Source organism: Triticum urartu, chromosome 2A (assembly GCF_056163025.1).
Source record: "Triticum urartu cultivar PI428250 chromosome 2A, HENAU_Tu73, whole genome shotgun sequence".
NCBI classification, from domain to species: domain Eukaryota; kingdom Viridiplantae; phylum Streptophyta; class Magnoliopsida; order Poales; family Poaceae; genus Triticum; species Triticum urartu.
The window spans coordinates 203,860,103-203,932,191 of record NC_141874.1 but is presented as its reverse complement, the minus strand read 5'-3'; the positions used below and the strand labels follow the sequence as shown (position 1 = coordinate 203,932,191).

Genomic DNA, 72,089 nt, shown 5'->3' with positions numbered 1-72,089 from the left:
AGATAAAACATGACGAAGTGCTACACTGAATTGTGCAGTACTAAACTAGTGCAATGCCATTGCAGAGTAAGAGATAACTGATGGCGAACTGGCCACCACTGAGTGTCCAGCAGTAACATATGCAAACAGCCAAGATGCATCTATCTCAAACAATTGTGTAAAAGTAGAACATAAGCTGGAAAGTCAATAGCTTGCATCATATAGCAGGATGTCTATGATTATCCGAGAATTTTATTGCTCGCAGTGCAGATTATCGGAGATAAAATCAACACCTCCACAATGCCCTGTCACAAACAAATCGTTTCCACAAGCATATGTACGTACAGCATCTACACAGACCATTCAGGAACTTGCGTGCAGCAGTAACACTTCCTATGGGGAGCGTCAAATACGAATAATGGGATCTTTCACCAAACTATCTAGTGTGGCACCAGCAGGGGCGGTATGTAAGCAGCCAAACATCACAGATCAAACTTGTCGAGACCTAAAAAGGGGAAGATGTTGGGGCCACGAGGACGAACCTGGTGGGAGGGACTGCTTGAGCTTGTTGGCCTTGTCGGCGTCGAAGACGCAGAGCGTGTAGAGGTACCTGGAGCAGCGCACCTTGAACTTGACGGCGTCCTTGGTCCTCTTGATCCGCACCGACCGCGCGTCCTTCCGGCGCGCCGTCAGCAGGAAGTCCTTGATCTCGTGGATCTGCTTCGGCTGCGGAGCAACAACAAAGGACTCGTTACCACACCACGCAACTGCATCCGCTACGAAAGGAAGAGGCGTCCGCCGGAAACATCATCGTGGGGGGGAGGAGAGAAGCTCACCATGGTGGACGACTGTGCGCACCCGAGGAGAAGGAGGAGGCGGCGGCGGGGGAAAGAGTAGGGGGAGGACGAGGAGACCCTGCTCGTCACATTTATACTGGAGGTGACCTAATAACCTCGGGCATCAGGCCCATGTACAGATGGGCCTGATGCCGGAAGTGAACGAGGCAAGAATGGATTTCGTTTTTTATCCTTTTCCATAACAGGCCGATATCAAACATAATCTCGTTGCGGGCCGAAACAAATTTCCGGGCTCTACCCCAACGCTGCGGCCTCCTTCCGCTCAGAAAGGGAAGAAAAAAAGACTCCGGAGCTTCCATCGCTCTTCAGTTCCGGCTTCCACCGCCGGCGCACGCGCACTGCACGACGCCGTGTGCTCTCCGTCCCCACCCCGACCCCCGAATCGCCGGTGAACCATAACCCTAGCCCCACCGCCCCTCTCGCCTTGCGCCCCCTCATCCCGCCGGGAGACCCTCACCGTCGCGCCGTGCCTAACCAGCTAGGTTGGTCCATGTCGGGGTCTCCTGTTGTTTCCCCTGTCGTTTCCCAAATTCCTTCAACCGACCAGTCGTCCCTTCTTCCTCCCGCCGTGCGCGAAGCAGGTATTTTGTTGTATTCTCATTATTATTCTCGCGGGATGCATATTTGTCCTTAATTTGGTCTCTCCGTTTAACTTTCTGCCGTTGCTTCGTGCCGCAAAAATTGGCATTTTTAGATTACTGCATTGGTTGGGTTACTACTAAGTTAGCGTTCAATTACTTGCTGTCCTCACGAATCGGGGGATCGTTCGCTGCTGAATGCAGAACCTTGGGAATCCCCTGTTGGAAGCTTTGCGCCCATGTTTTTCTGAACTTCCACTGCTTCTCTTTCACTGAAACCTGACAAATTGGAGCATTATACCAGGTATTAAGTTTTAGCGTAGAGGGTGAGTGGACAATGATAAGGGGGTGTAAATACGGTAGCAAATCACCTGTAAAACGCAAGGGCATTCAGCAAGTCACCCATTCAGTAAAGGATATCTAGGCATTTCGAGATCAGTAGCCTAGGCCTACAGTACATAATCAACTGATTGCCCTCACCTTTCTAAGGATACCTAGGCATTCTGGATGATTGATGAAATTCAGGGACAGAGAGTGTAGTTGCCGAGTTGAAGAACTTTCTTGTCAGTAGCTTAGGTAGTTCTGTATTTTTGCTTGGGTGATGGTATTTAATAGTGCCTAGTGCAAGTAAAACCTAAGATGGAATAAGTGAAGCTTTCTCAATGAATATCTGATTTTATAATAACTTGTGTGGCCCATCAGTTGCATAAGCTCCTTGAAATGATTACTTTTCCTTCAACCTTTTTCTTTGATTCAGGTACAGCGTTTTTTTGCCCTTGCTTGCATCTGGAACTGTCTTACATGTCCTGCAACTGTAGTCTAGCTTAAATTTGTTTGATCTTTTGATAAACCTTGACTTTTTGTGTGAGCTGTTATTGTTAGAGCATCTCCAAAGGTAAACTTGTTTGTCCTCCCTATTTTCCGCGTACACGTCTAGTCAAATAGGTAGGACACCATTGTACCATGGTATTCAACGGCCCTCCCTATTTGTCCACCCCCAATTTTTTTCCAAATTTTCCAATTGCCTACACATACGCTACACATCCATATTTCATCACATACGGCTAATTATACATAGTTCATCACGACATACACATACACTATTCGGCATTGAACAAATAACGACCACTAAAAGGAAACCATAGTTCAAGTGAATGGTGAAGTTTCTGAGGCGACTGCCGTAGTCGTTGTCGGTGCCTTCATCTTCATTGCCCCCAAGCTGGCCGTTGTTGTCTTCAAGGCCGAGGTTGTCATCATCGACATTGTCTGTGCCGGCGAGGGAAGCTTGCATTGCCTCCTCCATCTTCCTCTCTTCAATGGCGAGCCGCTTAGCTTCGTCCTCCTGCTCCGTGACAAAGGAGGCGGTTATGGCCACCGCGACTGCCAGATCCTCCTCCCCCTGGCCGGAGCGGTATTCCACTGTCTGCTGCTGAGATGGCTGTCTGCCGGACGCCCCTACTTCTTCCCCAGTAGGGAAGAAATGGGGAGAAGTGGACACAATGGACAAATAAGGAGGAAGTGGGGGTCCTCATTGGAGAGTATTTCTATCCGCCCTGTCCGAAACGGACAAGTAGGGAAGAAGCAAGGCAACCTTTGGAGATGCCCTTACTATCTTCATTTTGCTATTTATGTTTAAGAGCTACCAGTTGTGCTGGCCCAGTGATAAACCTTGATACATATATTTGCAATGCATACAGTGTCAAGTTCATTTATGTCCTGGGTTTGTGCATTTTTATTTGTAGAAAACAAATGAATGTTGAAGCTTTTTTTTTTGGTCATCTTCATCCCGGATTTACCATCAGCAAGTATTTCACATTCATGTTGAAGCATTACTCATTTCTCATCTTTGCAGATATGTCCCACCAATCAGACACATCATCCTGCTCGGATGATTCCGATGACAGCACTACCATTGACCCAACCGGCATATACACTATGGAAGATTTGATTTCTGAACAAAGCATCTTCCACAATTTGCTTGAGCAGATCAATGTGAAGATCCAGGCCAAAATTAAACCTCAGCAAGCTGGTGCATCTCGCCGCGGGAGTAGGAAGTACATAGTGAGAAATCGTGAAGAGGGCCATGAACAACTTGTGGCTGCTTACTTCGCTGAGCATCCAACCTACACTGACGAACAGTTCCGTACAAGGTACAGGATGAGAAGGCCCCTCTTTCTACGTATAGTCCGTGCCTTGGGAGAGTGGTCTCCCTATTTCACAGAAAGGAGAGATGGCCTTAATCGTCAAGGACTCACACCTCTACAGAAGTGCACAGTAGCTATTTGTATATTAGCATTGGGTTCCCCCTCTGGCGTCACTGACAAATACGTAGAAATTGGTTTCAGCACAGTAATGAACTGTTTGGAGCAGTTTGTGGATGGGGTGATCAACATGTTTGGTGAAGAATACTTGAGGAGCCCCACTAGTGTTGATATGCAGCGTCTTCTACAAATGGGTGAGACCCGTGGGTTCCCTGGTATGCTGGGAAGCATTGGCTGTATGCACTGGGAGTGGAAAAATTGCCCAGTTAAATGGGTGCGTCATCTTACTCACAGTGATCACGGTGTTGTTAATATCATTCTTGAAGCAGTTGCTTCACAAGACCTCTGGATATGGCACGCTTTCTTTGGTGTTGTTGGGTCTCACAGTGATATTACCATGCTGAATCAATCACATTTGTTCACCGATGTCTTGAAAGGTCAAGGTCCTCATGTGCAATTCTCCATCAACAGGAGGCAGTACAGTATGGGTTACTATCTTGCTGATGGTACATACCCAGAATGGCCTGTCTTCATTAAGGCGATGCCCCTCCCTCAAACTGAAAAGGATCAATTATTCGCACAATATCAAAAAGGAGCAAGGAATGATGTCCAACGAGCATTTAGACTCCTAGAATCACGTTTTCCCATCGTGCGTGGCCCAACAAAATTCTTCCAGAAGGCAACTCTAGGCAAAATCATGCAGGTTTGCATCATACTACATAACATGACACTTGAGGATGAGCAAGATAGGGCAAGTGCTTGTTTCGACTCGAATGAAATTTCAGAGAAACCGGTTGCTCCACTGTCAAACATTAAATATGGACCTACTGATCATTTTGCTGATTTACTTCGGAGAAATGCTAGTATTTGTGCAAACTCAACAGATAACCAACTCCGAAGAGATTTAATCGAGCATGTTTGGCAGCGATTTGGGCCATTTGGCGACACGTAAAACAACTAGTTCTAGTGTAAGGTGAGTTACATTGTCACGTAATTTTTTTTGTACATGTAATTTTATGTTTCTCTTTTATAATTTCATTATCTTACTCCATTGGAAAATTAAATGTTTCAGTATCAGCATTTGTTGAAATTCTAATAATATATTTTGTAATTGTGTGGATATGTACCCAAATTTAGTTAAGTAGAGTTAATCATAACTTGCCATATTGAGTTGTTACCTCAGTTATTTTTGTTATGTGGCTAGGCAAACCTTTCCTGCTTACAATACAAAGTAATAAGTGACCCTTTTGAGTTACAGAAAAAAAAATCAGTCAAAACATATGATATGGTGCTACCTTGATTTTCCTTTTTAACCATGTGTTACAGGAACCCAAAACGTTTAGTGGCACATGAGAGGTCTGTGTGCCATAAATTGTACCTGGCATCTATATAGGCAGATCTTCACAAAATCACAAGTAGAAGGGAAATCAGTGCCTCTTTACTCTTTAGTAATTGAATATCTATCAAAAAATAAGGTTTCACCATTTCAATATGTTAACATGAACACTATATATTATTTAATTATGGAAGAAATTCGTAAGCTTAGATGCAGTTGGCAATCATTTTGCCATCATTGTGTAATGAAGGCTGCAACGGATAGTAAGTCACTCTTCTGAAATATTTTGCCGTGAAGTTATACTCCCTCCGTTCCCAAATAATTGTCTTTCTAGCCATCTCAAATGGACTACAACATACGGATGTATGTAGACATGTTTTAGAGTGTAGATTCACTCATTTTGCTCCGTATGTAGTCACTTGTTGAAATCTCTAGAAAGACAATTATTTAGGAACGGAGGGAGTATTAAATATGGAGATCGCTGGAAGTTTTTGACTTACTTGCAGATCTGAAGGGTACCCCTCTGTAAAGAAATATAAGAGTGTTTAGATCACTACTTTAGTGATCTAAACGCTCTTATATTTCTTTAGGGTGGGAGTACATACTACTCCTGACTCCTGAAATTGTATGTTATGATAACCAAGAATTATTTTACTTTGCTTTGATCCTTTCATTATTGCAAAAATTGAATATTCTGCACTCCAAAGAATGGCATTGCCACCCATGTCACACAGATATTTAGGTCTTGGGGCCACATGTCGTTATGACATGGAGTGGGAAAGATCGAATTGCTATTATTTGGAGTGACAAAATATCCAGATTTCTCGTTAATCTGATCCAAAGGTTACAAGTTTAAAGAGGCACTTTCCTTGCACTTTCCATGCAAATGACACTAGTTGACGATTGTTATTCACTGCTACCGCCGCCACCTTGCAGGTGCCATAGCGCAGACTTGGACTTCCAGAATTGAAATATTTGTATCAGCTTAGAACAACGCAAGAATGAGTCATCTGCCAATAGTTTGCTGGAAGCCATCTTAGGCCCAGTTCTTTTGCCAGAATTTGGGGATTCTAGGAGAATCCCCAGATTCTGGCAAAAGAACTGGGCCTTAAGCTGCCATCCTTGAATGTGTTTTGCTTATCGTAGTTCTATACAAATTTGACTACAGGATTGACATTGCAGCTGAATCAGCCGTTCCGGGGTAAGCTTGGTCCTGTTGACTACCGAGTGATTCTTATTCTCACGTGCAAGAAGCCAACAAGAGTTGAGTTTTATGTGTTTTATTCGGACTCTCAATTACTCCCTCCGTCCCACCCATAATATAAGAGCGTCTTTGACACTAGTAGTATCAAATACGCTCTTATATTATGGGACGGAGGGAGTAGATTCCATTTTGTATTGTCCTCTTCCATGTGAAAGCTCGCGTATACTCCTGACACATTTTGTCTCGTGTCAATCTTGCCTCAGACATCTTGATATCCCATGAAACCTAGAATTGCGATGGTGTATCTAGGGCACCGGGGCGTGTGGGGTATCTGTCCACCCAATCTTAGTAGCCTGATTGCATGTTTTGAAACTTTTTTTGAGTAAAATGTGGACACAAACACAACATCTATAGAACAATGTTGGGGATATCGCTTATCGGGAACTTATCGGTCGACCTACGATAAGGAGTAAATCGGCCAGTTTATCGGCATATCGCCCGGTTTATCACCATATCGGTTGATTTATCGGCCGATTTATCTTATCGGTCAGACCACGATAAGCGATAAATCGGCCGATTTATCGGAATATCGGAAGATATCTTAAACGGTGCTATAGAACATGCTTACACACCTATTTGACCAATCTAAGCGACACATTTGAAGATAATTACACGAACGCAGATGATAATTAGAGTGGCGGAAGTATTTGGCACATGACGATTCATGTCTGGTTTAGTTACAATACTTGCTTTGAACGACACTCATCAGGAAAACGACGCAAGCAAACACTGATTTGATCTCATTATACAAAAAATCGGATGGCAAAGTGTCAGTGTGCATAGTAGTGCTCGTGGTGCGGAACTAGGGTAGATTAACCTGAACCTATGGATAAAGTACAATAGGTGTTTTGTGCTCTACACTTCTACTGGGCAAGATCTTGCGAGGCGGCTAGATTCTTGATATGAGCTTCATGAATTGGCTACTATTTCATTGTCGTTTCCTTATTGTTTGCATGATACACCTCAAGAATCGCCACATCAAGCGTCAAGATGATGAGTACATGGTGATCGACAAGTTTAACTTCACCAAGGTCTTTGATCTACCTCCTTACTATGGACCATGGTGATACGGTTTAGCACCAAGGATGTCTCTTTTTCAAGTGTGGGGAGATGATGTGGGGCATCCTATGAACATCATCATAACAAGTGTCCCATCATTGAGTGACATGCGTACTATGAATACGAAGATAAATTTTCTCCTTTATGCGTGTCTACTTGCCACTTTTGAGGATGGTATGTTTTTTACAGCAAAACTTTCGATATGTTCATGGCAGTACAAAGAACATCACAAAGAACATCAGATATAACAAAAATTACATCCAGATTCGTAGACCACCTATCGATAACTACAAGCACTGAAGCGAACCGAAGACACGCCGCTATCATCACCCCTGTTGTAGTAGATAGTTGGGAAGTCCGTGTGCTAAGGCCCCACAGGACAACACACAAGAATAGCAACCATTGCCGATGAAGAGAAAGCATAGATCAGAAGTATCCAACATGTAGACACACGAACGTAGCCGAACGAAGATCGGGTCCAAGTAGATCCACCGAAGACAAACGTCGATCAAATCCCGTGAGACCCACCGACGACACATCTTCACAACCCCTCCAACGACCCTAGACACACCACCGAGACTGTGGCTAGGCAGGAGAATAGTATTCCATCTTCAGGGAGCCACCATAACCCCGCCTTCCTGAGCAGAACATAAACCCTAAATGGACATAAAAAGACACTAAAAAATGGAGCAGGAGTCCTCCGCCGGCAAGGGTCGAGATCCACCACGCCTCTAAGGCCTAAGGCCACATGAGACGAGGTAGACTTGTGGTGTCTCCGGAAGGATGCGAGGAACCCTAGTGGCCCTTGACTCTAGAGCACAAGCGAAGGGGCACCCTACTACTTGACACTCTTACCCTTTTGCACCTTCGGGTTTGAGTTGAATGTACAACGTAGGAGGTCAAGCACAAGAAAGTATCTACAACACCCGTGAGAGAATCATGGAAACAGAAGAAGAAGAAGCACACACCGAAGAAGGCAAGGATGCGCCCTAGCCAGGCGCGCGGACATTCCAACCGGATTGACTCAGAGCCTCTAGGTCCAAGCCGAGAGCACCCTGGGGATCTCTTGGAGACTCCAATCTGCAAGCTTTAACATAGGCCCTGCCAACTGGCTGGAGCCTTTGAACCTTTTCCCCAGGACACTCCTGCCCCTAGAGCAACATCTTCGCCCATCGACCGCGCCAAGTCGACTCGTGCTCAACCCAGCAGTCGGATCCTTCGAGTTAAATCACCAAGAGCCTCTAGGACACTACCTACACATAGCTTTCTGACCACTAGCCTATGTATCTTCCCTTCCCACTTACCCCTATACACTCCATCCCCACCTCCTTTCTAGGGGAACCTAAGATTAAAAACCGAAAACATAAAGCTTAGCTCAACTATCCCCTCCCCTTGTTGGATCTCCCTTGTGCAGAAGGATCCTCAATGCAAGGCCACCTCAATAAGTGAAGACTCCATTGGAGTTCAAGGCCACTTTGCGAGGTGAAGACTCTAATAAGTGCAAACACCTCCACTTGTGGAGAATATTCCTCTTTAGAATTCAAGCCCCAATCTCTTAGATTTGGAATGAACAATCTTTATCATTGTACCCTTTCGCTTTGGATGTTCTTGGATCTATAAGACCTATTGTATGGATTCTTGGTTATGAGATGTGTATGTTGGCTGTGTTCCATTCCCCTTTGCCCCCCCTGTTTGCCTTGTGCATTCCATTTAAGTCTTTCGCCCCATCCTCATTTCCCCATTCTTCCTTGGACCCACCTCCAATTCATGAAGATAAGTCCACGCCCACGGTTCGCCCCTATCGGAGGTCCTCTTGATTTACCCTTTGGAGGGTATTTGCACAACGACGTTATGGAATCGCCATATTATCCTCAGATCTTTATCAAGCACAAAACCTAAAACAACTAGGCTCACCTATGTGCACCAACAACTTATGCTAAGCAAGATAAGCAACTATGTGATAGCAAGATATATGACAAGAAACAATATGGCTATCACAAAGTAAAGTGCATGAGTAAAGGGGCTCGGGTAAGAGATAACCAAGGCACGCAGAGACGACGATGTATCCCGAAGTTCACACCCTTGCAGATGCTAATCTCCGTTTGGAGCGGTGTGGAGGCACAATGCTCCCAAGAAGCCACTAGGGCCACAGTAATCTCCTCACGCCCTCGCATAATGCAAGATGCCGTGATTCCACTAAGGGACCCTTGAGGGCGGTCACCGAACCCGTACAAATGGCAACCCTTGGGGGCGGTCACCGAACCCGTACACTTTGGCAACCCTTGGGGGCGGTCACCGGAACCCGTCAAATTGCTCGGGGCGATCTCCACAACCTAATTGGAGACCCCGACGCTTGCCTGGAGCTTTACACCATAATGATTGAGCTCCAAACAACACCAACCGTCTAGGGCGCCAAGGCACCCAAGAGGAACAAGCTCTAGGGTGCCCAAACACCCAAGAGTAATAAGCTTCTCAAACTTCACTTCCACGTATCACCGTGGAGAACTCAAACCGATGCACCAAAGCAATGGCAAGGGCACACGGAGTGCCCAAGTCCTTCTCTCTCAAATCACACCGGAGCAACTAATGCTAGGGAGGAAAATGAGAGGAAGAACAAGAAGGAGAACACCAAGAACTCCAAGATCAAGATCCAAGGGGTTCCCCTCACATAGAGGAGAAAGTGATTGGTGGAAATGTGGATCTAGATCTCCTCTCTCTTTTCCCTCAAAAACTAGTAAGAATCCATGGAGGGATTGAGAGTTAGCAAGCTCAAAGAAGGTCAACAATGGGGGGAAAACGAGCTCAAGAGATGGGGAACCATTGGGAAGAAGACTCCCTTAAATAGGTCCCCACAAATCTGCCCGTTATGTACAGAATAACATAGGAGCGGTACAACCTCTATGAGCACCGGTACAACCGGTAACAGGCAATAAGCGGTACAACCGGCCCACAACCGCCCAACAACCGCACCACAACAGAGACCAGTCCGGTGGTAGAGCGGTACATGACCGGTACAACCTCCGGACCAATTCTGGAGCGGTACAACCGCTCCAAACACCGGTTGTATCGGTCAAGCGGTACAACCTCTCCATGGGGCGGTACAACCTCTCTGTGTAAAACAGGCAATATCAAAACAGCCACAACTTTTGCATACGAGCTCTCAATTCAACGAAACCAAGTTTGTTGGAAAGCTAACGACAAGGGCTAACACAATATTGAGAGAAATAACAATAAGAAGCAAATGAGAAAAGGACCATAATAAAATGGTGAGAACCCATCCTCGGGAAAGACCGGTAAAACCTCCAACACCGAAAACATCATAGAAGATGCATGCGAACTCCGTTTTCGATGAACTCAAGCTTGTCATCAAGATGACCATAAGCTCTAAGACTCACAAATGGAACAAAACAAGAACCAAGAAAGATGATGCAATGATGCAATGGTTTGAGCTCTCGACTAATGATACGATCAAGCTACTCCCTAGAGAGCCCCCCTTGATAGTACGGCAATCGATCCTACAACCCGGTCTCCCAACTACCACTATGAGACCGGTAAAATAGAAAACCTATCAAGGGCAAACCTTTGCCTTGCACATAGTCCACTTGAGCTAGATGATGACGATCTTGACTTCCTCAAGTTGGACCATCTTTCTTGATTGTGTTGGCTCGATGAAGACTAGTTGATTGCTCCCCCATACTCCACTATGGGTGAGCCACTATTTGGCACATCTTCACAATTCCATTGACACCACAATGGACAGGAAGCTTCAAGCTTGATTGCTCCCCCATACTCCATTATGGGTGAGCCACTCTTCGAGTTGCTCCACTAGAACTTGCACACTGCAAACTTGATGACGATCACCACTTGATGTCATCCTCCATGGGTTGTATGAGATCTTCCTCTTGACGCAGGACCATGGAAACATACCTAACCCCACAAAGAACTCTCACGTAGACCATGGGTTAGTACACAAAGCGTAATGGACAATGCTTACCATACCATGGGATCACTTGATCCCTCTCGGTACTTCTTCTACGCTTTGTGAGTTGATCAACTTGATTCACTCTTGACTTAGTCTTGATCAACATTGAATCTTTCCAACTCTCTTCATGTGGATGATGTATTGAAGGTAAACATGAATGATCACACAATCTTCTTCTTCAAGACATGCTTGCAATAAGCTCAACTCACACATGACCAATCTTTGGATAATTCCTTGAAAAGCACTTTGGCCATCTCATAAACTCCTTGAAACCAACACATGGCCTTCAAGACAATCCTATGGACAAATCCTTCAAATATAACTCAAGGCAACCGTTAGTCCATAGAGATTGTCATCAATTACCAAAACCACACATGGGGGCATCGCATGTCCTTTCAATCTCCCTCATTTTGGTAATTGATGACAATCACTTTCAAGAGAGTTTATATAAGGAATTATTTATCACCATGCAATGCAACAACCAATAATGCATGTGTATGAGATGCAAATGCTTAGGTACAAAACCAAAGCAAGAAGAAAAAAAACTCTCTAAACTTATCCACAAAACTCTATGAAACTTCTCCCCCATTGGCATCGATTGCCAAAATGGGTGAAAAGCTTAGAAGGCCAATATAAATTGTGGTCCTCCATAAATTGTGTATTTCTCAACAAGTGAGTGAAATGCAACACACATGTCCAACGGTAAATACTTGGAGGAAGACAAACTATATTGAGGCCCAAAGATTGCAAAAGGAAGATATGCCACAAAGACATGATCAAAGAGAGAAACAAGCAATCAAGCAATCAAAAGATACCAATTGAACCAACTAGGACAATGATCCTACGAGCCACATGAATAAATGATATTATGATAAGAGCGGAGCAGTGTTCTTAAAGAAACTAGAGAAGCTCCCCATGATTTGTGCACATCAAGAATTTTTGTATTTGGATACAAAGTGCACAAAATAGGATCATAGCTCCCCCAAAATCAATAGAAACTTACAACAAGTGCAAGAGAGCATATAGGAAACTAAGCCTAGTACTTGCAACAAACACATGGTTGAGCAACAAGTAAGAGAGGCAACTTAAGAGTGGGCTCAACCAAAAAGATGTGTGTGAGTCAAAGCAATGCACTTGAGAAGACTAATGTACAGAAGAGCATTAAGCATCAATAAAGTCTTCAAAGAATGAGGCACACGGTGCAAGGCCTATCATTCCCACACACAACTAGCAAATGGGTTCACAAGCTTACTAATAAGCAAATAGAGAACCTATGCTTGTGACAACCCGCGGTGAAGATAGAAGATGAAAGGCGCATCAAGATGAGGGATGCCAATTAAGATGGCAAAAACCTCGTAAATATAAGAATGAGGAAAATAATCTTCACCACACAAGAGCGCATCAAGATGCAACGAGATACGACACACACTCAAGGCAAAAGCTTTCACGGAGCCACCAAAGAAATAACAAAAGAGAGACAAGGTGGACGTGAAAGAAAGGATATCATCTAGAGATGTAATTTCTCTCAAGTGTATAAGGTTCTAGGTAGACGAAATCATGATGATATATATCTACAAAGAAGGATGTACACCCGAAATAGTTACAACATGAAGGAACAAGATATCCAAAAGGAAGTCATACATATACCAACAAGATATTTGCTTGAGAGCATAGCACAAGGCTAGATATGGTCTTATTGCATATAAATGAATTCCAACCACACGAACATCAAAGAAATCACAACTAGCAACAAGACATCAATGTTGGGATGCTTTGAGAAAGGAAACAAGTATCACAAGAGAGAATGGATAACATGCCATGATACAACCTACGAAAGGTTGATGCAAGAAATGTGTGCATGAAGTAGATTATGATACTTATTACCGAGATACCATTGGATGGATGTAGTAGATACCAATTAAAGGTAGATAGTAGTTCATTAATCATCATAGCTTGACTCCAATAAGCACATGGTGACACCACCTTCCTTGTGAGTGAGCCGAGCATCCAATGCATCTCCACTTGTTCCTAGAACAATAACACAAACAAAATGGTACCCAAACTCATTGGGACCAAAGAGTTATAGAACCAACAACACATAGGACAAACTCCACATAAATATGTGCATATAGATATGAAAATGAATTTCATGCACATCTCATCCAATTTGAGACTTGGTGGAGTTCCCCCTATATATTGGGTCAAAGAAAGAAAGCATGCCAAAGAAACTACAAGAAGTAAATATGCATGCTCAAGACTTTCAAGAACCGAGACCAAAAGACAAAGAAATACCAAGCGAAGAAAAGATACCAAATGAATAAATCATCACTTGGAGGATATCCAAAAAGATACATCAAGGAATGAGATATCCATTGATACACTCAAAAAGAAAGATGTCAAACTCCCAAAATAGAGGATGGTTCCAAACAAACCAAGTGCTCTACAAAGTTTCATGATGGCAGAAAGTACCAAAAAGAAATGGTTTGCATTCCACCAACACACACTTGATAAGGATCACAAGGTGAGCATTCTAAGAAGAACAGGATAGCCCCCCAAGCATTGTGCATTATAGAGAACTTGCATTTGAATACAAAAAGCACAAGATGGGATCACCACTTTCACTATATCTATACAAACACTAGACAAGCTCAAGTAAATAACAAGATCCACATGGAATACAATGGGAGTTGACACAATCCTAGGCAAGCGATAAAGCAAATAAAAGCAAAGGCCAATGTAAAGATGATCAATAATTTCTACCACACATAAGTGAGTACCAATTGTCAAAAGACAAAAAGTATTTGGAAATAATTCTCGGTGGTAGATAGTAAGGATATCCAACATCATCTTCACACCAAATAAAAAGCAAATTGCAACTTGTAGAGCTCACATGCCACCTAGGAACAAGATAATTTACAATATCAATTCTAGGTGATAATATCTCAAATGTACACATTTTCTAGGCTAGTAATGTACACATAGCATATCACTCCCCCATAATGTGATACCAATAAAAGATAAACAAGAGGCAAAAAAATGATCCAATAAGAGATAATTAATGGACAATTTAGAATTTGAATTTGTCATGAGAAGACATACCACATAGCGACTAGATAAGCTTGCAATATCAACTCTAAGTGGTATTCCCCATGTACCCACCTTTATAGGATTATGAAGTGCACAAAGCACATAACTCCCCCATAATGGGATATTCCATTAATCTCTCACAAGAGCCAACTAAGAAATAAACAAGATGCAAAAGGCTCAATGCATGACACACACGTACATGATGTGCAAACCAACACACACATACTTGATTGCTCAAGATAATCAAGTTGGAAGCACAACATATACAAACACATGCAAGGAACAAAGCCAAACATGCAAAGGTGCAAGTAACTTTCAATGTAAACAATTTAAGCACGACTTACCACAGGGAGGAACATTGGATATAAGATAGAAACTTGATAATCTGAATGACTTGGCTTGAGACAATAAGAATGATGAAGTCCCCTTAATTCTTCATAATGTAGCCAAGTCTCCAATGACCTCCAACATCACCTATTGATCAAGTTTGAGCTTGTTGGTCCCCAACCAAGTTGGGTCCTAAGAGGTTAGTCACAATAGGCTTGGCTACCCAAATGGTTCTTTGCTTCAAACCACTTTGAGTACCAACAAACTTGGCAACCACATTGCCAACCTTATCCTTCCCAAGAGAATAGACATCATCAATAATAATTGGGTTGGATAAGTTACCACTAGTGCATGAAGAAGCGAGGTGACCTTTCTCGCGACATAGGTAGCAACGTCTACTCTTCACTTTCTTCTCACTTGATTTCTCAACTTGAGAAGCATAAGCTTGAGTCTTCTTGGGAAGAGGCTTTTATTCAACTTGAGGTTGAGAATGAGAGTGAACTTGTGGCCGCTTCCCTTGTTGCTTGTCACTAATGGGCTTCTTCTTCAATGGGCAAGATCTAACATGATGCCCTTCTACTTTGCACTTGAAGCAAACAATCTTGGCCGAATTCTTGACTTGTTCTTGGCCCTTCTTTTTGTTCACCTTGGACTTCTTCTTCTTGTTGGAGTTGAATCCAAGTCCACCTTTGTCATTGGGGGATTTTTTCACACTCAAGATATTGTTGAGTGTGAATTTCCCTTCATGACTCTTTTCCAAGTCTTTCTTCAAAGAAGTGACTTGGGCCTTGAGCTCTTTGATTTCCTCTACATGGTTAGTCTCAACACAAGTACTAGAGGAAGTATAAGCTTCATCGTTAGAGCAACAAGGCAAGGAAAGCAATTCATCACAAGATGTACCAACATTGTGAGTAGATGAATTACTAGGACTAGCACATGGCAACATAGCATTTTGACTAGAAGTAGTGCTAGTATCCACATGAGGCTCACTAGATGTTACCTTAGCAAGCATGGCCTCATGAGCTATATTTAGCACATTATGGGATACTATAAGATCATCATGAGAGCTTGAGAGCTTTTCATGGCTTTCTTCCAATTTCCCATAATTGCTAGATAGCAACTCAAGTTGAGCCTGTAGCTCAACGTTCTCCTTCAAAATGGATGCTTCACAAGTAATAGAGTTAGTAGCACAAGCATCATCATTAACAACAATAGGAGAGGACAACTTGGCAAGCTCTTTTAAATAAGAAGCTTCAAGTTGATCATGAGACTCAGTGAGTTTGATGAGCTCACCCTTGATGACCCTTGAGCCATTTTCAAGGTGCTCAAAATCCTCAAGGAGTCTAGCATGAGCAACTTCAAGCTTAGCATTTTTAGTTTCAAAAACATTGGCCACCTCAAGAGCTCTATCACGAGATTCCTTCACTCTAGATAATTCTAGAGCAAAAGTCTCCTCAAGAGATTCCTTGGTGGTTTGTTCAAGTTCAAGAGCTTGAGGGAGGTCCGCAATCTCATTAGCGTAATCACGCTCATGACCTTCCATTTTATCAATGGTGACCTCATGCTCCTCAAGACAAGATTCCAACTCATCAATATATTTCTTGCCCTCAATTGCAATAGACATGATTTCCATGAAGTTGGAACGAGCAATTTTATTCTTAAGAAGAGCTTTAAAAATCATTTCCCCCTTAATTTTTAAGGAGGCAACATCATCATTCTCTTCATCATAATCAACATCATCATCACTCTTGCCATCATCAATATCATCACAAGATATATTGGGATTCAAAGTGGGAGATACCTTTGAAGCCTTGGCCATAAGGCAGAATGCAATAGATGGTGATGTAGGATCCCTTGAAGCACCATTCAAGACCACATCTTGTTCCATGGAGTGTTGTGTTTCCTCTACATTGTTAGCATAAAAATTCGAGGAAATATATGCATTTTTATTATGGCAACAAGACATAGTAAACATATCATCATAAGATTTAGTCAAGCAATTTCTACATGATATGCAAGAACTATCAACACAAGCATGTGAAACATTTGGAGTGCTCGGTGTGCTAAAGTCCAAAGATGAAGCATTGCAATAAGAAAGTGATGAAGGATTATTAACAATAAGCCCACTATCATCATTGCAATGTACACCACTACTCACCATGTCATTACCTTGTGGCAACCCACATGTAGGTGAAGTAGAAGAAGTTGAGAAGGCAACATGGATAGAGGTGGAGGGAGAACAATCATCCCCACAAATCTTGGACACACCATATTTATCTTGAAGCTTTGTCCACAACTCATGAGCATCCCGGAACGGCATGAGTTGAAATATAACTACATTGCTCAAAGCATCGAAAAGCACATTAGAAGCTTGAGCATTGAGATAAGAGTTTTTCTCATCCTCTAAAGATAATCTTTGGGGATCCTTTGGAGGAGAAAACCCCATATCTACAATTCGCTCTAAATTTGGGTCTATGACCCTGAAGAGATTAAGCATGCGAATTACCCAAACATCAAAATTTGTGCCATCGAAACTAAGAGTGTCAGAGAATCCTAATCCCCTAGTCGACATACTCTCTAGGTGGTTAAGCCTTACAAAGAGAGACGAGGCTCTGATACCAATTGAAAGATTGTGGATGTCGCCTAGAGGGGGGGGTGAATAGGCGTTTTAAAATAATGAACAAATGGGGAATAAACCTAGTGGTTAATTTGTCAAGCACAAAACCTAAAACAACTAGGATCACCTATGTGCACCAACAACTTATGCTAAGCAAGATAAGCAACTATGTGATAGCAAGATATATGACAAGAAACAATATGGCTATCACAAAGTAAAGTGCATGAGTAAAGGGGCTCGGGTAAGAGATAACCAAGGCACGCAGAGACGACGATGTATCCCGAAGTTCACACCCTTGCAGATGCTAATCTCCGTTTGGAGCGGTGTGGAGGCACAATGCTCCCCAAGAAGCCACTAGGGCCACCGTAATCTCCTCACGCCCTCACATAATGCAAGATGCCGTGATTCCACTAAGGGACCCTTGAGGGCGGTCACCGAACCCGTACAAATGGCAACCCTTGGGGGCGGTCACCGAACCCGTACACTTTGGCAACCCTTGGGGGCGGTCACCGGAACCCGTTAAATTGCTCGGGGCGATCTCCACAACCTAATTGGAGACCCCGTCGCTTGCCTGGAGCTTTACACGATAATGATTGAGCTCCAAACAACACCAACCGTCTAGGGCGCCAAGGCACCCAAGAGGAACAAGCTCTAGGGTGCCCAAACACCCAAGAGTAATAAGCTTCTCAAACTTCACTTCCACGTATCACCGTGGAGAACTCAAACTGATGCACCAAAGCAATGGCAAGGGCACACGGAGTGCCCAAGTCCTTCTCTCTTAAATCACACCGGAGCAACTAATGCTAGGGAGGAAAATGAGAGGAAGAACAAGAAGGAGAACACCAAGAACTCCAAGATCAAGATCCAAGGGGTTCCCCTCACATAGAGGAGAAAGTGATTGGTGGAAATGTGGATCTAGATCTCCTCTCTCTTTTCCCTCAAAAACTAGCAAGAATCCATGGAGGGATTGAGAGTTAGCAAGCTCAAAGAAGGTCAACAATGGGGAAAAAACGAGCTCAAGAGATGGGGAACCATTGGGAAGAAGACTCCCTTAAATAGGTCCCCACGAATCTGCCCGTTATGTACAGAATAACATAGGAGCGGTACAACCTCTATGAGCACTGGTACAACCGGTAACAGGCAATAAGCGGTACAACCGGCCCACAACCGCCCAACAACCGCACCACAACAGAGACCAGTCCGGTGGTAGAGCGGTACATGACCGGTACAACCTCCGGACCAATTCTGGAGCGGTACAACCGCTCCAAACACCGGTTGTATCGGTCAAGCGGTACAACCTCTCCATGGGGCGGTACAACCTCTCTGTGTAAAACAGGCAATATCAAAACAGCCACAACTTTTGCATACGAGCTCCGAATTCAAAGAAACCAAGTTTGTTGGAAAGCTAACGACAAGGGATAACACAATATTGAGAGAAATAACAATAAGAAGCAAATGAGAAAAGGACCATAATAAAATGGTGAGAACCCATCCTCAGGAAAGACCGGTAAAACCTCCAACACCGAAAACATCATAGAAGATGCATGCGAACTCCGTTTTCGATGAACTCAAGCTTTTCATCAAGATGACCATAAGCTCGAAGACTCACAAATGGAACAAAACAAGAACCAAGAAAGATGATGCAATGATGCAATGGTTTGAGCTCTCGACTAATGATACGATCAAGCTACTCCCTAGAGAGCCCCCCTTGATAGTACGACAATCGATCCTACAACCCGGTCTCCCAACTACCACTATGAGACTGGTAAAATAGAAAACCTATCAAGGGCAAACCTTTGCCTTGCACATAGTCCACTTGAGCTAGATGATGACGATCTTGACTTCCTCAAGTTGGACCATCTTTATTGATTGTGTTGGCTCGATGAAGACTAGTTGATTGCTCCCCCATACTCCACTATGGGTGAGACACTATTTGGCACATCTTCACAATTCCATTGACACCACAATGGACAGGAAGCTTCAAGCTTGATTGCTCCCCCATACTCCATTATGGGTGAGCCACTCTTCGAGTTGCTCCACTTGAACTTGCACACTGCAAACTTGATGACGATCACCACTTGATGTCATCCTCCATGGGTTGTATGAGATCTTCCTCTTGACGCAGGACCATGGAAACATACCTAACCCCACAAAGAACTCTCACGTAGACCATGGGTTAGTACACAAAGCGTAATGGACAATGCTTACCATACCATGGGATCACTTGATCCCTCTCGGTACTTCTTCTATGCTTTGTGATTTGATCAACTTGATTCACTCTTGACTTAGTCTTGATCAACATTGAATCTTTCCAACTCTCTTCATGTGGATGATGTATTGAAGGTAAACATGAATGATCACACAATCTTCTTCTTCAAGACATGCTTGCAATAAGCTCAACTCACACATGACCAATCTTTGGATAATTCCTTGAAAAGCACTTTGGCCATCTCATAAACTCCTTGAAACCAACACATGGCCTTCAAGACAATCCTATGGACAAATCCTTCAAATATAACTCAAGGCAACCGTTAGTCCATAGAGATTGTCATCAATTACCAAAACCACACATGGGGGCACCGCATGTCCTTTTAGGCTCCCCTAAGTCTAGATCCATTGGGGGGTCTATCATTCTCCACGATCCATAGCCATGAATTTTTTAGGGAAAACACATCTTGTTACCAGAGGAGAGGACCAAGGAAGAAGAAGAAGGAAGGGCCCCTCCCCCCTCTTTAGACGGTGCCGGAACATTGTAGAGGACACCACCATCGCCTCCATCACCTTAGCAACCATCTTGTAAGTGCATCTAGTGCCCCTTAGTGATTTTGGCGTATTGAAGGCTTATAGGTTAAGGGACTAATGTGTTTATGAGTGTACACAAGTCTATAAGTCTATGAGGAGTTTGATATTTACAGAGAAAGTCGACGCCTAAAAATGAATGTCTTCGACTGAAGACTTTGGGTTTCTGAAGACTTTCTGAAGACTTTGAAAGTGAAGAAATTGGTGTGACCTTGAAGACTTGGTATTCATTCGAGGAACATGAAGCATGAAGACTTTTGTTTTCGTAGTTTCATTTTCTCTTTATTGAGTCATAGGAAACACTGTACTATTAAAGGAGGTCGAGGAAATACTAAGGAAAAATTTCCACGTGATGCTCAACTCAAAATCCTACACCTATCAATCCCTTCGACTGAAGTCATTGGAAATCTCATACAGCTCAGTCAATTTCTTCAGTGACAGAGACGAAGTTCTTCTGGTCTCTGAGGAATTTGTTCTGACTGAGGAGTTAGGAATTCGCCAGTGTGAATTGCCTACACAGTGAGAAACATGATAGCCCTGAGGAATTTGATACTCAAAATTCCGACCGTTGCTGTGCTACGCGCCAGCTGTCCCAAAATATCTACCCACCTAACGGTCATATCATTGAAGGGCATTTATGTCTTATCATGTCGGGCTGCTCCCTAGGCTATAAATAGCCCCCCTACAACCATTAGCTGGTTGGATGCTCCGAGAGAAACCGACACTTGCCATTTAAGAGCATCCCATCCTCCGAGGACTTTGAGTGAAAATCATCAAGTGAGGAAACCCAAACCCAAACACCTACAAACCCAAAGTGATTGAGCATCACTGAAGAGATTGATCTTGCGTAGATCCGACGCTTGTTTCCTTTGAAGACTGTGCATCTTCCAGACGGTTAGGCGTCATGGTCTAGAGCATCCAAGAGGAAATTGTGGATCGCCGAGTGATCGAGTTTGTGAAGGTTTGGAAGTCACCTGAAAACTTACCACGAGTGATTGGGCGAGGTCTGTATGACCTTAGCTCAAGGAGAATACGGTGAGGACTGTGTGTCCGGGACTGTGTGTCCTCAGGTTTAAATACCTAGCCGCTCCAACCAGACGTACAACTGTCACAGCAGTTGGAACTGGTCTACCAAATCATTGTCTTCACCAAGCTTACTGGTTCTATTTCCTCAACTCTTTCATTTCCTCATTTACTGTGTTGTGTGCTTTTTCATATCTGTTTGAAGATTTTGACTGAAGACTTTCTCAATTTCCTCAGTTCAATTTCTTCAGCCTGTTTGTCTTCATCCTGTGTTATCTAGTGTTTACGCTTTCTATACTCTGAGCTTGTCTTCATTTCATCATGATGACCATGCTTATGTTCTGTTATGTTTACATCCGAGTACTTATTCCGCTGCAAGTATTTCTTCGCTTAGAAATTTCCTCACCCTGAAATTCCTCAGTGAAGAATTCATAAAAACCGCCTATTCACCCCCCCTCTAGTCGATATAACGCACTTTCAATTGGTATCAGAGCAAGGTACTCTCGTGTTTTGTGTGATTTTGGTTTAACCGCCTGAAGTTTTAGTTATGTCGACCGCATGTATGGTCAAGGTCTCTGTTGGGTGTCCTACCTTTGATGGGACGGACTACCCCTACTGGAAGAATAAGATGCGAATGCATCTTGAGGCAATTGATAACGATCTCTGGTATGTTGTGGAAAATGGTGTTCCCTCATTCACACCTTCTCTGAATGCTATTGATGTGAAGAGATTCAAGCAACTCGATTCTCAAGCGAAGAACATCATATGTGGCCATTTGAGCGAAGGGCAGTATGGAAGAGTGAGTGCTTTGGAAACTGCTAAGCTTATGTGAGATAGGCTGTCCAAAGTCAATGAAGGAGTCTCAACTCAGCGTGACTCTCGACTTGACGTTCTTCGCAATCTCTTCAACTGCTTCCAAAGACTCGACAATGAAAATGTTCAACAAACCTTCGATCGCCTCACTGATATCTCAAATGAGCTTCAAGCACTCAGTGCCACTGACATCACCGGCCATGAGGTGGTGAAGAAATTGCTGATATCGCTTGATTCCTCATTTGATACTCTGGCACCGATGATACAAGAACGTGGAGATTACAAGTCACTTGATCTCGCTAATATCCTCGAGAGGCTAAACAGTCATGAGTTCTAGCTTGCTGAGAAGAGAGATCTCTATGGTTCGAGCTATGGCAGATCACGTGCCTTGAAGGCCAAAGTAGTTTCTGAATCTGAAGATGAAGATTTTGGTAGTAGCCTTGGTGATCCTGAAGAACTGAGCCAGGAGCTAGCACTGTTTGTGAAGAAATTTTAGAAGCTCTCAAGACATGGTCGCTTTGGAAAATCCTCAAGGAGTAATGATTCCTCATCCAGTGACTATAAGAAGATTCTATGCCACAAATGCAAGAAACCTGTTCACTACATTCAAGATTGTCCTCAGTGGGAAAAGGAATCAAAGAAGAAGAAATACAAGGATTACAGTTCTGATGATGCGAAGAAGAAGAAGAAATCTTCAAAGTCTTCATCATCAAAATCCTCAAAGTCTTCATCTCACAAGAAGAGCAACTCCAAGAAGGCTCGGGCATTCATTGACAAGGAAATGGACTTTGAGGCTGAATCTGAGGAACATGAGGAAGAGGAGGCATCTGAGGAGTCCGAGTCTGGTGTGGCGAGCCTAGCTCTCGCTACTGCATTCGTCAGCAAGTCCATATTCAACTCTGAAGAAAATGGCTTCACCAACAAGGCTGATGAAGGCAATGATGACTACGCTCCCACCTATTGCTTCATGGAAAAGGGTGCCAAGGTACTCAAATACCCCTCCTCTGAATCAAGTGAGGATGAATCTGATGAAAACCTCAAGCCTAGCTATTCTAAACTTGCTAAGATTGTTGTGAAACAACAAAAGGCTTTTAAAAAAGTTCAAAACATGCTAGACAAATGTGATGATATGTTAGGTGAAGAAATGGATCGCACTAAAACCTTGACTGAAAATCTTCAGAGACTTCAGTCTAAGTTTGACAACCTTCAAAGTCATCATAACACTCTCTTATCTGATCATGAGAAGCTTTCATATGAATTTCTTCAAAGAAAGTAAGATCTTGAAAAGCTAAGGGTGAGTTATGAAAATCTTCAGAAGGAGTGCATTTCATTACTCGCTAAACAAATCAGCGCTGCTCAGGAAGAATTTGTTCCTCCATGTTTGAAGTTCATTGAACGTGAATCTGCTAATTCTTCACCTGAATGTTCAAATGCTTCTAATGTTACAAATTCTTCGCTTGTCTCTGCTATCACTAATTCCTCGTCTGAGGACATTGCTAGTATCACTGATGATGCAGGGCTGAAGGAATTGTATATGACAGGCATGTACAAAAGCCTCAATGGGCATCAGACTCTTTGTGATGTGCTTAAAAAGCAGATCCTCAACAGGAACCCTAGGAAAGAGGGTATTTCCTTTGTGAGGAAAATCAATGCTGATGGAACATATTGGAAGCCTGAGTAGTACCCCAAAACCTCATGGGTTGCTGCAAAGGGACCTCCAGTAGATCCATCTAATTTATCTGGCTTTACATGTGAATCTCCTCATTGTTCTGATGAGTCATTTGACTCTAACTATAAACTGTTCAAAAATCAGAATGGTGAAGTATTTGCTAGATATGTTGGCACTAACTGCAGGAACGGTTCCCCTATGAAGAAAATCTGGGTTCCCAAAAGGTGCCTTGAAAGTCTTCAGGTGAATGTCCTCATGACACCACCTGTGAAGAATAGGAACCCCAGATCAAATTCTTCATATGGACCAAATTCTTCATATGGATCCAAGTCCTCATATAGACCAAATTCCTCATGTGGATCAAAGTCCTCATATGAACATCATTGTGCTAACACCTCTGTTTCGCCAGGAAGATTTAAGGGCTATGAATATGAGCATTATTCTTCTAATCCTTATGTTCATAAGTCCTCAAAGAATTTCTCTGTTTATTCATATGCTTATCCTAACTCCTCTTATGTGAAATGAAGTGGACTGGCTTCTATGCCACCTTTCTCGTATGGAGCTCGCAGAGTGATGAACTCTTTGCCACCCCTTCAGATGTGGGTGGTGAAGAAAAAGAACTAATCTCTTATGCAGGATCGGGTCTCCAGACGAACTTAAACGTCTGAAGAATTTGCTGGAGACATGTATATGCCTGAAAGGACGCAGGCTAATCATGAAGAAGTGAATCCTCATTTCTCACGTTCTCATACTGCTTTATCTGTTTTATTGCTTGATGAAATTGATCTGATGAAATTGATGTCATATTTTTCACTAATGAAGTATATGAGTTCATAAGCTGCACTAATTCATCTGCAGGATGATCAACCCAAAGCCAATGAGTGGGTCCTCGATAGTGGATGTACAAATCACATGATTGGTGACAAGAATCTATTGATGGATGTTCCCTTATCTCCATCGCATCTGAAGCATATCATCTTTGCTGACAAAGGCAAAAGCAAGGTATTGGGTCTAGGTAAGGTTGCGATCACAAAGGATCGACACATGGACAAAGTCATGCTTGTCGAATCCTTAGGATACAACCTGATGTCTGTCTCAATGCTTTGTGATCTTGATATAGTTGTTGTCTTTGGCAAGTATCGTTGTGTTGTGATCATGGAAGCTGACAATTCCAAAGTCTTCGAAGGCTTTAGGAGAGGAGATTTGTATATTGTTGATTTCTCTACAGCACCTCAACCAGTTGTATGTCTACTTGCAAAAGCTTCAGAAGGCTGGCTATGGCATCGACGACTTGGTCATGCTGGCATGAGGAATCTGCACACCCTCGCTAAGAAGAAGCATGTCATTGGCATTGAGAATGTCAAATTCCTCAAGGATTACTTGTGTGGAGCCTGCGAAGCTGGAAAGATGACCAAGGCCAAACATCCAGCGAAGACTATCATGACTACTACTCGACCATTTGAATTGCTTCACATGGATCTCTTTGGTCCTAATCATTATTCAGCAGTTACAAATGATGCATCTCTATATGGCTTTGTTATTGTTGATGATTACTCTCGTTACACATGGGTGCATATTGTCACTTACAAACATGTGGTGCAGGAAGTCTTCAAACGATTTTTCTCGAGGGCTTCAACCAACTTTGGTGTGAAGATCAAACACATCAGAAGTGACAATGGAATTGAGTTCAAGAATTCTGGTCCTGATGATTATCTTGATGAACTTGGTATTACTCATGAGTTATCTGCTCCTTATACTCCTTAGCAAAATGACGTCATGGAGCGCAAGAACAGGACTCTTGTTGAGATGGCTTGCACTATGCTTGATGAGTACAAGACTCCTCGTCGTTTCTGGATTGAGGCAATTGATACTGCATGCCACATCATCAACATGGTATATCTTCACAAATTCTTCAAGAAGACTGCATACGAACTCCTTGTTGGGGAACGCAGTAATTTCAAAAAATTTCCTACGCACACGCAAGATCATGGTGATGCATAGCAACGAGAGGGGAGAGTGTTGTCTACGTACCCACGCAGACCGACTGCGGAAGCGTTGACGCAACGTAGAGGAAGTAGTCGTATGTCTTCCCGATCCGACCGATCCAAGCACCGTTACTCCGGCACCTCCGAGTTCTTAGCACACGTACAGCTCGATGACGATCCCCGGACTCCGATCCAGCAAAGTGTCGGGGAAGAGTTCCATCAGCACGACGGCGTGGTGACGATCTTGATGTACTACAGCAGCAGGGCTTCGCCTAAACTCCGCTACAGTATTATCGAGGAATATGGTGGCTGGGGGCACCGCACACGGCTAAGGAATAGATCACGTGGATCAACTTGTGTGTTCTAGGGTGCCTCTACCTCAGTATATACAGGACCAAAGGGGGGAGGCTGGCCGGCCACAAGGGTTGCGCCAGGAGAGTCCTACTCCCTCTGGGAGTAGGATTCCCCCCCCCCAATCCCAGTTGGAATAGGATTCGCGGAGGGGGAAAAGAGAAGGAGGGGGCCGGCCACCTCTCCTAGTCCTAATAGGACTAGGGTAAGGGGGAGGCGCGCAACCCATGTAGGGCTGCCTCTTCTCTTTTCCACTAAGGCCCATCATGGCCCATTTAGCTCCCGGGGGGTTCCGGTAACCTTCCCGGTACTCCGGTAAAATCCCGATTTCACCCGGAACACTTCCGATATCCAAACATAGGCTTCCAATATATCAATCTTTATGTATCGACCATTTCGAGACTCCTCGTCATGTCCGTGATCACATCCGGGACTCCGAAAAACCTTCGGTACATCAAAATGCATAAACTCATAATATAACTGTCATCGTAACCTTAAGCGTGCGGACCCTACGGGTTCGAGAACAATGTAGACATGACCGAGACACGTCTCCGGTCAATAACCAATAGCGGGACCTGGATGCCCATATTGGCTCCTACATATTCTACAAAGATCTTTATCGGTCAGACCGCATAACAACATACGTTGTTCCCTTTGTCATCGGTATGTTACTTGCCCGAGATTCGATCGTCGGTATCCAATGCCTAGTTCAATCTCGTTACCGGCAAGTCTCTTTACTCGTTCCGTAATACATCATCTCACAACTAACATATTAGTTGTAATGCTTGCAAGGCTTATGTGATGTGTATTACCGAGAGGGCCCAGAGATACCTCTCCGACAATCGGAGTGACAAATCCTAATCTCGAAATACGCCAACCCAACATGTACCTTTGGAGACACCTGTAATGCTCCTTTATAATCACCCAGTTACGTTGTGACGTTTGGTAGCACCCAAAGTGTTCCTCCGGCAAACGGGAGTTGCATAATCTCATAGTCATAGGAACATGTATAAGTCATGAAGAAAGCAATAGCAACATACTAAACGATCGGGTGCTAAGCTAATGGAATGGGTCATGTCAATCAGATCATTCACCTAATGATGTGATCCCGTTAATCAAATAACAACTCTTTGTCTATGGTTAGGAAACATAACCATCTTTGATTAACGAGCTAGTCAAGTAGAGGCATACTAGTGACACTCTGTTTGTCTATGTATTCACACATGTATTATGTTTCCGGTTAATACAATTATAGCATGAATAATAAACATTTATCATGAAATAAGGAAATAAATAATAACTTTATTATTGCCTCTAGGGCATATTTCCTTCAGTCTCCCACTTGCACTAGAGTCAATAATCTAGTTCACATCGCCATGTGATTCAACAGCAATAGTTCATATCACCATGTGATTAACACCCATAGTTCACATCGATATGTGATCAACACCCAAAGGGTTTACTAGAGTCAGTAATCTAGTTCACATCGCTATGTGATTAACACCCAAAGAGTACTAAGGTGTGATCATGTTTTGCTTGTGAGATAATTTTAGTCAACGGGTCTGTCACATTCAGATCCGTAAGTATTTTGCGAATTTCTATGTCAACAATGCTCTGCACGGAGCTACTCTAGCTTATTGCTCCCACTTTCAATATGTATCTAGATCGAGACTTAGAGTCATCCAGATCTGTGTCAAAACTTGCATCGATGTAACCTTTTACGACGAACCTTTTTGTCACCTCCATAATTGAGAAATATTTCCTTATTCCACTAAGGATAATTTTGACCGTTGTCCAGTGATCTACTCTTAGATCAATATTGTATTCCCTTGCTTAACAAAGTGTAGGGTATACAATAGATCTGGTACACAGCATGGCATACTTTATAGAACCTATGACTGAGGCATAGGGAATGACTTTCATTCTCTTTCTATCTTCTGCCGTGGTCGGGCTTTGAGTCTTACTCAACTTCACACCTTGTAACACAGGTAAGAAACTTTTCTTTGACTGTTCCATTTTGAACTACTTCAAAATCTTGTCAAGGTATGTACTCATTGAAAAACTTATCAAGTGTCTTGATCTATCTCTATAGATCTTGATACTCAATATGTAAGCAGCTTTACCAAGGTCTTTCTTTGAAAAACTCCTTTCAAACACTCCTTTATGCTTTGCAGAATAATTCTACTTTATTTCCGATCAACAATATGTCATACACATATACTTATCAGAAATGATGTAGTGCTCCCACTCACTTTCTTGTAAATACAGGCTTCACCGCAAGTCTGTATAAAACTATATGCTTTGATCAACTTATCAAAGCATATATTCCAACTCCGAGATTCTTGCACCAGTCCATAGATGGATCGCTGGAGCTTGCTTATTTAGTTAACACCTTTAGGATTGACAAAACCTTCTAGTTGCATCGTATACAACTCTTCTTTAGTAAATCCATTAAAGAATGCAGTTTTGTTTATCCATTTGCCAGATTTCATAAAATGCGGCAATTGCCAACATGATTCGGACAGACTTAAGCATAGATACGAGTGAGAAAATCTCATCGTAGTCAACACCTTGAACTTGTCGAAAACCTTTTGCGACAATTCTAGCTTTGTAGATAGTAACACTACTATCAGCGTCCGTCTTCCTCTTGAAGATCCATTTATTTTCTATGGCTTGCCGATCATCGGGCAAATCCATCAAAGTCTATACTTTGTTCTCATACATGGATCATATCTCATATTTCATGGCCTCAAACCATTTCGCGGAATCTGGGCTCATCATCGCTTCCTCATAGTTCGCAAGTTCGCCATGGTCTAGTAACATGACTTCCGGAATAGGATTACCGTGCCACTCTGGTGTGGATCTCACTCTGGTTTACCTATGAGATTTGGTAGTATCTTGTTCTGAAGTTTCATGATCACTATCATTAACTTCCTCACTAACTGGTGTAGGTGTCACAGGAACAGTTTTCTGTGATGTACTACTTTCCAATAAGGGAGCAGGTACAGTTACCTTGTCAAGTTCTACTTTCCTCCCACTCACTTCTTTCGAGAGAAACTCCTTCTCCAGAAAGTTTCCGAATTTAGCAACAAAAGTCTTGCCTTCGGATCTGTGATAGAAGGTGTATCCAATAGTTTCCTTTGGATATCCTATGAAGACACATTTCTCCGATTTGGGTTCGAGCTTATCATGTTGAAACCTTTTTCACATAAGCATCGTAGTCCCAAACTTTAAGAAACGACAACTTTGGTTTCTTGCCAAACCACAGTTCAGATTGTGTCGTCTCAACGGACTTAGATGGTGCCCTATTTAACATGAATGCAGCTGTCTCTAATGCATAACCCCAAAACGATAATGGTAGATCGGTAAGAGACATCATAGATCACACTATATCTAATAAAGTACGGTTATGACGTTCGGACACACCATTACACTATGGTGTTCCAGGTGGCGTGAGTAGTGAAACTATTTCACATTGTTTTAATTGAAGACCAAACTCGTAACTCAAATATTTGTCTCCGCGATCAGATCGTAGAAACTTTATTTTCTTGTCACGATGATTTTCCACTTCACTCTGAAATTCTTTGAACCTTTCAAATGTTTCAGACTTATGTTTCATCAAGTAGATATACCCATATCTGCTCAAATCATCTGTGAAGTTCAGAAAATAACGATACTTGCCGTGAGCCTTAACACTCATCGGACCGCATACATCAGTATGTATTATTTCCAATAAGTCAGTTGCTCGCTCCGGAGAACGGAGTCTTAGTCATCTTGCCCATGAGGCATGGTTCGCAAGCATCAAGTGATTCATAATCAAGTGATTCCAAAATCCCATCAGCATGGAGTTTCTTCATGCGCTTTACACCAATATGACCTAAACGGCAGTGCTACAAATAAGTTGCACTATCATTATTAACTTTGCATCTTTTGGTTTCAATATTATGATTATGTGTATCACTACGATCGAGATCCAACGAACTATTTTCATTGGGTGTGTAACCATATAAGGTTTTATTCATGTAAACAGAACAACAATTTATTCTCTTACTTAAATGAATAACCGTATTACAATAAACATGATCAAATCATATTCATGCTCAACGCAAACACCAAATAACACTTATTCAGGTTCAACACTAATCCCGAAAGTATAGGGAGTGTGCGATGATGATCATATCAATCTCGGAACCACTTCCAACACACATCGTCACTTCACCCTTAACCAGTCTCTGTTTATTATGCAACTCCCGTTTCGAGTTACTAATCTTAGCAACTGAACTAGTATCAAATACTGAGGAGTTGCTATAAACACTAGTAAAGTACACATCAATAACATGTATATCAAATATACTTATGTTCACTTTGCCATCCTTCTTATCTGCCAATCACTTGGGGTAGTTCCGCTTCTAGTGACCAGTCCCTTTGCAGTAGAAACACTTAGTCTCAGGCTTAGGACCAGACTTGGGCTTCTTCACTTGAGCAGCAACTTGCTTGCTGTTCTTCTTGAAGTTCCCCTTCTTTCCTCTGCCCTTTTCTTGAAACTAGTGGTCTTGTCTACCATCAACACGTGATGTTTTTCTCGATTTCTACCTTCGTCAATTTCCGCATTACGAAGAGCTTGGGAATCGTTTCCGTTATCCCTTGCATATCATAGTTCATCACAAAGTTCTACTAACTTGGTGATGGTGACTAGAGAATTCTGTCAATCACTATCTTATCTGGAAGATTAACTCCCACTTGATTCAAGCGATTGTTGTACTCAGACAATCTGGGCACATGCTCACTAGTTGAGCGATTCTCCTCCATCTTTTAGCTATAGAACTTGTTGGAGACTTTCATCTCTCTCAACTCGGGTATTTGCTTGAAATACTAACTTCAACTCCTGGAACATCTCATATGCTCCATGACGTTCAAAACGTCTTTGAAGTCCCGATTCTAAGCCATTAAGCATGGTGCACTAAACTATCAAGTAGTCATCATATTTAGCTAGCCAAACGTTCATAACGTCTACATCTGCTCCTGCAATAGGTCCGTCACCTAGCGGTGCATCAAGGACATAATTCTTCTGTGCAGCAATGAGGATAAACCTCAGACCACGGATCCAATCCGCATCTTTGCTACTAACATCTTTCAACACAATTTTCTCTAGGAACATATCAAAATAAACACAGGGAAGCAACAACACGAGCTATTGATCTACAACATGATTTGCAAAATACTACCAGGACTAAGTTCATGATAAATTTAAGTTCAATTTAATCTTATTACTTAAGAACTCCCACTTAGAAAGACATCCCTCTAATCCTCTAAGTGATCACGTGATCCAAATCAACTAAACCATGTCCGATCATCACGTGAGATGGAGTAGTTTCATTGGTGAACATCACTATGTTGATCATATCTACTATATGATTCACGCTCGACCTTTCGGTCTCTGTGTTCCGAGGCCATATCTGTATATGCTTGGCTTGTCAAGTATAACCTGAGTATTCCGCGTGTGCAACTATTTTGCCCCCGTTGTATTTGAACATAGAGCCTATCACACCCGATCATCACGTGGTGTCTCAGCACGAAGAACTTTCGCAACGGTGCATACTCAGGGAGAACACTTCTTGATAATTTAGTGAGAGATCATCTTATAATGCTACCGTCAATCAAAGCAAGATAAGATGCATAAAATATAAACATCACATGCAATCAATATAAGTGATATGATATGGCCATCATCATCTTGTGCTATGATCTCCATCTCCGAAGCACCGTCATGATCACCATCGTCACCGGCGCGACACCTTGATCTCCATCGTAGCATCTTTGTCGTCTCGCCAATCTTATGCTTCTACGACTATCACTACCGCTTAGTAATAAAGTAAAGCATTACATCGCGATTGCATTGCATACAATAAAGCGACAACCATATGGCTCCTGCCAGTTGCCGATAACTCGGTTACAAAACATGATCATCTCATACAATAAAATTTAGCATCATGTCTTGGCCATATCACATCACAACATGCCCTGCAAAAACAAGTTAGACGTCCTCTACTTTGTTGTTGCAATTTTTACGTGGCTGCTACAGGCTTAAGTAAGAACCAATCTCACCTACGCATCAAAACCACAACGATAGTTTGTCAAATAGACTCCGTTTTAACCTTCGCAAGGACCGGGCATAGCCACACTCGATTCAACTAAAGTTGGAGAGACAGTCGCCCGCAAGCCACCTATGTGCAAAGCACATTGGGAGAACCGGTCTCTCGTAAGCGTACGCGTAATGTTGGTCCGGGTCGTCTCGTCCAACAATACCGCCGAACCAAAGTATGACATGCTGGTAGGCAGTATGACTTATATCGCCCACAACTCACTTGTGTTCTACTCGTGCATATAACATCAACATAAATAACCTAGGCTCGGATGCCACTGTTGGGGAACGCAGTAATTTCAAAAAATTTCCTACGCACACGCAAGATCATGGTGATGCATAGCAACGAGAGGGGAGAGTGTTGTCTACGTACCCACGCAGACCGACTGCGGAAGCGTTGATGCAACATAGAGGAAGTAGTCGTACGTCTTCCCGATCCAACCAATCCAAGCACCGTTACTCCGGCACCTCCGAGTTCTTAGCACACGTACAGCTCGATGACGATCCCCGGACTCCGATCCAGCAAAGTGTCGGGGAAGAGTTCCGTCAGCATGACGGCGTGGTGACGATCTTGATGTACTACAGCAGCAGGGCTTCGCCTAAACTCCGCTACAGTATTATCGAGGAATATGGTGGCTGGGGGCACCGCACACGGCTAAGGAATAGATCACGTGGATCAACTTGTGTGTTCTAGGGTGCCTCTACCTCAGTATATAAAGGACCAAAGGGGGGGAGGCTGGCCGGCCACAAGGGTTGCGCCAGGAGAGTCCTACTCCCTCTGGGAGTAGGATTCCCCCCCCCCCAATCCCAGTTGGAATAGGATTCGCGGAGGGGGAAAAGAGAAGGAGGGGGCTGGCCACCTCTCCTAGTCCTAATAGGACTAGGGGAAGGGGGAGGCGCGCAGCCCATGTAGGGCTGCCTCTTCTCTTTTCCACTAAGGCCCATCATGGCCCATTTAGCTCCCGGGGGGTTCCGGTAACCTTCCCGGTACTCCGGTAAAATCCCGATTTCACCCGGAACACTTCCGATATCCAAACATAGGCTTCCAATATATCAATCTTTATGTCTCGACCATTTCGAGACTCCTCGTCATGTCCGTGATCACATCCGAGACTCCGAACAACCTTCGGTACATCAAAATGCATAAACTCATAATATAACTGTCATCGTAACCTTAAGCGTGCGGACCCTACGGGTTCGAGAACAATGTAGACATGACCGAGACACGTCTCCGGTCAATAACCAATAGCGGGACCTGGATGCCCATATTGGCTCCTACATATTCTACAAAGATCTTTATCGGTCAGACCGCATAACAACATACGTTGTTCCCTTTGTCATCGGTATGTTACTTGCCCGAGATTCGATCGTCGGTATCCAATACCTAGTTCAATCTCGTTACCGGCAAGTCTCTTTACTCGTTCCTTAATACATCATCTCACAACTAACATATTAGTTGTAATGCTTGCAAGGCTTATGTGATGTGTATTACCGAGAGGGCCCAGAGATACCTCTCCGACAATCGGAGTGACAAATCCTAATCTCGAAATACGCCAACCCAACATGTACCTTTGGAGACACCTGTAATGCTCCTTTATAATCACCCAGTTACGTTGTGACGTTTGGTAGCACCCAAAGTGTTCCTCCGGCAAACGGGAGTTGCATAATCTCATAGTCATAGGAACATGTATAAGTCATGAAGAAAGCAATAGCAACATACTAAACGATCGGGTGCTAAGCTAATGGAATGGGTCATGTCAATCAGATCATTCACCTAATGATGTGATCCCGTTAATCAAATAACAACTCTTTGTCTATGGTTAGGAAACATAACCATCTTTGATTAACGAGCTAGTCAAGTAGAGGCATACTAGTGACACTTTGTTTGTCTATGTATTCACACATGTATTATGTTTCCGGTTAATACAATTATAGCATGAATAATAAACATTTATCATGAAATAAGGAAATAAATAATAACTTTATTATTGCCTCTAGGGAATATTTCCTTCACTCCTCACTGACAAGAAACCCAATGTGAGTTATTTCAAAGTCTTCGGTGCTAAATGTTGGATTAGATATCCCCATCACAACTCTAAATTTGCACCGAAAGCACATGAGAGTTTTATGCTTGGTTACGGAAAGGACTCACACACCTACAAAGTCTTCAACAACGTTCACCACAAAGTTGTTGAAACTATAGATGTGCGGTTCGATGAAACTAATGGCTCGCAAAGAGAGCACCTGCCTTCTATGTTAGATGAACAGTCACCCGAGGAAACTATCAAGTTCAAGGCTATTGAGGATGTCATTCCTACCGAAGAATCTGTTGAAGAAATCATTCCAGAGCATGAAAAACGTCATGCTAATGCACTTGAAGAAAATGGTGCTGAAGAAAATGCTGATCAAATTCCTCGACGACAACCCGCTCATCCTCGCGTTGCAAACGAAGTGCAGATTGAGAAAATCATCAGCGACATCAACATTCCACGTCCTCTCACACGCTCAAAAGCTTCACATTTGTCTAACTTTTGTGGGCACTTTGCTTTCGTCTCTATCACAGAGCCTGCTAAGGTAGATGAAGCATTTCTGGAGCCTGAGTGGATTCAAGCGATGCAAGAAGAATTACATCAGTTCGAGCTCAACAATGTCTGGGAACTGGTCAAAAGTCTAGATCCATGCAAGCACAATATCATCAGCACAAAGTGGATCTACCACAACAAGCAAGATAAAAATGGCCTTGTGGTGAGGAATAAGGCACGGCTTGTAGCTCAAGGCTACACACAGGTTGAAGGAATTGATTTTGATGAAACTTTTGCGCCTGTTGCTAGACTTGAGGCTATTCGCATATTACTTGTTTATGCTAACCATCATGATATCACTTTATATCAAATGGATGTGAAAAGTGCATTCCTCAATGGTAAGCTTGAGGAAGAAGTATATGTTGCTCAACCCCCAGGTTTTAAAGATCCAAAGCATCCCGATAAAGTCTTCAGACTCAATAAGGACCTCTATGGCCTCAAGCAGGCTCCTCAGGCGTGGTATGATACTTTGAAGGAATTCCTCATGAAGAAAAGCTTCAAACCCGGTTCACTTGACCTAACTCTTTTCACTAAATCTTATGATGGTGAATTGTTTGTGTGCCAAATTTATGTCGATGATATTATTTTTGGCTGTACTGACCAACGTTACAGTGATGAATTTGCCTATATGATGAGTGAAGAATACCAAATGTCTATGATTGGAGAATTGAAATTCTTCTTAAGTCTTCAAATTCGTCAATAGCGCAATGGCATATTCATATCTCAGGAGAAATACCTCAAGGATGTATTGAGGAAATTTGGCATGCAAGATTGCAAAGGCGTCAAAATCCCTATGCCCACAAATGGCCATCTACGCACTGACGAAAATGGTATTGACTTCGATCAAAAGGTATACCGCTCCATGATTGGTTCTTTATTGTACTTATGTGCATCTAGGCCAGACATTATGCTTAGTGTTTGCATGTGTGCCCGATTTCAAGCTACACAGAAGGAATCACACCATAAGTCTGTGAAACATATTCTTCGATATCTAACTCACACACCAACACTTGGATTATGGTACCCCAAGGGCTCGGCTTTTGATCTCATTGGATATTCAGACTCTGACTATGCCGGTGATCGTATGGACGGCAAGTCAACATCAGGCACATGCCATTTCCTCGGACGATCCTTGGTCTGTTGGTCCTCGAAGAAACAGAACTGCGTATCACTGTCTACTGCTGAAGCTGAGTACATTGCTGCTAGTTCTTGCTGTGCTCAACTGCTATGGATGAAGCAAACTCTCAAGGACTACGGAGTCAACGTGAAGAATGTGCCACTCTACTGTGACAATGAGAGTGCCATCAAGATTGCACATAACCCAGTTCAGCACTCGAAGATAAAGCACATTCAGATTTGTCATCATTTTCTTCGTGATCATGTGTTGAAGGGCGACATTTCTATTGAACATGTGAAGACTGAAGAACAGCTAGCCGATATCTTCACAAAGCCCATGGATGAGAAGAGATTTAGCAAGTTGCGGTGTGAGCTAAATATCTTAGAATCTTCTAATGTTCTTTGAAAGGACACTCATCCTAACACTTATGCAAAATTGATGACTTAGATGTGCAACACATGTAGAAACGTTTTTCTTCAATCAATGAAGAATAACACTCTAAGTGTGAAGAAATTAACGAAGAATTTAATTCTTAGATCCCTAAGACAATTGTACGCGGTGTCTGAAATCATCATTCTTATACGGTGGGTCACGCCACCACCAAAAGTTGAAAATCTTCAATTTGAGTTTTTTCCTCTGTTTTGAAATTCCTCAGTTGTTCATATTCTTCAACTTTGCAATATATATAGGACAAATGTTTCCTACAAGCAGTGGTAGTTACCACCACTTGCGTTTTTTATGTTGTATGTAGTATTTGTCGAAACTGAGAGTTTGTACGTGTAGTATGTAGTATATATTAATGATTAGATAGTATATATACTAATTTTAGGTAGTATGTATCATATTTTGAGTATGTTCTTTTTTAAGTACAAATATGTACGTACTTCACCAATATAACAAAAACTATGGACTCATATGCAATTTTTTCATGTAACTTACTTTGAAATATCTTAGATATAGTATATGAACATATTTAAGATAATAATATAGTATATATAGTACCACATGGTAGTATATGAGATATATGGGGTAACTACCACCGGGTGGTAGGATGGATTTTCCATATATATATATGAGTTTATGTCCTCTACAGAATTCACTTATTGCTATTTCTTCAAGTTGCCTTTTCTGCTAAGTGAATGTGATCGGACCCTTCCCCCTCTATGCTAAACTCAACCCAATCTATTCACAAATTCTTCATGTGCGTTCTATTTGAAACTCGTCCAAAGTCTTCACTGTGTCCTCGTCAGCTGAAGAAATTGCGAATGAAACTTTAAAACTTATCTTATCTAAATTTTTGGACTTTGCCGCTCAAACCGTTCCACATTCCACGATAATACTTATCTATTCACCCACGATCTCACACGATCGCCACCTCTCAGTACGTGGGTGACACATGTCAAGCGAATGAGAAGGGTCAGGGGCACGTTCGTCCAATTTCTTCGGGCGAACAGTTTTTCACTTCGACTATAAATACCCCTCCCCTTCATCACTTCGTTTTTACTCCGCTTGACCTCTCTCCCGCTCGAGCTTCTCAAACCCTAGCGCCGCCGCTACTTCATCGTCGCCGGTGAGGAAGAGCTTCATTGCCTCAACCATGTTGCCGTCGTACTCGCGCCGGCTGCGGATTTCTTCACTCCGCCGCCGCCGTAGCTGTCTTCCTCTGCCAAGTTAGGGCGTGGAAGATCTGAACCGATAAGCTTCACATCTACACTTCCCAGTTCGTCGTGTTCTTTGTCCAGTTGATTCAAATGTTTTCTACAAAATCTTCAAAAGGTGTTTATTCTTCAAATCTTCACACTGAACACCTCACATAACATCTGTTCTTAATCTGTTTCCCTAAGCAACGTTTTTCTTCAAGATTCCTCAATTGTGTAGATTTTTCAATCTGTACAACTCTGGAACCTAAGTCAAAGAACGCTTAGTGAAATTCTTCAAGACACTTCTGGTCAAATTCCTCAAACTTGTTCTTATTGCAAAAGCTTATGAGAACGCATATGACCTCTCCAAATTCCTTGCAATTATACTCTGTTCACAGGTACACATGTCCGCTGCTGAATCACTAGGTTCTCATCAACTTAACTCATTTACAGCATTCCTTGAAGAAAAGTTGCACACCTCTTTAGAGAATTCCATTGCTCAAATTCCTCAGCTGAAGAAAATGGCTGATGGTAAGAAGCCACAGAAGGGAGGAAAGAGGCCTGAGGTCAATACTGCTTTCGAGATTCCTGATGACATATACAAGGATTATTGCACTCTTGATGAGGCCAAGTTTGGCAAGGAGGACAAAAATCAGTGCAAGGTGCGCATACAAAGGATAGAGAGGAGATGGGCACGGGAATGGAGGGAGTACAGATATGTTACTCCCAAGTATATGAAGAAATTCGCTCTTAATCCTCCATGCCCAAGACCTCCATTGGCACCTGGCCAAGAAGCTGATCCCACCAGCCTCAAGCGTGGTGAGGACTATTCTGATGAATGCGCCAAGCGCCAGGCTAAGCTAGCCAAAATAGCTAAGGAAGCAGTGAGGAAATTTAATGAAGACTCTGCTGCTGCTGCTACCACTGCTGAAGCCTCTACAAGCAAGCCAAATAAGGCCATGGCAAAGAAGCCTGCTCATAAGCCAAGTGCTTCACTCCAAATTCCCTCACGGCCAAGTTCCTCAGCAATGCCCTCATGCCAGATTCTTCAAAGCCCTCATAGCCAATTTCTCAAGCTGCTCCAGCTCCTCCAAAGTCCTCAGCTCCTCCGACAAAATTCTCAGCACCTGTGCATCTCGCCACGTGCCAAAGGACAACAGGCATCTCTATTGCCTCAGGAGCTTCTGCTAGTTCTCCAGCTCCATGCAATTCATCAACTGGCCCCTCTCTGCCGAAGAAAAAGGCCATTGCTGGACGAGGCTCTTGACCAAGTCCTCACAAGAAGCAAGTCACCTTTCAAGTACTGTCCGATGACGAAGCTGGTGATGAAGAACTTGCTAAAATCATCAGGGACAGGCAGCTAAGGGCCGCTAGAGCCAAAGGCACGAATGTGCCTCTGCTGGATCCAAAATTGATCCTTGATTACATTGATCTCTGGCACAAGGACCCCAACACTCCTATGCCTGACTTCAAATTGACTCCTGGCCAAAGTCATATGTTGACTGCCTTCATTCAGGAAGAAAAATGGAAATTTGAAAAGGCCAGGTAGTTGAAGAAAGCGCAGTACAGGAAGGAGCGCTTCCTGAAGAAAAACATTGTCTCTATGACCACTGAAGAACTTATCACTATCCAATCTGAGATTAAGAAACTCAGTGATGAATTTGACGTATACCGCGCTGACTAGCTTGGAGCCAAAGTCAGGTTTGTGAATTTAACTGAGAAGTTCACTACCAATGTTGCAGCTCCATCGCAACAAGAAATTCCTCAGGCTAAGGCATCTGCTCAGCCGACTGAAGATCATGCCAGCACCATTTATGAAACTCAGGCTGGTGAAGAAACTCAGAGTACCAGGGCTGATGACTGCATTCCAACCGCTGAAGAAATTGCCAGGGCAACCACTAGTGTTGTGATACGTCCATTTTGCATCATGCTTTTATATCAATATTTATTGCATTATGGGATTTTATTACACATTATGTCACAATACTTATGCATGTTGTCTCTTATTTTACAAGGTTTACATAAGGAGGGAGAATGCTGGCAGCTGGAATTCTGGACTGGAAAAGGAGCAAATATTAGAGACCTATTCTGCACAACTCCAAAAGTCCTGAAACTCCACGAAAGTTATTTTTGGAAATAATAAAAAATATTGAGCAGAAGAAATACCAGAGGGGGCCCACACCCTGGCCATGAGGGTGGGGGCGCGCCCTACCCCCTGGGCGCGCCCCCTGCCTCGTGGGCCCCCCTGTTGGCCCTCCGGTGCCCATCTTCTGCTATATGAAGTCTTTCGTCTGAAGAAAAATCATAAGCAAGCTTTCAGGACGAGACTCCGCCGCCACGAGGCGGAACCTTGGCGGAACCAATCTAGGGCTCCGGCAGAGCTGTTCTGCCGGGGACACTTCCCTCCGGGAGGGGGAAATCATCGCCATCGTCATCACCAACGCTCCTCTCATCGGGAGAGGGTGATCTCCATCAACATCTTCACCAACACCATCTCCTCTTAAACCCTACTTCATCTCTTGTATCCAATTCTTGTCTCTAAGTCTGAGATTGGTACTTGTAGGTTGCTAGTAGTGTTGATTACTCCTTGTAGTTGATGCTAGTTGGTTTATTTGGTGGAAGACCATATGTTCAGATCCTATATGCATATTAATACTCCTCTAATTATGAACGTGAATATGCTTTGTGAGTAGTTATGTTTGTTCCTGAGGACATAGGAGAAGTCTTGCTATTAGTAGTCATGTGAATTTGGTAATCGTTCGATATTTTGATGAGATGTATGTTGTCTCTCCTCTAGTGGTGTTATGTGAACGTCGACTACATGACACTTCACCATTATTTGGGCCTAGAGGAAGGCATTGGGAAGTAATAAGTAGATGATGGGTTGCTAGAGTGACAGAAGCTTAATCCCTAGTTTATGCGTTGCTTCGTAAGGGGCTGATTTGTATCCATATGTTTCATGCTATGGTTAGGATTACCTTAATACTTCTTTTGTAGTTGCGGATGCTTGCAATAGGGGTTAATCATAAGTGGGATGCTTGTCCAAGTAAGGGCAGCACCCAAGCACTGGTCCACCCACATATCAAATTATCAAAGTACCGAACGCGAATCATATGAACGTGATGAAAACTAGCTTGACGATAATTCCCATGTGTCCTCGGGAGCGCTTTTCTCTATATAAGAGTTTGTCCAGGCTTGTCCTTCGCTACAAAAAGGATTGGGACACCTTGCTGCACTTTATTTACTTTTGTTACTTGTTGCTCGTTACAAATTATCCTATCAGAAAACTATCTGTTACGTATAATTTCAGTGCTTGCAGAGAATACCTTGCTGAAAACCGCTTATCATTTCCTTCTGCTCCTCGTTGGATTCGACACTCTTACTTATCGAAAGGACTACGATAGATCCCCTATACTTGTGGGTCATCAAGACTATTTTCTGGCGCCGTTGCCGGGGAGTGAAGCGCCTTTGCTAGGTGGTATTTGGTAAGGAAAAATTTATATAGTGTGCTGAAATTTACTGTCACTTGTTACTATGGAAAGTAATCCTCTGAGGGGCTTGTACGGGGTATCTTCACCCCGACCAGTAGAGCAAAGAGTTGCTCCTCAACCTACTGAATCTACTAAAAATGAAAATGTCTACTTTGAAATTCCTTCGGGTATGTTAGAAAAACTGCTGGCTAATCCTTTTGCAGGAGACGGAACAATGCATCCTGATGAGCACCTAATCTATGTGGATGAAGTTTGTGGATTATTTAAGCTTGCATGTGTGCCCGATGATGTTATTAAGAAGAAGGTCTTCCCTTTATCTTTGAAGGGAGATGCATTGACATGGTACAGGCTATGTGATGATATGGGATCATGGAACTACAAACGATTGAAATTGGAATTTCATCAGAAGTTTTATCCTATGCATCTTGTTCATCATGATCGCAATTATATATATATAATTTCTGGCCTCGTGAAGGAGAAAGCATCGCTCAAGCTTGGGGGAGGCTTAAATCAATGTTATATTCATGCCCCAATCATGAGCTTCCAAGAGAAATAATTATTCAAAATTTCTATGCTCGGCTTTTTGATAACAATCGCACCATGCTCTATACTTCTTGTGCTGGCTCTTTTATGATGAAGACTATTGAATTCAAATGGGATTTATTGGAAAGAATTAAATGCAACTCTGAAGATTGGGATATCGATGAAGGTAAGGAGTCAGGTATGACACCTAAGTTTGATTGTGTTAAATCTTTTATGGATATCGGTTTTTCCGTAAATTTAGCACTAAATATGGACTTGACTCTAAGATAGTAGCTTCTTTCTGTGAATATTTTGCTGCTCATATTGATCTCCCTAAGGAGAAGTGGTTTAAATATCATCCTCCCATAGAAGTAAAAGTAGATGCACCTATTAAAGTTGAAGAAAAGACTATAACTTTCTTGGACATCTTTCATTTCCAACCAGATGTACAACTGAGACAACAGTTGGAACTGGTCTACCAAATCATTGTCTTCACCAAGCCAACTAGTTCTATTTCCTCAACACTTTCATTTCCTCATTACTGTGTTGTGTGTTTGTTCATATCTGTGTTTGAAGACTTTCTCAATTTCCTCAGTTCAATTTCTTCGGTCTGTTTGTCTTCATCTTATGCTATCCTGTGTTTACGCTTTCTGTACTCTGTGTTTGTCTTCATTTCATCATGATGACCATGCATGTATTCTGTTATGTTTACTTCTGAGTACTTATTCCGCTGCAAGTAGTTCTTCGCTAAGGAATTTCCTCACTAGCAAATTCCTTAGTGAAGAATTCATAAAAATCGCCTATTCACCCCCCTCTAGTCGATATAACGCACTTTCATGGGGCTTTTATTATATGGGACCTTTTCCTGCCTCTAATGGATACACATATTTTAGTTGCTGTTGATTACGTTACTAAGTGGGTAGAAGCTATTCCAACTAGTAGTGCTGATCATAACACTTCTATTAAAATGCTTAAAGAAGTTATTTTTCCGAGGTTTGGAGTCCCTAGATATTTAATGACTGATGGTGGTTCACATTTTATTCATGGTGCTTTTGAAAAATGCTTGCTAAATATGATGTTAATCATAGAATTGCATCTCCTTATCACCCACAGTCTAGTGGTCAAGTAGAATTGAGTAACAGAGAGCTCAAATTAATTTTGCAAAAGACTATTAATAGATCTAGAAAGAATTGGTCCAAGAAACTTGATGATGCATTATGGGCCTATAGAACTGCATATAAAAATCCTATGGGTATGTCTCCGTATAAAATAGTTTATGGTAAAGCATGTCACTTACCTCTCGAATTAGAACATAAGGCATATTGGGCCATTAAAGAGCTTAACTATGATTTCAAACTTGCCGGTGAGAAGAGGTTATTTGACATTATCTCACTTGATGAATGGAGAACCCAGGCCTATGAGAATGCCAAGTTGTTTAAAGAAAAAGTTAAAAGATGGCATGACAAAAGGATACAAAAGCGTGAGTTTAATGTAGGTGATTATGTATTGCTATACAACTCTTGTTTAAGATTTTTTGCAGGAAAACTTCTCTCTAAATGGGAAGGTCCTTACGTTATCGAGGAGGTCTATCGTTCCGGTGCCATAAAAATCAATAACTTCGAAGGCACAAATCCGAAGGTGGTGAACGGTCAAAGAATCAAACATTACATCTCAGGTAATCCTATAAATGTCGAAACTAATGTTATTGAAACCGTAACCCCGGAGGAATACATAAGGGACACTTTCCAGAACGTTTCAGACTCCGAAAAGGAATAGGTATGCGGTACGGTAAGTAAACCGACTCCAAAACAGTTCTAATGGCAATTTTTCTCCGTTTTGGAATATTTAGAAAAATAGAAAAATAAGAAGCAGTCCGGGAAGGACACGAGGCCTCCACGAGGGTGGAGGGTGCGCCCTACCCTACTGGGCGCGCCCCCTACCTCGTGGGCACCTCGTGTGCTCTCCGGACTCCGTTTTCTTGCACGATACATATTTTGGTCGGTAAAAATTCATTATATAATCTCCCGAAGGTTTTGACTCCTGTATCACGCAAATATCCTCTGTTCTTGTTTTGATCTGTTTTTCTGACAGATCTAGATCATGACGTCTCCAAGTGCCCCCAAGGACAAGTTCTTCGAGAAGGTCATCAACCCCTATCTCGCGGAGGTGCTGCAACACCCTCAAACCATTGAGATGCATGAGGGGGTGCTGCACATCCGTGATGTTGAGGGACCGAGGAAGACCGGAAGCATGGAGACAAGGCTCGAGGCAATGGAGCAACAAGTTTTCAAGTGCCAGGAGATGGTGGAGCGTGGACTTGACTCCAATCACATGATGATTGCGGAGTTCACCAACAACCACAAGCTGGATGCCAAGGACATTGGGGAGGCCATCTTCAAGCTCCACAAGAAAATCGAGCACCTCCAAGCCCAAATCTATGACCTGCAAAACCAAAACTGTGAGTATGAATATAGATTCCAGAGAATGAGTTTGGCTGCAGATCTGAGGATCCCGGAGACTCGATCATCCTTCTATGATGGTGAGCCCATGCCTTGGAAGAGGGACAACAAGCCTGCCTCATCAACAACCCCATCACCACCACTTCTGAGGAAGGAGACATAATCACATGGGTATGGGCACTCCCCTTGGCAACTGCCAAGCTTGGGGGAGATGCCCCGGTATCGTATCACCATCACACTCCCATCTTTACCGTTTTTCTTAGTTCGATCCTTTTAGTAGTATCTTGATCTAGTAGAATAAAGTTTTGGTATGATCTAGTTTTGAGTTTTGCTTTGTGATCCCTCTATGTAATCGAGTCCATGAGCTATATAATAAAGATTAGTGTTGAGTTAAGGGCTTGATTATCTTGCTATGATCTTGAGGGAATAAAAGAAAGAGAAAAGAATAAAAAGAAACAAATAGATCATATTGATCTTATGGAGAGTAATGACTTCACATAGAAAGAGTATGATGATTAAAAGTTGTTGAGAGTTGACAAACATAGCTTTGGTCATCGTTGCAATTAATAGGAAGTAATAAAGAAAGAGAGGTTGTGAGCACTCATTAAAATATGACATGCTAAAGAGTTGATGTTGGACAAGGAAGACAACGTAATGGGTTATGTTTTCTTATATCTAAAATAAAGTATATTGTCATGGATCATCCAACATGTTGAGCTTGCCTTTCCCCCTCATGCTAGCCAAATTCTTTGCACCAAGTAGAGATACTACTTGTGCTTCCAAATACCCTTAAACCCAGTTTTGCCATGAGAGTCCACCATATCTACCTATGGATTGAATAAGATCCTTCAAGTAAGTTGTCATCGGTGCAAGCAATAAAAATTGCTCTCTAAAAATGTATGATTGATTGGTGTGGAGGAAATAAGCTTTATACGATCTTGTGATGTGGAAGAAATAAAAGCGACGGACTGCATAATAAAGGTCCACATCACAAGTGGCAATATAAAGTGACGTTCTTTCGCATTAAGATTTTGTGCATCCAACCCTGAAAGCGCATGGCAACCTCTGCTTCCCTCTGCGAAGGGCCTATCTTTTATGTTTATCTTCTACCTTATGCAAGAGTCATGGTGATCTTCACCTTTCCTTTTTACATTTTATCCTTTGGCAAGCATAGTATGTTGGAAAGATCCTGATATATATATATACATATATATATATATATATATATATATCTAATTGGATGTAAGTTAGCATGAACTATTATTGTTGACATTACCCTTGAGGTAAAAGGTTGGGAGGCGAAACTATAAGCCCCTATCTTTCTCTGTGTCCGATTAAAACTTCGTAACCACAAGTATTGCGTGAGTGTTAGCAATTGTGAAAGACTAAATGATAGTTGAGTATGTGGACTTGCTAAAAGGCTCTGACATAGACTCTTTCTGATGTTATGATAAATTGCAATTGCTTGAATGACTGAGATTATAGTTTGTTAGTTCTCAATAGAGTTTCTGATTCATACTTTGCATTGTGAATAGATTATTACTTGAGCATAAGAAATCATATGACAATATCTATATATGTTGTTGTTATGAGAATAATCATGATGCCCTCATGTCCGTATTTTATTTTATCGACACCTCTATCTCTAAACATGTGGACATATTTATCATTATCGACTTCCGCTTGAGGACAAGCAAGGTCTAAGCTTGGGGGAGTTGATACGTCCATTTTGCATCATGTTTTTATATCAATATTTATTGCATTATGGGCTGTTATTACACATTATGTCACAATACTTATGCCTATTCTCTCTTATTTTACAAGGTTTACATAAGGAGGGAGAATGCCGGCAGCTGGAATTCTAGACTGGAAAAGGAGCAAATATTAGAGACCTATTCTGCACAACTCCAAAATTCCTGAAACTCCACGAAAGTTATTTTTGGAAATAATAAAAAATACTGAGCGGAAGAAATACCAGAGGGGGCCCACACCCTGGCCACGAGGGTGGGGGCGCGCCCTACCCCCTGGGCACGCCCCCCTGCCTCGTGGGCCCCCTGTTGGCCCTTCGGTGCCCATCTTCTGCTATATGAAGTCTTTCGTCCGAAGAAAAATCATAAGCAAACTTTCGGGACGAGACTCCGCCGGCACGAGGTGGAACCTTGGCGGAACCAATCTAGGGCTCCGGCAGAGCTGTTCTGCCGGGGACACTTCCCTCCAGGAGGGGGAAATCATCGCCATCGTCATCACCAACGCTCCTCTCATCGGGAGAGGGCAATCTCCATCAACATCTTCACCAACACCATCTCCTCTCAAACCCTAGTTCATCTCTTGTATCCAATTCTTGTCTCTAAGTCTGAGATTGGTACTTGTAGGTTGCCAGTAGTGTTGATTACTCCTTGTAGTTGATGCTAGTTGGTTTATTTGGTGGAAGACCATATGTTCAGATCCTATATGCATATTAATACTCCTCTGATTATGAATATGCTTTGTGAGTAGTTATGTTTGTTCCTGAGGACATGGGAGAAGTCTTGCTATTAGTAGTCATGTGAATTTGGTATTCGTTCGATATTTTGATGAGATGTATGTTGTCTCTCCTCTAGTGGTGTTATGTGAACGTCGACTACATGACACTTCACCATTATTTGGGCCTAGAGGAAGGCATTGGGAAGTAATAAGTAGATGATGGGTTGCTAGAGTGACAGAACCTTAAACCCTAGTTTATGCGTTGCTTCATAAGGGGCTGATTTGGATCCATATGTTTCATGCTATGGTTAGGTTTACCTTAATACTTCTTTTGTAGTTGCGGATGCTTGCAATAGGGGTTAATCATAAGTGGGATGCTTGTCCAAATAAGGGCAGCACCCAAGCACCGGTCCACCCACATATCAAATTATCAAAGTACCGAACGCGAATCATATGAACGTGATGAAAACTAGCTTGACGATAATTCCCATGTGTCCTCGGGAGCAATTTTCTCTGTATAAGAGTTTGTCCAGGCTTGTCCTTTGTTACAAAAAGGATTGGGCCACCTTGCTGCACTTTATTTACTTTTGTTACTTGTTGCTCATTACAAATTATCCTATCACAAAACTATCTGTTACCTATAATTTCAGTGCTTGCAGAGAATACCTTGCTGAAAACCGCTTATCATTTCCTTCTGCTCCTCATTGGGTTCGACACTCTTACTTATCGAAAGGACTACGATAGATCCCCTATACTTGTGGGTCATCATGTTGCGCCTGAAGAAACTATCAGGCTAGCTGAAGCTTCTGCCGCTGAGCCTGAAGTAAATGAGCCAATTCCCTCTGCTCCTCCTGCACCTACACCAAGTCCAATTCTTCCTTCTGCATTAGATGTGAAGAAGATCAAGGCTGCGGAGCGTGCAACTGTGAAGAAAAGGAAAGCATCAACTTCATCAGATTCTTCAGCTCCGAAGAAGATGGAGCCATTGACTAGCTCTTTTGACAATCCAATTGATGTTGTTCCTATCTCATCCATGCCATCAAAGGACCTTGTTCCTTTTGATGAAGAATATGAGATCCTAAGTGGATCTGATGATGACATTCCTTCTGTTGCTTCGTCAGAGCAGTTGGATGAAGAAATTGAAGCGGATGGAAACCCTTCAAGCCTAATAGTCTCATCGCCCATGCCTCAGTTCACTGCTGAAGAGGCCGGCGTTGAGGAAAAGAGTGAAGAAGAAGATGTGGACATTGGGTGCACAACTCCAGTATTGAACGATGACTTTTTGGAAAGTCAGCACCCCAATTCTCGTCCGTTCACACCCCTTCAACAAATTCCTCAGTCCCGTGTGAATACTGAAATACAGATGGGATCTGAAGAACCTCATGCCACACCGTCTGTCCACGAAGAGATTCCAGCCACTAGTGGTGAAGAAAATATTAATGAAGAATTGAAGACCCAGGCTGCCACTGAAGAAGAAGCTGAAATTCCTTGGCATGTGGATCCTGAGATTGCTATTCCTGAGGTGGTGATGCAATTGACGGATACCCCTCAGCCCAAGCCAAAGGATCCCTTCTTGAAGAAGCAGAAATTCAAGGCTGATGACTTCTTCGACGAGCATGTGTTCTTCACAGACTACAATCCTTATGACTCTGCTCGTCTTAGAAGGAAGCGCTTCTAGACTGCCAGCCAAGCAAATTTTTATTTTTCACTGCTCTTTAACAAGGACAAAGTCTTCGACCATGAGCATATTCCTCACGTGGATATGGAATCACTGCCTTGCTTCACCCCAGTCCTCAGTGTGCTTCATGATGCATGACTGCTCAACTTTTGCACGGATATTTGCGATTGGAATGAAGAGCTCATTCTTCAATTCTATGCAACTATGCATGTCACCGGAGATGCTGATGATATCAAATCTTGGGTATTGGACTGGATGACCAAAAACACTCACTACAAAGCACCGGCCTCTGAATTACTTCACGCCCTGCCAATCAGTCCTCCCCTTGAAGGAGCTCGTTGCCTGTACCATGAGCCTGAACTCACTGCCCATTACATGCAAGTGCTAATGAAGCCTCTGAAGCCCGGTCAAGCCCCAAGGACCAAATTCCTCGTGAAGGAATTGCTATATGTGTCAAGAATAGTCTATCGCATTCTGACGAAGACTTTGAGTCCTATCAAAGGACACGACTCGACTGATGAAGAAGTCGTTGGCATCATGAAGAATCTGCTGTTCAATATCATGCATGGCATTCCCGTCAACTATCATGATTTTTTCATGAGGACTCTGGAAAATGTTGCACTCTCTCCTTTGAGTTGAAGCCTTACGCACCTTGGATTATGAGATTCCTCAGAATAAGGTCTTCACTCAACTACAAGGCTGATTTTCAGAATCACCTTAGCTACTTGCCCCCAATTGAAGTCCTCAAGCGGACATATTCCTCAGTTGATGAAAAGGGCAAGGCCGCGGCAGTTATAGATGAAGGCATTCGTCCATTGGATGGTCAGTTTCGCAAAGCTGCATCTTACTCCACCAATGATGACTCTGCCACTCATGATTCTGCCGCTAATGCTTCAAAGCCAAATCCTCAAGCCACAGCTCCCAGGGCGATGACTGACCGTGAGCTTCTTCTTAGTCTTCACCAGAAGGTGGATCGAAACCACAAATGGGTTAAGCGTCAGTTTGGTTCTATTCTTCACAACATGACTGCTACTCACAATGCAGTGAAGAAAAACCATTACTACCTCCATGAAGTCTTCGATCGCACCTGGGCTATTCTGTCACATATATATGGTGAAGAAGATCTGAAGCAAATGGGTCTCAAGGAGGACTTTGCCTGGTCTGAACCACCAACGAAGAAATTCAAAAAGGTCAAGGTTCCTTCCTTGGTGGCCAGCTCATATTCTTCATCACGCGAAACCGATGAGCATGAAGACATGGACGGCACTGCGGCAGGCCCTACAATAACAAACGACCCCAACAACGCTGGCGCTCCTCCATCAACTTGATATTCTTCAGGGGCGTTAGTCCTCATTTTTCGATCCTTTTGGTCATTCGATGACAAAGGGGGAGAAATTTGAGTTAGTCTTCAAGCGGGTCTACTTATATGGGCGTTTTTTTTGCTAAGTTACAACTCTCGTTCTTCTGAGACTTTATTCGATCGAGTTGTAAACTTAAACTCTATGGTGGTCTAATACTTTTGCTGAGATTTTCTGCATGCTTATTCCTCATTCATGTTAATGCACGCATGCTGAATTACATCAGTCACCATATTTCATCATGCATTTCAAATTCTTCATATTATATGTTAAATCATGTATGAATTACAAGATATAGGAGGAGATCTCCATGATTCTACTCTTCAGGTGTGCATTGTTTCAAAAGCAAATTCCTCACTATGCACATCTTCAGGGGGAGTTCTTCTATATCTTGCAATCAAATTCCTCAATATCAGTACTTACACTTCATATGTTTATCCCCGTTGAAAAGTTAACCTATATTGTCATCAATCACCAAAAAGGGGGAGATTGTAAGTGCATCTAGTGCCCCTTAGTGATTTTGGTGTATTGAAGACTTATAGGTTAAGGGACCAATGTGTTTATGAGTGTACACAGGTCTATAAGTCTATGAGGATTTTGATATTTACAGAGAAAGTCGACCCCTAAAAATGAATGTCTTCGACTGAAGACTTTGGATTTCTGAAGACTTTGAAAGTGAAGAAATTGGTGTGACCTTGAAGACTTGGTATTCATTCGAGGAACATGAAGCGTGAAGACTTATGTTTTCGTAGTTTCATTTTCTCTTTCTTGAGTCATAGAAAACACCGTACTGTTAAAGGGGGTCGAGAAAATACTAAGGAAAAATTTCCACGTGATGCTCAACTCAAAATCCCACACCTACCAATCCCTTCAAGTGAAGCCATTGGAAATCTCATACAGCTCACTCAATTTCTTCAGTGACAGAGACAAAGTTCTTCTGGTTTCTGAGGAATTTGTTCTGACTGAGGAGTTAGGAATTCGCCAGTGCAGATTGCCTACACAATGAGGAACATGATAGCCCTGAGGAATTTGATACTCAAAATTCCGACTGTTGCTGTGCTACGCGCCAGCTGTCCCAAAATATCTACCCACCTAACGGTCATATCATTAAAGGGCATTTATGTCTTATCATGTCGGGCTGCTCCCTAGGCTATAAATAGCCGCCCCCTACAACCACTAGCTGGTTGGCTGCTCCGAGAGAAACTGACACTTGTCATTTGAGAGCATCCCATCCTCCGAGGACTTTGAGTGAAAATCATCAAGTGAGGAAACCCAACCCAAACACCTACAAACCCAAAGTGATTGAGCATCACTGAAGAGATTGATCTTGCGTAGATCCGACGCTTGTTACTTTTGAAGACCGCGCTTCTTCCAGATGGTTAGGCATCATGGTCTAGAGCATCCAAGAGGAAATTGTGGATCGCCGAGTGACCGAGTTTGTGAAGGTTTGGAAGTCACCTGAAGACTTACCACGAGTGATTGGGCGAGGTCTATGTGACCTTATCTCAAGGAGAATACAGTGAGGACTGTGTGTCCTTAGGTTTAAATACCTAGCCGCTCCAACCAGACGTACAACTGTCACAGCAGTTGGAACTGGTCTACCAAATCATTGTCTTCACCGAGCTTACTAGTTCTATTTCCTCAACTCTTTCATTTCCTCATTTACTGTGCTGTGTGCTTGTTCATATCTGTTTGAAGATTTTGATTGAAGACTTTCTCAATTTCCTCAGTTTAATTTCTTCAGTCTGTTTGTCTTCATCCTGTGTTATCCTGTGTTTACGCTTTCTGTACTCTGAGCTTGTCTTCATTTCATCATGATGACCATGCTTATGTTCTATTATGTTTACATCTAAGTACTTATTCCGCTGCAAGTAGTTCTTCGCTTAGGAATTTCCTCACCCTGAAATTCCTCAGTGAAGAATTCATAAAAATCGCCTATTCACCCCTCCTCTAGTCGATATAACGCACTTTCACATCTCCACTACCATCTTCTTTCTTTTGCCCAATGGTGTATTCCTCTTTATGAATTTGTAGTATCCTACTAGGACATGCCAATTAATGGAACATTACCCTATGATTTTTCGTGTTGTGTCTATCATTTTTTACAGTTTGGATAATTTTCCTTGTCCTTGTGGCATCAATGATCTATACGATTGGTTTGAATCATATGTGTTGATATGGTGCTATTGCTTGTGCTACTGGGTGGGTGCATATGTACATTATATCAACACTCTAGATTAAGCAATATGTATGATGAAGGTGGGAGGGGAGGTCAGAGTGACAAGAAACCACTATACAAACATTGAAACTGTACTATGTGGTATAGAGAGGACCTAAAGAACCTAAAGCTATGGTTGGATTTACCTTGGTAACTTTCAATTGCCAGGTGGGTTGCCCCATGAAGATTCAACCATAAGTGGCGTGTGAGTAAATGGTTCTGCAAAGTGTTGAGTATGTGCCTCTCCCACATATCAATTTGTAACAGTATGTGTATTGGTCATGTTGTCAAAGACAATTGCGTAGGGAAAATGCTACCACCTTATTTACCACTGCCCCTCTTGTTTTCTTTATTCACTTGCAATCATTATTACCTGCATCATTCCTTCTTTAATTTACTTGCACGCTTTACTGTTAGTACCCAACTTATCATTTACTTCCATCTAAGCGCATCTACTACGCTACACGCGGGCGGATGCCCCAGCTGCCACCTAGGTTCGAATGGTCCCAAATCAGCACAACATGCTGCTTGCAGACCAAAGCTACATCCTGCATATGAGCCAACCTCCTCGTCTAGAAAAGCAGAAAAGAGATGGAAAAAGCAACATGGAGAGAGATGTCTTGCTTCTCCTCTTCTAATCTTGGAAACAAATGAGTAAGAAATCGAAGAGAGAGATGAAAATGGAACCCACCAAAGATGATAGCTTGGGACCAGTGGGTTGGGCAGGTGCTAGATGAAGCCAACGCCTCACCGTATCATGCACTCATGGGGGGGCATGGGGCAACACCAAGGTGTTGCCTCCATAACTCATGCTCTAATTAAAAAGAATCTTAGTAAAGTACATGCTAAAAGTGTATAGAAATTTGTATCATAGGCATATATAGCTCGAGAGAATACGAAGTCTGCTTACTTGCTCCATTGGGGTTCGATACTCATTACTTTCAGATCCATAAGTGCTACAATTTGTCCTTGCACTTAAGGGTAATCATGCTCTTTTCTGACACCATTGTCGTCGAGCATATCACTAAGTTGGAACTCTCGTTTGCATTTGTAGCTACCATTTTTAGTGTCTTGTAGCTACTGTTTCTACTGCTCCTTGGATTTACATGGATAGCTGGATGTCAAACAGGTATGGGCACGGTCAATAGGATTATATGGAAATGAGCATGGATCGGGTGGAGCTCTACCCATCCAAACCCGCCCGATTGCCATCCTAACCAACATAGTTAGCGCAGTCTAATCCATCTACAAAATTTCATGCGAAAAACCCATTCCCAAAACCAAAATCCCCAAACAACATGGATATTGCAAGGGTGGCTTCTCAACCATCCCCAAAACTTAAATCCCAATAAAAAATTGTTATTGTTCCTCTTTTTTTTTGCATATATGGCTCTCATTTGAATTTCACTTCAAGAACAAAATATTAATGTTTCGAATGCATACATTTCAACAATATTGGAATATGTCAACTTTTCTATTAAAATTCAAAGTCAATAGTTCAGCAAAAAGCGGCCAAATGAGACTTGATTCATAAATCATGCACTCTCATTGCCACTACGACATCAATTTGGAATTTTAGAAGCCAAGATATTTTCACGAGTGAGTTTTCAATTCTGAAAGCCAAGATCTCACGAAGACAGAAGATGGGGCAGACACGTCGGCAATGAGAACCTCCATCACGACTCGATGCCGGTGGGCAGCATTACCTTTCTTTGTGGGCGCACTGGGGATGCGGGCATGGAAGGGAGGGGTCAGTTTTTTCACAGGAATTGGAGATGCCTTGTAATTCGTAATGACATTTCGGGATGTGGTATTAGAGTTGCCAGTTCCGCCCCCAATTCTGTGAGAATTAATCGACCACGTAAAAAAGAACTAGATAATTCCGAGCCCAAACCCCTGGAATCCTGAGAATTGAATCCCTCCTCTTTCTCCGTCTCTCGGACGCTCGGCGGCGGCGGCGGCTCCAGTCCAGGTACCCTCCTTCCTCCCTCGTCTCCGGCAACGGGCAAACCGCTCACCAGCCACCCTCCAAACCATGCCTACGGCTGCTGTCCTAACTGTACCCCGACCCTCCTCCACCACCGCCGTCCACCGCAGCCCACAGCCACTGTGCTTACCTCCGGTGGCCCCAGGATGCGGATCTACTTCGCCTTGCTCGATGCTGGCTGCTTTGTCTCCGGTGTTGAATTTCTCAGAATGATTGAGGTGCTCCTTTGCGCAGGGTAACTGGCGCACGCCACTAGGGACAAATCAAGAAGCCAAACAGCAACACCGTGGAAGGTGCGAGTCATCAGGTATGCTCTATGCTGCAGATCTCATTTTGCTAGCTTAGTAGCTTAACACAAAATCAGTCCAACATTGCCAAGATTCAATGTTGAAGAAAGACGTAATGAGACAGTGATTTGTGACCTATGTTTATCAATTCTGTTTTCATCTTGAGTATCTCCAAAGCTTATAGCCAATCTCTGTCCATGGTTGACACTTCTCCTTGCGTTTCCTGAATCTAGCAAGTGTGATCTTGTGGTCAGATGGATTCAAGCAACGGGAAGAGGAAACACAGGGGTTACCTTACTTGGACAGACAAAATGGACCAGGCTCTCCTTGATGTTCTTGTCGAGCATCACAACAATGGCAATCATACAGCGAATGGATGGAAGCCACATGCATACTCGGCGGCGGTGAAAAATGTGCGTGAGAAGTGCAATGTGGAGATCACAAGGGATCACGTGCTGTCGAGATGCAAGACCTTTGACAAGCATTGCAGTACCATCAGCAAGTTGCTCGCCCGTTCTGAGTTTGGATGGGATCGAAACAAGAAAATGATCGTGATTCACAATGAGGATGCTTGGAAAACGTACATTCAGGTGGGGTATACAAATTCGTTCGTATTGTTTCTTACCGGGATACGACGATTCTAGCTTATATATGGTTCACTTTTGGTGATTATTTTACAGAAAAACAAAGCAGCTGCGTGCTACAAAAACAAAGTTATCAAGAATTGGGATGCGATAAGTCTAATATTCTCCAGAGATTATGCTACAAGCGAAGATGAGAGTGCAGGCGCTGAGAATGCCCAAGAAATGGCATTGAAGGGTGCTGAAGATGTCCGGGAGCTTATTCAAAATTCACCTTCAGCATCTGAACCTAGCAGTCAAGACCAGGGTGGAACGCCGACATCAATGCAACCCACTCTACAGAGCACGAGGAGGAAGAGGTTCAGAACAGATGATGCACTCTTTTGCATGTCTGGGAATATCAAGAATTCATTTCAGATACTACGGAGCCAAATGAACCTCGAGAGGAACCAGCGAATGCATCTCCGAAGGAAATCTTTGCGGCACTTCAAGAGATACCAAACTTAGGACGGGGTGATCTGCTGAGGGCCTACTGTATTCTCACTAGCAGCGACCGCAAGTTTGAATCCCTTGTGGCACTTCCCATGGATATGAGGAAGGATTGGTTGATGTTGGAAATTGGCAGGAATTGAAGCTTAGTAGTTATGGCAGATTTATCAGTAGTCTTGTAGTATTAAACTAGCTTTGTCCAAGATATTTGCTACTGCAATGCCTGATGTTTAACTGTCCTACTTCTATCTATGCAAGTACTGAAGTCGCGTGTTTTGGATTCTGCCAAGCTTCCTAATTCAATGTCACTGCTGTATGTAACATTGTCAACACCAAGCGGGTGCATACAACTGTGTGTGCCCCGGTCACACGCTAACGCATGCCCTGAATTGCATAGAGCAAATACAGCGACATTGCATAGAGCAAGTACATGCAGAGAAAAAAGAAAAAGAAACCCACCAATCTAGATATTTCAACAAGTGACTGCATACAGAGCAAAATGAGTGAATCTACACTCTAAAGTATGTCTATATACATCCATATGTGGTAGTCCATTTGAAATCTCTAAAAAGGCAAATATTTAGGAACGGAGGGAGTAGTATGTAAATTTGACACACTGAAACTGGCATCCTTTCATCTTTTAATATTGCCCTACACAAACTCTACAAAAATGTACATCTGAATACAATTTGAAATTGGCCTGGAAATGTAATTCCACGTTACAATTCATCTCTCGGCACTGTACTGCTATCAGAGTTATGGGCCAATATTGGTTCCAAAAATTTCAATATGAATGTCTGAGGTCCCGACAGAGATTTTATGTATCTGCTTCCTATATCAAGTATTCAAGTCCCCCTCTCCTTTTGGTACATAGCCTTCCTTCCGGCGGCTGACCAAGATGTGCCTTTCTTCTCCTAAACGATTACGAAGACAACTGTATATATATCGCAGCTTAAAAAGCAGAGTCTATCTGTCAGGCAGATGGAGCTTCACCTGATGAAGATATAACAATTGAAATGTCAGCAAAAGTAAGATTTGGTATTAACTGCAAATCATCTACAACATAAGGCAAAATGGTAAATGCTGGAATTCAGTACCAACCTTCCATTGCGAGTTTAACAAGATCAACAGAGACATTGTGCTTCCATCAGTGATTAGTGACTTGTATCTAAATTGCCTATGCAACCCTTGTGTGTTTCATATATCTTAAAGCTGAACGCAGCATTGCTCTAGCTTTGCGGTCAGGGGCACATCCTGATGTAATCATTTCTTCGTAGATGACCGGAACCTGTTACATTATTAACAAACCACAAGGTCCACAACTTCAGATCATGGGTTTCCACTGCCAGGGCTTGCAGGTAATATCAAATAAACTAGTTTATTAACCATGATGCTGGTCTACTTATCTAAGAAGAGAAGGTTAGAATAGCATATCACACACAATTTGTTAGAACAATTGTAAGTAGCGCAGCATTGCCAGCATAATGAGCAGATAACATTTCGATCAAAGCTATCTATACCAGCATTGCAGTAAAGAACATTTTGAAGGAGTTTGTGCTTACCTTGTCGAACTGCTCTACACGGATTAGAGCTTTCATTAGTGTTGTGTATGTAATAACGTCAGGCTTAAAATCCTGAAATTTGATGGGCAAAATAAAGAAGTCTTTTCATGAGATTCAATTGCATAGATGACCAGCGGTTTAAGAGAAGTAATATGATGCAGCTCAAGATAACAAAATGAGCGCAAAACATCACTTACATTTTCCTTCATGAATTGAAGCACGGAGAATGCTTCAACAACCCTTCTATCCTCACCAAAGGCGTTAATCAATGAGTTGAGCACTACCGTGCTAGCCTCGAGTCCATCCGCTCTCATGGCCTTGACTACATTTAACGCATGGTCTGCTAAACCCTGGAAATGGTCCATCCATGAATTATGAGAAATAGAATGTTAAGTTGAATGACACATGTGTATTGCCACTGCAACAATCTTATCATATTGTATACCACTAACAAGTCAGGCAAATGAAAACAAAAGATCCAGAACATATAGAACTACAGATTCAAATGCATCATTAGATTATGCAGATTCTTGTTAGTAGAAAAGTGCTGGCTAGTATGAAACAATATTGTTAAGTGTACAATCAGCGACAGTTTTGCATCAACGTTATCAGAGATGGTTAGCTAGGGAACTAAGCAAATTGGCAAGGAACATTCATGGTCAATCATAAGCCATAACAAAAAATCCACACTAAAAACGTTCCATACCCTTTGCGCATATGCATTGACAAGGGCATGGTACATGGTGGGCGATGGCTTCAGTCCGTCAGCTTTCATCGCCTCAATGCAATCAATTGCCTCCTTGTACCTACCAGACCTCCCATACACATCCACAAGTGTAGTGTAGGTGATAATGTTGGGAACCAAGCCCTGTTCCTTCATCTCTGACATCATTGTTTCCACCCCCACCCATCGCTCTTGTTCACCAAGCAAATTGATCATGATGTTATATGTGGTCGTGCCTGGTGGGCAGTTACTTTCACGCATCTCCTTAAACAGCTCCATGGCGCGATCATGCCGCCCTCCCTTACAATGCGCATCAATAAGTGTGTTCCATGTGACAACATCCGGTTCAATCCCTTCTCCTCGCATCCGGTTAAACACATCCATGGCGTGTCCAAGGCAATTGTACTTCCCAAATGTATCTATCATGACATTGTAGAAATGCCGATCCGGCTGCACACCGCTTGCATGCATCTCACGTAGCACCGCAAATGCCTTCTGCCAATCCCCCCTGTCACGGAACCCCGCAAGGATCCGGCTGAACACATACGAGCTCGGTTTAACTCCGTCAGCTTCCATCTCCTTGAGCAGTATCCTTGCACTCTCCCATCTTCCAGCCCTCGTGTACGCGTCCACGAGCAAGCTGTAAGTGGCCTCATCGGGCGCAACCCCGCACTCTGACATTTCATCGAGCACGTGCTCAGCGTTCTTGAGCGACCCAATTTTGACATACCCTTTGAGCAGCGCGTTGTACGCGCGTGTCCTCGGTTTGATTTCCCCGGCAAGGAAGAATTCCAAGAATAGCGCTTCAGCCTCGGGCACGCGACCGGCGATGCCGAGCGCGGAGATGAGCGCGGTGACGGCATTGGAGCGTGGCGTGAGCCCGATGGCCTGCGCGGAGGCGAGGAGCTCGAGCGCTGCGTCCGGGAGCGCGGCCCGCGCGAAGGCGGAGATGAGGTCGGAGAAGAGCGGCGCGTCCGGCTCGAGGCGCGACTCCCTGAGGTCACCGAGGAGGCGCTCGAGGATGGCGGCGTCGGGCGGGTCCCGCGTGTTGAGCAGCGAGGCGAGGAGGTGCGAGTAGGAGGCGAGGTCCGGGAGGAAGTTGTGCTCGCGGATGAGCGCGAGGAGGCGCAGCGCGATGGCGGGGCGGGAGGCGGCGGCGGAGGCGGCGAGGAGGGAGTTGAGCAGCAGCGGGGAGGGCGGGTCGGAGAGGGAGGGCGGGAAGGAGAGCAGCAGCGAGTGAGGGAGCAGGCGGCCGGAGACGGAGAGCGAGTGGATGAGCGAGGAGAGGAGCAGGTCGAGCGGGAAGCAGAGGCGGTGGCGCTGGAGGAAGGGGAGCAGCGCGAAGGCGAGCGGCAGGGACGCGTCGCTGGCGGCGAGGCCCCGCAGCAGAGCGTGCCACTCGTGCGACGGCACGGCGGAGTAGGACGCGGCGAGTCGGCGCTCGGGGGCCGGCACGGTGGGCGGAGGGGACGGCGAGGTGAGCGAGGCGACCGTGGAGGGGTCGGAGAGGTAGGCGAGCAGCGGCTCGAAGTCGTAGCGGCTGGCGGGGCCGGCGGCGGAGACGGAGACGGAGGCCGACGAGGTGGTGCAGCTGGGTACGGGGAGGGGGAGGCGGAGGCGGTGGCGCTGGCGGTGGTGGGGGAGGAAGGTCGGGGGGAGGAGGGAGGCGGGCATGGTGGTGGTGGACTGGAGGAGGCCGGGAGAGCGAGTGGTGGAGGCGCGGGAGAGTGGGCTTTATCTGGTTTTGCGATTTCTTCCTTTTCCACCTCTTGTTTCCTCTGTTAAAACTGGCTCTGGCATGTAGACCTTCACGCTTCAGTGGCACGCGAGCTTCAACGATTTGGCCATTCGCATCAGTGGTTCAGCACCAGGAGACAGTTTCACTTGCGGCTTCTGCACCCTCTGTCGTGGTTCTAAGTCTGACAATAGAATAAATGGTAGATATGTAGAAGCAAGATCCTAGCTATGGAAAAGTTGTACGCACAAGTATTACGAGTTCAGGCCCTTCTCGGAGGAAGTAACAGCCCTACGTCTCGGTGCCCGGAGACGGTCGATTGGATTATATGCGTGTGTGTTACAGGGGGTGCGAACCCTTATGCATGTGGAGGGGAGTGGCTTATATAGAGTGCGTCAGGACCCCAGCCAGCCCACGTTACAAGGGATTTAAGGTACATCAAGAGGGGGGTGTTACTGGTAACGTCCGTAATAAGGTGTTAGAAATGGCTATTAAGTCTAGGAGTTAACGTCCGACCGTTGCTGTATAGAGTGACTTTAGGTCTTCTGTCCATCGAGTGTTTCTTGTTACGGTCGAGTGACCTTGATTCCTTCAAGTGGAAATATTTCTGGTCGAGTGGATGATGGTACCCCTCGAATGCTTTTGGCTTTAGAGTGATGTCCTTGGGTATGGTACTTATGTCAGGCCTGTGACCCTACCCTAGGTACATGTCCTCATCATTAGCCCCCGAATGGACCGGGATTTGAGTGAAGAAGGAGTTGAAAATACTTCCGACTCATTTTTCGTGCTTCGGGTGTGTCTTGTTTTGGATCGACGAACCGAGGTCGTGACACCAACTTCTTTTTCAGTCGCCCTGATCCATTCCTGGTTTTGTCGAGTCAACTTTTGTTGGAAGAGGTCCGAGTGCTAATGTGGAGGAGATCTTCCGTCTGACAAGTTGTTCTGCTGCCCGCGGATCTCGCGGGATTCGAATTTCGGGAAGCACGCAGGGCGGAGGAGGCCGCAGTAATCGGGCTGGATAAGGCAAGGCCGCCTCGATTCCCGCGCCGCCTTTTTTGACACGTATCGCGCGCGCGACTGTTGCTGGATTTGATAAGATCGCCCGGGCCTACAGGTCAGTCACTCGGAAGCAACCCCATATAAGGCGCCGGACCGGGGTTTTTGAACAGTGCGTCCTCATTCTTCTTCTCCCTTCACAGTTTTCCTCACTGCGCCTGCTCCTGGTCCAGCGCCGCCGCTCCGTTCGAGCTCCGTCCGCGGCGATGGGGAAAGAAAAGACGGTGGCTCTGGAGCGCGCGAAGAAGGCGACGGCGAAGGCGAAGGGGAAAAAGTCCAGCACGGGCGGATCCTCGTCGCGGTCTGGTTTGCCGCGCGGTTGGATCCAGGGTGACTGGATCCGTTTGACGATCCGCCAGGACGACCTCGACGATCTGGCGGAGGAGGGGCTGATTCCTCACGGATCGGCGCGGCTCCCGGAGGATGAGACCGAACCTCGACCGCGGGAGGGTGAGTGCGTCCTCCTCGCCACTCACATCGACCGTGGATTTTCTTTGCCTCCCCATCCTTTTTTCCGAGCTTTCTTGAATTTCTTTGGAGCACAACTTCATCACTTTCCCCCCAACACCATCGTGTATCTTGCTGCTTTCGTGTCTCTGTGCGAAAATTTCTTGGGTTGTCGACCACACTGGTGTCTCTTCAAGCACATTTTCACGTGTCGCTCCCAGTCGGTCAAAAAGGCCAACCCGAGTGACGAGAGGACCCAAGTGATCCAGATGTGTGGGGGTCTTGGGATTCAGATGAGGGGTAAGAGCTCTTTCCCAGCCATAATTCTTCCTGAGTCGGTACGAGGGTGGCAGTCGACCTGGTTTTACTTCAAAAACCAGCCGACTCCAGGTCAGTCGACTGGACTTCCTCCTTTTTCTATGGCTCGCGTAGAGAAGCCCTCCGCCTTGAAAGTGACTCCAGGGAGAAAGCGAAGGTGAAAGTGCTGGTTGAGCGAGTGGTCCATCTCATCCGTGAGGGTGTAACTGGAATGGATCTCCTGGAAGTCTTTCTCAGACGACGCATTCAGCCACTTCAAGCTCGCGACCATCCGATGTGGATGTACTCGGGCATTGAAGATTCCACTCGGGTGCACTCAGAAGAAGTCGACGAGGATACGGTGGAGAAGTGGTTGAGGAGTATCACTGGCAACAAGGATAACCCCAAAGGAGCCAGGAGAATCCCTCCACTTGACCAATCCTATGAACCAGACAAGGTCCGATTCTGAATTACCGAGTGTCATCTTGATTTAACATGCAACTGTTTATGCTTCACCGACTGACTTTGTCTTGCTTGCTTTCTTCTAGGCCCTTACTGAAATGTATTCGATGCCCAACGGAGAGTAGGAGCAGGACCCAGAGGGGGAGGCAAGCGGAGGTGAAAGTGGCGAGTGGCATTCTGACGGAGAGGGGGACGAGGAGAGCGACAACCCGAGTGATGAAGAAGAGGTCGAATCTCCTCCCCGCAGGGAAAGGCCATCCAAACTTACTCACGACCCGGCGAGCGCCCATGACAAGGCGACCGTTCAGACCGGGCAGTCGTCAAAGCGTCCTCGGACGTCCTCTCCGGCACCAACTGAAAAGGATCCAAAGCAGTCCAAGGTTGTAGTGCAGAAGACTCGGAAGGCGCCGCCGAGAATCAAAATTGACGTTCATGTTGCTTCTACGTGAGTGTTCTTCTTTCGCTTTTACTCGACGTTCTGTGCTGTTTATTTTCCCCTTGGTTTGACCGAATGAATCTTGAAACTGGCAGTGCCGCTACCTCCAGGACCTCTGCTTATAAAAACGAGGACGAGGAAATGGAAGATGCAGTCACCTCCAATCCGGGTACAATCTTCGTGATTTTGTCTTCGCTTTGTCGATTGAACTGTGATATATCCAACGGATGATGAAATTTTGGCGACTGATCTTTTTACAGCTCTCAACGCCATTGACCTCCCCGACGACGACGAGGACGAGCCACAGAGGCCCTTGGGGAGAAGAAACAGGAAAACGTCCGCTGGCAAGACGCTTCAGTCGACGCCGGTGGCGGAACCGGTAGTTCAGGACGCTGGCGTCGCTAATCAGACTTCCATCTCCTTCGCCATACCGTTGTCGAGTGCTCGGCCTTTCGCGTCAGCTGCACAGGCTCCCGCCGATCCACCTTCACTTTTTGCTACACATCACGTCCCAGAGGACCAAGTGGGTGCTGCCAAAGAGGCTATATGCTAGGCGGGCATTATGATGGAGAAGGTGAAGATGGCGCGGGAAGCCAGCCAAGCTGCTTATGATGCCAGCTCCGCTCTCAAGAGCAACGTCCAGGTTAGCAGATTGGCTACCGACTCTTTTGGCTTGTTCTATTAGGATATGGTACCTGAAAACTTTCTTTCAAAGAATCTTTTCATCTGTTTACGCTTCGCATCTGTACACCCACTGGGTGTTTCGATTTGTCACTGAGCAAATCCGTACTTTGAGCTGAATTCGATATTGTCGTCGATTGAATTTTTGAACCAGCGGGGGCACGCTGAGTGCACCCACTGGGTGTAGTCCCCGAGACTATGGTGGACTGCAGGCAGTCGATTGTAGTCTTGGAATTTGAATTTCTTCGCTCGGTCTGGTCGGGCCATGTCGAGTGGAACTTTGAACCAGTGGGGGCACGCTGAGTGCACCCACTGGGTGTAGTCCCCGAGACCGTGGTCGACTGCTGGCAGTCGACTATGTTCTGAAGACTCTGTTTGTTGCTTTCTCTTTTTTTTGCACTCGTGCTGGACAGGCCTTGTCGAGTGTAAACTGAACCAGTGGGGTCACGCTAAGTGCACCCACTGGGTGTAGTCCCCGAGACTACTGTTGGATGTTTGATTCGGCAGTAGTCTTAGAATTTGTTGGCTTTATCCTTTTATCTTTCCAAAATAACCAATCTTTTCGCCTGTCGACTGACCTGTTCTTTGGTTGCAGAAATCTTGTGATCTTGGAGCTCATTTTGCTGACCTGGAGAAGCAGCAAATTCAACTCAACCTCGATCTGGAGCTGGCCAAGACAGAACTGCAGAACGCCAAGGATGACGCCGCTGGTAAGGAAGACCTGTCAACTGAGTTATCCCTGAACCGGATTTCATTCTGCTTTTTCTGAATCAAGCATTATTTCTTTCAGAGAAACTGAACCAAGCTCTGGCGAAAAAGGATCAAGATCTCGCGGCCGCGCAGAAAAAAGCTGATGAGAAAACCACGCTCGCTGAAAGAAGTTGGCTTCAGTTGGCAAATTGGAGGAAGAAAACTCCAAGCTGAAAACTGCCCTTGACGAAGCCAATAAGGAAGCGACTCGCCTGAAGAAGGACAAGGAAAATCTGAACGAGAAGATGGAAGGTATTGCCCGCAGGAGGAACAATCTGGAGAGTTATCTGGGAAGACTTGCTAAGAAGTTGTTCGTCATGCTTGAAGGTGTTTTCTTTGATCCGACTGGTTTGTTCTTGTCGACTCGACATATGATTGTCGGTGTCAAAACCGGCGGATCTCGGGTAGGGGGTCCCGAACTGTGCGTCTAGGCGGATGGTAACAGGAGATAAGGGACACAATGTTTTACCCAGGTTCGGGCCCTCTTGATGGAGGTAAAACCCTACGTCCTGCTTGATTAATATTGAAGATATGGGTAGTACAAGAGTAGATCTACCACGAGATCAAGGAGGCTAAACCCTAGAAGCTAGCCTATGGTATGATTGTTGTATGTTGTCCTACGGACTAAAACCCTCCGGTTTATATAGACACCGAAGAGGGTTAGGGTTACACAAAGTCGGTTATAATGGTAGGAGATCTAAATATCCGCATCGCCAAGCTTGCCTTCCACGCCAAGGAAAGTCCCTTCCGGACACGGGACGAAGTCTTCAATCTTGTATCATCATAGTCCGGGAGTCCGGCTGAAGGTATAGTACGGCCATCCGGACACCCCCTAATCCAGGACTCCCTCAGTAGCCCCTGAACCAGGCTTCAATGACGACGAGTCCGGCGCGCAGATTGTCTTCGGCATTGCAAGGCGGGTTCCTCCTCCAAGTACTTCATAAAAGATTGTAAACACTAAGGATAGTGTCCGGCTCTGCAAAATAAGTTTCCACATATTGCCATAGAGAGAATAATATTTGCACAAATCTAATCTCCTGACGTATTCCGTAGTGTGACATCACACTACGGCCAAGCCTTTATTCGAATCTTTTTTACTTCCCCACCTCAGCGCTTTTTGCGAGGCGGTTTCCTTGGCACGTCTTGTCAAAGCAGAGATCGTGTCCCCTTTGTTTACGGGATTCTCATCAATACGGACGTGGGTAACCCAATCGTGTCCGTTAGCATGTTTTCTCGATTAAAGGCGAGTCCCAAACGGTTACGGGGAGGGCTCTTGGTATTCAACCTCTTATAAAGAGACCAAGGCTTTACTCCTTTCTTCCAATCTCAAACGAGTTCGCCCGTCACCTCGAGTTCCAACACCCTAGGCTCCAAATTTCAGGCGCTTCGGACCTTCGAAAATGTCCGGTTCCGACCTTCAAGGCCAATGGACCCCCTCCCCCGTCATGGAGGAGGACGTGCTAAAGTTGAGAGAGGCCAAGTTCTTGACCGGCGAAATTTCGCATAGGCTGCCTGCTCAAGGGCAAGCTATTCCCAGTCCCCAGCCCGGTGAGAGCGTGGTGTTCGTGTCTCACTTCCTTCAGGGGTTAGGCTTCCCAATGGATCCCTTCGTGAGGGGGCTGATGTTCTATTACGGGCTGGAATTTCACGACTTAGCTCCAGAGTCCATCCTCCATATTTCCTCATTCATCGTCGTGTGTGAAGCATTCCTCCGTGTTACTCCTCACTTCGGATTATGGCTCAAGACCTTTAAAGTAGAGCCGAAGATGATTGAGGGACGGCACACAGAGTGCAGAGGCGCTGTTATAAGCAAGAATGCTGATGCTCCATGGCCCGAGGGCCCTTTTCAAGAGGAGCTCGGCTTATGGCAACGAGAGTGGTTCTATATCACCGCTCCCAGGGGCACCAAGTGGGTGGCGCCGCCTGCCTTTCGCTCGGGTCCCCCAAAACAGCTAGGATCATGGGTCAATAAAGGCCTAGACTGGGGGCCGTCCCAAGACGTGCCTTTGTTGCAGGGTCGCATCAGGGATCTCTTAGAAAGAGATCTCAACCTGGTCAAAGTGACGCAAGTCATGCTGATTCGCCGGACCCTGCCCGGAAAACGTCGCTCCCTTCGCCTGTGGGAGTTTAATCCTGAGGGACCGCGAGCTCTCCAGCATTTTATGGGCGCAACGCCCACGGAGCTGTATAAACTGTTCTTCGGATCACAAGCAATGTGTCCGGGTTTGACCGAGGATGCAGGTCTGAGCTGCAATCGCCCGGATACTCAAGCAAGTAGCCTTGTGCCCGGACTCACTATCCGTATATTTGTTATAAACTTGCCCCTAAAAGAGCTGTCCTTTTAAACAGGAGTGGATAGCGAAAGCAAAGCTGATCAGGTGTCTGGCTCCCCTCCCCGAGACCAGGCTGGATCCCGTGCTGGTCAGGATGTTGAAGATTGTGCCTTTGGAGGAGAGCAAGGGAGGGGACAAGGAAACTATGGCCTCCTCGAAGGAGGCTGTTCGGACGGGAGGAACCGAAAATTACTCTCCTCAGGGGAAGAAGAGGACCGCCTCTGAAGACCCGGAGACCATGTCCTCAAAGCGGGGGGAAAAATCCTCGTCAGAGGGTCCTACGCCGGGGGGTACCTCGGCCGAATTGTGCCCCCAAGGGGATCAGCCCTCCAGCGAGCCGTAAGTAGAGAAAGATTTTCTTTTTGAGAGATAAGAGAAACCCTTGCTTTATATCTGAGAGGATTAACCAAAATTTTACCTTGTAGCTCGGACCTCAGCCCTTCTCAGCAGAGCTCGTCTTCGGGGGACCTTCTTCCGGAGATGATGGAGAGCGGAACGCCTCCCCTTGCCATACCGCCTAGCGAGGCGGGCGATCCTGAGGTCTCGTCGCGGAGGGTTTCTCCGAATCCGGCAGGGGCGGAAGGTAGCCATATGCCCCCCAAGGTTCTCCGCGTCCGGCCTTTGAAAGAGGCCATAGGACGAGTCCAGCACCGCCCGGTGCTCGGTCGGAGGAGCTGAAGAATCTGCTAGGGCGAGCATCTATCTCTGAGGAGCACCGTGCATTGATGGGCATGGTGATTGAAAGGATTTCGTTTGCGGAAAGCGGATTGCATGAGGCCGTCAGAAGTTTACTGATAGGTTTTGAGGTACGTGAAATAATGTACACTTTTGACAGTTGCGCATGAATAAGATGCGCCCTGTGTAGATAATAGCCCCTGAGACTTTGTGCGTTGTCAAAAGTGACGGCGCACAGAGGATCATAATCCCAGGTCTAATATGCCTCCTTTATACATAGGCGGCGAAGTGTCCGGTGGCTAGCTGGACTGATGAGTTTGCCGAACTAAAGCGGCAACTTGACATGGCAGATGCCGACATCGCGCTTGTCAACAAGCGGCTTGACGAGGCACAAGGTATGTAACTCCTCGGGCGGCACCTGGTAAGAGGAGCTTTATGCCAGTATCTTACGATGTGTGCATTTGATGCAGATGGTGCGGCCGCCGTGGAAAGTCTTCGGGCGGAAATTGCCCGAGCCAAGGAACAAGCCAGAAAAAGTGATGCGGCTACCGAGAAGGCCCTTGAAGAGCTGAGAGCTGAACAGGCTGCTCACTGCCAAAGCAAGAAAGAGATGGCCGAGATGGCCGTGAGGCTAAAGAATGCTGTTGACTGTTGCAAGCTTCTTGAAAAAGAAGAGCGGGCGGAACGGACGGACTTGGAGAAGGTCGTTGCCGACGCCAAGGATGCGCGCTCTGCGATGAGAGCTGCGAGGGAGGAGCTACGTCAGGCTGGAGAGATCGTAGCTGGAAAGCCCTTTATGCTGCGGAGGAAGTTTTGTGATCCTAAGCATGCTTTGTTGGACCGGCTGTGGAGTACGGCGGACACCTATCTGGATCTGGCAGCGAGTGCCGCTGATGCGACCGAACACTTTCGAGATCAAGAAGATCGCGAAGTGGAAAAGCTTTTCTGGTCGCAGTTCCATAATCCAGAGCGTCCACTGTCAGTGGCCGATCGTCTGGCCGAAGGGGCCGAACTGAACAGGTTGTCCGGACTCGCCATGAAGTGCGTCATGAATCACCTGTGGCCGGAGAGATCGGAGCCGAAGAGTTATTTCAGCTTGGTGCAGCAATTCCTTGGTGCGGTGCCGCGTATTAATGCAATTAAGAGGTCAACATGCATAGAGGGTGCGCGGATGGCTCTTGCCCATGTCAAGACATACTGGGCGGAAATGGAGACCACCGCTGTTGCATCCCGAGATTCGGACAGAAGCCGAGTACCTGCCGAGCACTATTTTCAGGAAGTTCTGCAAGGCGCTCGTGTGATAGAGACACAGTGCTCGAAGGATGCTATGTTCGAATAGCATATGCGATTGTAAAACGATATTTTGATAAATTGCAAGTATTGTAACACCTCCTATGCGGCCGTTTAGTATATAAAATCTGAAAGATGGCAGTCGTCGGCTTCAGCCCCCACGCAAATAATGCGGGGGTGTTCGCAAAAGGCGCGTTTTCACACTTAATCCAACGTCTTGGTCCTACAAAGGAGGTGATAGTGCAGCGAACTAGGCAATCGGACTATAATGCTTTAACACTTTCACTTAGCCATAGGAGCTTGACAGTGAGGCTACTTAGATAGCCCCTGGTGGCGATTGCGCTCGCCCGAATTCGGGGTGCGTACGTGCCTGACCGGGAAACGGCCCTTCGTTAATGCGGAGGAATCCTATAGATTCCGGTGAGTCATCGAGTGGCTGACCAGTTTCACGCTATATCATGATAGTTAGTTTTTGGCTTTCTCTACTGAGGTGCTCGCCTGGCCGAACCGGGGCACAATCGCAGTAGTTCTCCTGGTGCCGCCTTAGCCGATAGAGCGGAACGTAAGGCAGCCGAACACAGGAGCCGGGCAACCCAACATTTGACCAAAGAAATGATTCGGAGCTGATGCATATAAGGCCAAACTCGCGACGCCGAACACTCCCTAAGGTATTCGGTCTTTATGAGGGCGGGCGAGACGACGCCCTTAGTTATAAGCCCCTAGTGTCCAGGTACGCGCAAAAATTCTGACGTGGCCACATGCCAAGACGCCAGCCTCCTCCTTGGTTATACCAGGAAAACCAGGGGATGTGTATCAACAAGAGACAGTAAAAAAGGTTGACGCAGGGTCTTAATCTGAAGAGAAACCTTGCAACGGGTCCCTGCTGCACGTCTACGCCTGTGTCTCCATTGTGCCGTATCCTGGACGGGCGCAGCACGATGTTCATCTGTAAAAGAGGGGAACTTAGTTGAAAAAGGGTCGTGCCGGACAGAAGTTATACTAAATAAACAAAGTATAAATTGAAATGAGTAAAATTGAGCTTGATTGTCTCTTATGTTATGTGTGCGGAGCCCCTAGAGCAGGGGTATACGGCTATGAAGCCTGTATCGATGATATTTTGGTGCCGGACTCGTCTAGCCGTGTCCGTGGTCTTAATGACCTGCTCAAATGTTTTGGCTGGTGAAGCCATTTTATTGTGGGGCTGTTAAGGCGGCCGCACAATCTTCCACGCGGGGGGCGCACTCAATGCTTCCCCTTTAAGGAGATGATGCCTCGTGGACCGGGCATCTTGAGCGTAAGAGATGCATAATGCGGTATTGCGTTAAAGCATGTGAAAGCTTCGCGTCCTAGCAGTGCTTGATAGCGACTTGAGAATGGGACAATGTGGAAAGTTAGCTTTTCGCGGCAGAAGTTATCGGGGGAGCCGAATATAACTTCAAGCCGGAGAAAACCCATGGAATGGGTATCCGGACCTGGTGCTACCCCTTGAAAGGAGGTTTTGCTGTGGCGAATTCTTGTTGGGTCTATCCCCATGTGGCGGATTGTGTCCTGATATATCAGGTTTAGACCGCTGCCGCCATCCATCAGGACGTTTGTGAACTGGAGTCCGCCAATTATTGGATCGAGTACCAAGGCAGACCAGCCTGCGTTCCTGATACTTCTAGAGAAATCCAAATGATCGAAGATGATTGGTTTTGACAACCAGTGGCGAAACTCCTTTGGGGTAGGCTGTATGGCGCATACCTTTGTGGGCGCCGCATGTTTTGTTATGTGAAGTAAGTTTACTGTTTTTACTTCTTGTGGAAAATTCTTTTGTTTCCTGGTGCTCTGCTTTTGGGGTTCGTCATCGTCTTCGCTTGGTGCGTCGAGCCCCTTGTGTTCGGCGTTGAGTCTGCCGGATTGTTTGAAGACCCAACATTCTCTGTGGGTGTGGTTAGCAGGCTTCCCGGGAGTACTGTGTATTTGACATATCCTGTCCAAGATTTTGTTTAGGTTGGATAGCTCGTCCCTGTTATCTTGGAGGGGCGACTTTTTCTGATCCTGCCGTGAGCTTTTGAATCCGGCATTAACTGCCGTGCTCTTCGGACTATTTTCCTTAGTCTGGCGACGGTCCTTGTTGCGTCGCGGTTTTCCATTTCCATCCCTAGTTTTGGATGTACTCGGGTCGCTGGTGCTACATCTTGCCAACCAGCTGTCCTCTCCTGCGCAAAAGTGGGTCATGAGGCTTGTTAATGCGGCCATTGTTCTTGGCTTTTCTTGGCCGAGGTGTCTGGCGAGCCATTCGTCTCGAACGTTATGCCTAAAAGCTGCCAAGGCTTCAACGTCCGGACAGTCGACTATCTGATTCTTTTTAGTAAGAAATCTGTTCCAGAATTGCCGAGCTAACTCTCCGGGCTGTTGAGTTATGTGACTGAGATCGTCTGCATCCGGAGGGCGGACATAGGTCCCTTGAAAATTTGCTCGGAAAGCGTCCTCGAGCTCTTCCCAACTTCCAATTGTGTTTTCAGGAAGGCTTTTAAGCCAATGCCGGGCTGGCCCTTTAAGCTTGAGGGGTAAGTATTTTATGGCGTGGAGGTCATCTCCTCTAGCCATATGTATATGGAGGATATAATCCTCGATCCAGACTCCAGGGTCTGTTGTTCCGTCGTATGCCTCTATGCTTACGGGTTTGAATCCCGCTGGAAATTCGTAATCCAGGACCTCATCGATAAAACATAGGGGGTGTGCGGCACCCCTGTATTTGGGTGTGCCGTGATGTTCGGATACTGGTTTTGTTGCGTTGCTTACGAGAGCTTGCTTTCGTGGCCCATAAATAGATCTAGCTGGGCCATCTTTCTGATGCGAATCCTTGAGTGGGACGCATGCCGGCTTGAGTGCGGCGCCCCTTGCCGCTTTATGCTGGCCATGGGGTCGTCTATCCGATCGGGTGGCTTTCTTATTTTTTGAATGCGGGGGCTCTAAGGCCTCTTCGTCGAATTCGGGCAGTAGCTTTCGCTTCGGATAGCTTTTAGTATGGCGGCTACCGCCGTATTTGTCTGCGGTATTGAGTACTTTGCTCCATCTCATTCTGAGTGCATCTTCCGCAGTTTTTAGCTTCCGGTTCTGCTTTTTCAGGCTGCGTGCGGTTGCAACGAGCCTTTTGTGGAGGTTCTTCTGCTCCGTGAGCTTATCCGGCGTAAGGTCGTCCGGAATGCCGTTTTCGCCGGGGACAGGCTGTTCGGTTTCTTTACCCGGGCTGCCCTGTTCGGACGGTTGCTCTAAGGCATGCTCGTCGTCCACCGGCTCACCCTGCTCTAAGGCTGGGTCTGTATGGCTGTTGTTTTTATCGAGGCGGGGCTTTGAGCGGCGTTTACGTTGCCGCTTTGATTGCTTTCCGAGAGATCGATCCCTCGTTGCCTCCCTGTGTTCCTCGTTGTCGCTTTCTTTGGGTGTATCCACCATGTACACATCATGAGATGAGGTGGCTGTCCAATGCCCTATAGGTGTTGGTTCATGTGTGTCTCCTGCATCGTCGTCCATACCGTCGATGTCTTCGGAGTCGAAATTGAGCACGTCGTTTAAATTATCGATAGTGGCTACCAAATGGGTGGTGGGTGGGCTTTGAATTTCTTCATCGTCCGTATCCCAACCTTGCTGACCGTAGTCCGGCCAAGGATCTCCTGATAAAGAGAGAGACTTTAGTGACTTCAGAATATCGCCAAAGGGTGAGTGCTGAAAGATTTCCGCGGCGGTGAACTCCATGATCGGCGCCCAATCGGATTCGATCGGCAGGGGCGCGGAGGGCTCGGAGTCCGGGGTGGAGTCCGGCGCTTTGGAGTCGCAGGCTTCGCGGAGGACAAAGCTGGTGTTCGGCTCAATCGCCGTAGGGCTTGCAGCCCCCGAGGCGGTGTCCAACCATCCGTCCTCGATTGGCGCGGTTGGCTCCGATTTAAGGGTCGGAGCTGATGCGGGTGCGGCCTCCAGGGCACTGTTCGGCGGCAGAGCTAGATCATGCTCATCGTGACAATGCGGCGCGCTCGGCTGAGGCTCGAATCCGTCGAAGATCAAGTCCCCGCGGACATCAGCCGTGTAGTTTAAACTTCCAAACCTGACCTGATGGCCAGGGGCGTAGCTTTCGATCTGCTCCAGATGGCCAAGTGAATTGGCCCGCAGTACGAAGCCGCCGAAGACGAAGATCTGTCCGGGGAGAAAAGTCTCACCCTGGACTGCATCGTTATTGATGATCGGAGGAGCCATCGGGCCTAAAGGCGACGACACAGAGGAACTCTCAATGAAAGCACCAATGTCGGTGTCAAAACCGGCGGATCTCGGGTAGGGGGTCCCGAACTGTGGTCTAGGCGGATGGTAACATGAGATAAGGGACACAATGTTTTCCCAGGTTTGGGCCCTCTTGATGGAGGTAAAACCCTACGTCCTGCTTGATTAATATTGAAGATATGGGTAGTACAAGATTAGATCTACCACGAGATCAAGGAGGCTAAACCCTAGAAGCTAGCCTATGGTATGATTGTTGTATGTTGTCCTACGGACTAAAACCCTCCAGTTTATATAGACACCGGAGAGGGTTAGGTTACACAAAGTCGGTTATAATGGTAGGAGATCTAAATATCCGCATCGCCAAGCTTGCCTTCCATGCCAAG

General features: G+C 44.8%; 3 protein-coding genes, 2 long non-coding RNA genes and 1 pseudogene across 6 annotated transcripts in view; 4 read left to right on the top strand and 2 right to left on the bottom strand.

Annotated features, from left to right (window-relative positions):
* The window catches only part of LOC125536757 (large ribosomal subunit protein eL38z/eL38y), a 1,492-nt gene extending 529 nt beyond the window's left edge, over positions 1–963 (bottom strand). Inside the window, exons 1-2 of the mRNA XM_048700012.2 lie at positions 816–963; positions 522–705 (exon numbers count right to left, since the gene is read on the bottom strand). Of these exons, the coding sequence (XP_048555969.1) occupies positions 522–705; positions 816–818 (187 nt within the window). The 5' untranslated portion in view covers positions 819–963. The remainder of the gene's footprint in view (positions 1–521; positions 706–815) is intronic.
* Positions 964–1,092: 129 nt separating this feature from the next.
* LOC125536756 (protein ALP1-like) lies at positions 1,093–6,348 on the top strand. Its single transcript, XM_048700011.2, has 3 exons — positions 1,093–1,417; positions 3,267–4,648; positions 5,948–6,348. The coding sequence occupies exons 1-2, from the start codon at positions 1,327–1,329 to the stop codon at positions 4,625–4,627; spliced, it is 1,452 nt and encodes a 483-aa protein (XP_048555968.2). The 5' UTR covers positions 1,093–1,326; the 3' UTR covers positions 4,628–4,648; positions 5,948–6,348.
* A 15,893-nt stretch (positions 6,349–22,241) lies between these two features.
* On the top strand, positions 22,242–48,081 carry LOC147984550 (uncharacterized; annotated as a pseudogene).
* Positions 48,082–53,363: 5,282 nt separating this feature from the next.
* Positions 53,364–55,299, top strand: LOC125536755 (uncharacterized). Of its 2 annotated transcripts, none has more exons than XR_015616109.1 (4): positions 53,364–53,629; positions 53,879–53,951; positions 54,165–54,521; positions 54,612–55,299. It is a non-coding gene; the product is annotated as an uncharacterized LOC125536755 (long non-coding RNA). The 2 variants fall into 2 exon arrangements; XR_015616110.1 differs by having other exon boundaries at positions 53,365–53,629; positions 54,186–54,521.
* A 305-nt stretch (positions 55,300–55,604) lies between these two features.
* Positions 55,605–58,976, bottom strand: LOC125536754 (Pentatricopeptide repeat (PPR-like) superfamily protein). Its single transcript, XM_048700005.2, has 5 exons — positions 57,270–58,976; positions 56,761–56,913; positions 56,564–56,635; positions 56,103–56,289; positions 55,605–55,994 (listed from the first exon to the last, which is right to left on the bottom strand). Exons 1-4 carry the CDS (start codon positions 58,959–58,961, stop codon positions 56,179–56,181), a joined length of 2,028 nt encoding a protein of 675 aa, XP_048555962.1. The 5' UTR covers positions 58,962–58,976; the 3' UTR covers positions 55,605–55,994; positions 56,103–56,178.
* Positions 58,977–61,808: 2,832 nt separating this feature from the next.
* On the top strand, positions 61,809–63,111 carry LOC147984549 (uncharacterized). Its single transcript, XR_015616108.1, has 3 exons — positions 61,809–61,889; positions 61,981–62,363; positions 62,997–63,111. It is a non-coding gene; the product is annotated as an uncharacterized LOC147984549 (long non-coding RNA).
* Positions 63,112–72,089: the final 8,978 nt, after the last annotated feature.

Bases quoted from the DNA above. Each gene is read 5' to 3' on its own strand.
- LOC125536756 (XM_048700011.2), top strand. From the start codon at position 1,327: ATGTCGGGGTCTCCTGTTGTTTCCCCTGTCGTTTCCCAAATTCCTTCA. The intron at 1,418-3,266 runs GTATTTTGTTGT...TCATCTTTGCAG, and splicing joins TCCCGCCGTGCGCGAAGCAG to ATATGTCCCACCAATCAGAC.
- LOC125536754 (XM_048700005.2), bottom strand. From the start codon at position 58,961: ATGCCCGCCTCCCTCCTCCCCCCGACCTTCCTCCCCCACCACCGCCAG. The intron at 56,636-56,760 runs GTAAGTGATGTT...ATCAAATTTCAG, and splicing joins TTCAATTCATGAAGGAAAAT to GATTTTAAGCCTGACGTTAT. The intron at 56,290-56,563 runs GTAAGCACAAAC...ATAATGTAACAG, and splicing joins GTGTAGAGCAGTTCGACAAG to GTTCCGGTCATCTACGAAGA.